Source organism: Diospyros lotus, chromosome 6, assembly GCF_014633365.1.
Source record: "Diospyros lotus cultivar Yz01 chromosome 6, ASM1463336v1, whole genome shotgun sequence".
Lineage (NCBI taxonomy): Eukaryota > Viridiplantae > Streptophyta > Magnoliopsida > Ericales > Ebenaceae > Diospyros > Diospyros lotus.
Genome location: NC_068343.1, coordinates 14571680 through 14641726, shown reverse-complemented (window position 1 = coordinate 14641726; position 70047 = coordinate 14571680). Strand labels below are relative to the sequence as shown.

Below are 70047 nucleotides of genomic sequence, written 5' to 3'. Positions count from 1 at the left end.
TATATTTATTAATTAAAAAAGACAAGTGATTATTTTCAACTTTAACTTTAAGATTTTTGAAAATTCACATCAAACCACTTTGGTGGGGGTTATTTTTGAGAGTTATTATTAATATATTATTTTTTATGGATAGATAAATTCGTATGTTAAAATCAACTAGATAAAATTATATTAGGATAAGATTTAAATATTTTTTAAATCAAGAAATAAAATAATCAAGACCGCCAGGACAACTAAAAAAAAATATTACCATGTAATAAAGTTTATAATTACAAAATTTAATATTTTCTCTTTAAATCTAAATCCCAATTACACTCAATTTCTATCTTTTATTAGTCTTGGTAAGTAATTTGCACACTTCCTATTTATGGACTAGTTTCCTTGTTCACTAAGACTAATGTTTCCTTAACTAAGAATAATTAACAATCGAACACATTAAACAGGAAATCAATATTAAGAATAGAAAATAATTTTAAAAACTAATTAGAATTTTTTGCTAAAAATCCCAACACTTGAAAAGGTATCAAGGGTGAGCCATTTTTGTGACATGAACGAAAGCAATTTTTTTATGGGCTAAAAGATCAATTTTGTTTTGTAAGGCTATTTCCAATCCCTTTTTTAATCTTATTTTTATTATATTATAAATAATTCACTTTTTATTTTTTTCTTAAAAATTATAATTACTCTAGCCAGACACCCTATTCTATTCTATTTGATTCCTTATTTCATTTATTTGTTAATAAACTTTAATTCTAATTTTTTTTATCTCACCTGTAATTTTTACTACTATAAAATTTTAATATTTATTTTATAATTTAATAATAAATATTATTGTATTAAAATTTAATATATTTTAATTTTAAAAATTAAATTACTAAAAGTCACGTCTATCCATCTATTTCTTCGTTGTGACTCTCTATCTTCTTCGTTCCATGAGCTTCTTCTTTTTTGTCATATCTAATCGCTTGATTCAATAGTCGTCTCCAAGGCCAACAGCAAATCGACTGCAACGTATTTCATCGTATTCATCTTCTCCTACTAAGTTTTGTGTCTCGATGACGACGGTTGCAATTGAGGTGACAAGGACTATGGCAATAGCTGCAACGATGACGATTGCAATTGAGGTGACAATGACTATGGTAATGGCTGTGACGATGACTGTTGTGGAAAATATGGCAAGGGCTGTTATGGACGACGATAATAGTTAAAAAAAAAATAGGGTTTTGGATTTCGCTATTTCGATGAAGAACAAAATCAATAATGGAAAACAGCATGAAAGCAACTTCTTCCGTCACCTTCACTAGAGTTGGAAAATAGGCACATCAGGCTGGGCCGATTTGCCTCTTGCTTGGCCCACCCATTTCATGGACTTGGCCGAATTTGGCTCGCGAGAGAGATGGGTCGGGCCAGACAATAGGGAATGGGGGCCCAGAACAGCCCTATGACCTTTAATAAACAAGCCAAGGAAGGCTGGGCCATTTTGGTGGGCCACTCCTATTTTGGTGGACATTTTGGTAGGCCACCACTATTTTTAGTGGGCCAAGCATGACAGAGCTAGATAGTATGCCACAAAGCACTGGCCTGACCCAGCTCATTTGCTACAATACTTGGTCGGGTTGGGAGACGGACGGGTCCATGGGCCACTCAGCCCATTTGCCAACTCTAGCCTTCACTAAAATTTTGGCTTAACAAGGGCAGCGCTAAAGACAACCTAACGTGCTAGAGGCCTTAATGCAACGATTTTGGTGAGACGTCCTCTAGTATTCATTTTACTCGTTAAGTTGGAGAACATTAAAGGCAAGGTCGTTGAAAGGTTTTAATCAGGTTGCACTTGTTAAGCGAAGCTAGAATCATCTTATGCCATTCGAGTCAACAAACATAAAAGTTGCCTGATGAGGCCTACAAAGAGTGGGTGTGTAAGTCCCACACATGGCTCATGCCCTCCTTCTCTTTTTGCCTGAGCCTGACGCGGGCAATTGAACAAAATCACAATTGACAATTATTGATTCCAGAGTTTCAAAGGTATTAAATTAAGAAGTGATTATTTTTCTCATAATTCTTTCCTCTGGTTCGATACGCTGTAACCCGTCTCAGGTATGGCAAAGCATTTGGCATGCCAAATTTATATTGAACTTGAGGAGTGTGATAGCGTGTGGGTAATGGCCAATTTATTCATATAAATTACATTATCTAATATTTGAAAAAAAATAGAAATTTTGAGATATTAAAAAATATTTTTTGAATTATTGAAATCAAACACAAAAAGGGATTTAGTGGTAATTTGGAAAATTACGGGGGCCCAGGAGAAATCTAGGGGAGCCAAACATGAATTCACAAATAATTGGACTTAAAAGTGAAATTGAATAAAAATTGTAAAAATATGTCAATTTCGCAAGTAAAGGAGCTAATTTTGAGCACAAAATTGGATCAAACTAAATTAAATTAAATTGAGTCAACATCAATACTGAACATCATAGATGAGGTTACGATAAACTTGTAAGACCCAAGTTCATTGAAAATCAACAAGCGAAGTAAAAGTTATTGAAGATCAAAATTGGTTGACATACACAACTAGTTAATTATATAATCTACTTCCAACTCAAATAAAATATGAACAAACTTTGATTGAAATGAAGCGAAAAGAGTTGTCAAAATAGGTATAACTAAAAACACACAGATACAAGTGAATTTTACAATTGACTATCGAATAAAAAAAATCAAGTTTGCAAGATTATAAAAAAAAAAATAGATAGACCAAGACATGACGAATAATTTGGGTAAATTACTTTGAACTAAAATGTCATGCAAACAATTACAAATCAATTTGGACCATTCACAACATATGGAGATCGGATGGAAAAGAACACATTGGTACAATAAACACTAATTAGGGTGTGTTTGATAAGGGTAGAAAGTGAGAGTGTAATTCATTTTCCATTTAAATTCTAAAAATTTCATCAAACAATTTGTTTTTCATAGAATATGATTTTCATCATAATTCAAAAAGTGAAGATTTTCCTTCAAATCAAGAAATTGAAATTGGGGTGAGAATTGGAATTTTGCCCCACTTTTCACCCCAATCAAACACACCTTTAGTGACATCAGACGAGAAAAAAATTTATATTTAATTTGAAACTTAATGGAGTAAACTAAATAAATATAAAGAAAACATTACAAAAAAATTTATCGCTAAAATAACAAAATCAGTCGCTAAAAAATTTAGCAACGGATTTAGTGACGAGGTCTCATCATCGCTAAATTTAGCGAAGGAAAATAGCGACGGAGGCAATTTTGCGACGGGATTAGCGATGGGCATCCTACCCGTCGCTGATCAACGATGGGTATGACGCCCATCGCTAATCAGTGACGAGAATACGTCCGTCGCTGATAAGCGACAGGAATATGCCCATTGCTTATTACCGACAGGTAAAGCCCCTGTCATTGATCAGTGACGATAAAGTACCCATCGCTGAATTATTAAATAAATAAAAAATTATAAATTTTTAAAAAAAATGTTTTTTAAATATAAATCAAAAATAAAATTATTAAAAATTTAAATATAAATCTAAATTATATTTTTTAAATATTATGCAGCGACGGGTATTTAACCCTGTCGCTGATTTATTAAATAAAAAAAATATTTTTTCCAAAAAATGTTTTTTAAATGTAATTCAAAAATAAAATTATTAAAATGTTAAATATAAAAAAAAATTAACAAAATAAAAAAATATTTTCTAAATAAATAAATTTAAAAGACAAAATAAAATAAAATTTTTAAACGTAAAATAAATTTATAATTTTTCATGCAATTATAAAAAATTGTAATATAAAAATTCATATTTAATTATTAATCAATTTTTTTTTATTTTATATTTATTTTAAAAAATTATATATAAATAAAATTGATGATAATTAAAATTTTACTTTAATTAATTGAATAGAAATTAGAAATACATTTATATAATCATTAATTTAAAAAAATTAAAATTCACATAAATTTATAAAAGAACAAAATTGAATTTGTAATTGTAATTCAAATCGATTAATTCATAAATATTCAATTAAAATTATCATCATTAAAATTATCATTATTTTGTTCTTCATTATCATAAAACTGTTTACTCGGTGTTGGTTGAGTTGACGATCCACGTTGCTGATAAGACGGGCCAGGTTGTTATAACGCCATCATTTATCTATTCATCTATTCTTGCCATGCCATCATCTGTTGCTGCCACTAACGCAGCTGCACATTATCATTTCTCGCCTCGATTCGAGCAAAATGCAGCTCCTCATTCATCCTCGTCTGAGTGGAATGCAGCTGATTTTGCACCTTGACCACTTGGGTTCGTGCGGAATCCAACTCCCCGTTCATCTAGGTAACCTTCAATTCCATTTGTTATAATTCCGACGACAACCCATATGAACCACTAAAGCTACTATCGGATCCAATCGAGTATAACTACTTACCTTGAGAGTCGAGATCGTAGATACAACCCTTCTTGTTCCTATCAGAGATAGCCTGATAAAAAATCCAACGTTCGTCAACTGTAAGTGGAGAGGACGACTCGCTACCGCCGGCTAATGCTGAAGAAGCATCTACACTTCATCTTTCAAACGCCTCCTATATATATAAATTAAAAATTAACATTATCAATTAATTAAAAAAATTATTAAATTGTAATATTAATTAAATTGTACATAAATACAATTACCGGGACGATTTTTAATCTATTATTAACCCAAATTTCTTGTCATTTATCATCATTTCGAGTGTGGTTCTCTTAAAAATCTCAAATTCATTAGACTAGCGGTTTAATTCCCTTACCTGCATTTTAAATGCATGAAGTAAATAAAAAAAATATAAACTATTATATAAATTTATAAAATTTACATTTAAATAGAAAAACTAATTACCATCATTTTTTAGCTCTCGATGAAATGAATGGATCCGCCTGTATGGATTGACCCATCAGTCTCGGAGGCGCAATTCTTTTTGTTTTGTTCTACTCGTTTTTTGTACTTGTCTTTATCCCACTTGACTTGCAATGCTCGTTGCACCATCGGATTCATCCACTCACTTTTATCTACACCTCCTTTAATTTTGTTCAAATTATTTTTGAAACTTCTCCGACTAGATTTATTCCAAGTGATCCATAAACGATCACTCTCATCGGGTTGCCACTTAAACTTCTTCTATAAGAAATAAAAAAATGAATAAATATGTATAAAATTTAAAATTTAAACTTTCTATAATTAAGAATAGCAATTATACTAACGCTAAATTCGTCAAGCCACATCTATTATGTTAATTCAAGCACGTCATCCTAATGAAGCCAAGCTCCAGTGTACCTTTTTTTTTTTAATTTTTGATTGTACACTTAGTGGGCCAATCATAGGAAAAAAACTGTAAAACCAATATTTATCAAGTAAGAAATTGCATTTATGTGTATAACAATCACAAACAATCAATTAAAAATAATATATATATAAGATACTCACTAATCACAATTCTAATTGTAGGATAACTCCACTCGGTAATCAGCTCAATCGATATTAACTTGCTTAAATAGAGTCAGCTCAACATTTTGCGCAAGAAAAGAGGTAGAAGATGTGCATGTGGTGTCGATATAAATATGTATGGGTATAAACCTTCTAGAGGATGAAAAGTTGACCCATGACGGGAGACAGATTGTGGTCCAGTCTCATGTGAGTGGGATGAGGGTGGGACTGTAATATAACCCATATGATATAACATAGAGGGAAATGGTTGTTGGAACTAAGGCATGGGAACCAATGCATGTGGATACGATGACTGAGGATATAACAGAGTAGACGGGACAGTATGTGTGGAGACAAAAAGGAGAAGACTGTGAACCAGCACTACTAGGATCTAGGGAATGTTTGTTCCGTCTTCCTCTACCCCTACCTCTACTTGGTTCAGGAGATGAATGTCCTGACATCTGTTTTTGATAATTACATGAAACAAACAAACATGATAAAACGTACAATGTCACATACATTAAAAAATACAAAAGATATTATAGCATAGGATATTAGTAATATTAATTTAAAGTCAAAATATCTAATTTAATAGTCAAAAGTATTGATTTGGCCATACAAAAATTATTTAACAACCATATTAGTAATATTAATAACATATTAATTTAAAACTCTCATTGTGATTATTATTAATTTAATTTTAATTATATATTGTTATCTAATTTTATTAATATTTATTTTAATTAAATTTTAAATAAAAAAATCTCATTTGTGCAAAATAATTTTATTTTTACCTACAAAAATTATTTAACAACCATATTATTAATATTGAACCCCACCCATTCATTATTAAAAAATTAGAAAACATATATTTAATATTTTTAATTTTTAATATATAATTAATAAAATTAAAAAATTAAGTTCTTTTAATTTCTAATAAGAGATTTAATAAAAAATTAAGTTAAAAAATTTAAAAAATTTCTTAACAACAAAATTAATATAGAAGTTTTTATTTTGTGAATATTTATTTTAATTAAATTTAAAGTCCAAATATCTAATTTAATAGTCAAAAATGTTGATTTGGCCCAACAAAAATTATTTAACAACCATATTAGTAATATTAATAACATATTAATTTAAAACCCCCCATTGTGATTATTATTAGTTTAATTTTAATTATATACCTTCAACAAATTTGATTAAAATTTATTTTAATTAAATTTCAAATCAAAAAATCTCATTTGTTTAAAACACTCCTCATCCCACCACCCACTGTGAACCCCCCATTTATTATTTAATTTTAATTTTTTATAATTAAAATTAAATTCAAATAAAAAATTTAAACCCCCCCACCCCCCACCCCACACACACACACTATTTAAAACCCCCCACCCCCTCTTAATTTTATTTTTATTTTTTATAATTTCCCCCCTAACCGTCGCCCCTCCCCTTCTTAATTTTGTTTTTATTTTTTATAATTAAACTTAAATAAATAATTTTTATGTCAACTGCCGCCACCCTCACTGAACACTCAAATCTCCCCCCTACTGAACACTCAAAACTTTGATTAAGATTTATTGTTCTGAATTTAATTTTTTTATTTAAATCACATAATACATAATAATAATTTATACATAATATATAATAATAATATATAACAATATAAAAATAAAATAAACAATAATAAACATGCAATAAATTTAAATAACAACAAATTTAAGATTAACAGTTAATCAAAGAAAAAATATAATAATCAAGTAATAAAAAACTATTTACTACTTAACAATTAATCAAATAATATCCATTATGTAAGAAATATTCAATATTGTAATTTAAATCTCAAATAATTAGCAACTAAAAATAATAAATACCTTCAATTCTTGATTAAATTCGTATCATCTTAATCAAGACTAAATAACAGCAAAATAAAATCACTTTCATGATTTCAATGAAAGTGAGACAGGAGTAAAACAGTGAGAAAAACAATGAAATGAGAAGCAAAAATAGAGGACAAGCTTCAAAGCAGAGAAAAAATTGGAAAGGAACGAAAGAGGGGGAGTTTTTAAAAGGAGGGAAAGGGGGCGCCAATTGTTTGCTGGGGGGATGGGGGAGTGGGGGCATTGGGAAAGGGGGGAGGGGCCAAGTGTCAAGCAGAGATAGGGGGTTGGACGGGCAAATGCTTGCCACTATTAGCGACGGGTACCTCCCTGTTGCTAAAATTAGCGATGGGTAGGTGCCCGTCGTTAATTTCAACATATTTTAAAATAAATATTATTTTTAATATTCTAAAATAAATATATATTGTTTAACTACTTTAAAATATAATTAATTTATATATATTTAATTTTACAATCAAGAGAGAAGAAAAATTTTAAAAATTTAATAAAAATAAATTATCAAAAGTATTTAAAGAACAATGAGTCAAAATAAATAAAATATTTTTTAATAATTTATAAATTTATTATTAATTCTAAAAGAAGAGATTAATGGTTAATTATGTTTATGTTATAAATAATAACAACTTTATAAAATACTTTACTAATTAATCTATAATTTTAAATTACATATATTTTGTAAACTAAAAATAATAAGTCTTTGAAGAGAAAAGTAAAATCAACAATCATCTACGACACACAGTCACCCATCGCAAATGGGGAATGAGTGTCGAGTGACTACTCATCGCTAAATAATAAGTTTTTTAAAATTAATATATATTTTTTAACTAATAAAATTAATGCAGCTCTTTTATAGATATTTGATTTTACGACTTCACATTAATTAAAAAAATAAGTATAAGAGATAAAGGAATAAGGAAAAAAAAGTAATAGAATTAAAACAATAAAGAGTACTGGAAGAACAATGACTGAAGAAGAAAATAAATTATTTTTTAATTAAAATATTTTTCAATTGCATGCAAGTTTATTCTTAATTTTAAAATGGAAGGTCAAGATTAATCTTTTATTTCTTAAATGTTCAATAGTTTTATGTTATAAAAAATAATAATTATATAAATTATTTGACTAATTAAATTTTAGTTTTAAATTATATATATTATTTAAACTACAAATTATTTTTAACAAATGCATTTAATACAGCTCAATCATTTTCAACGGCTCAACCGTCAACTATAAATACTTGGATGATGCAGTATGAATTATGGGGTTAGAGAACATTTATTATAAGTGTTCAAGTGTTTTAACTTATGAGTTCTTATATTTCCCTCATTCTTTAAATTGACACAAATTTTCTCATGCTATTATTGCATTCATTATTATTATTTATTTTCTAAATCTTGTATCAATTGAGAAATATTATAAGTGAGAAATTTAATTCTCATATTATCTCTTTTGAAGCATTTTTTTATGTATTACTTAACAATAACAAGTGTTATAGGCTCTACAAGTATTGTAAGAGGTTTTATCATCTAGTATTATTGCTAGAAAGCTTATCTCGTGAATATGATAAGTCTCTTAAAAGCAAAATAAAATGAATAATCATTTATTTAAAAATGCTATTTTTGAGATAAAGTTAAATATCATTTCATTAATTAAAAAAATTATATTATTGTTTAAATGAGTAAAACAATATAGAATATAATATAGTAGCAAAAAAAAATTTGTAGTTTTGCATTTATATTTTCACTAAAAATACTAAAAATATTATCAAAAATTATTATTCATCTCAATTATACAATTAAATGGAGTGTAGCATAGTCAAAACTATAGTTACCTAATTCAATATATAATTTTTAGTAATTTCATGTTTGTAAATAATTTGTAATTTCATATTTTATTAATTTACAACTTAAGAACGGAATATTCTCTCACTAATTTTAAATTTAATTGAAATTTTTATAAATTATATATTTAACTATGAAAATTTTCATTTTCAAATCAAATTTTAAATTTAAATTAAATATTTTATTAATTTCACATTAAATTTTTATTAGTGTTTTGTTAAAAGTTAATTTCAACCACATTACTAAGTTCCTGAATTAGATAACGTGACGTCATATAGTTAATAATGAAATTTAAAACAAGTGAAACATATAATTTTAACGTCATGGATATTATTTTTATTCAATCTGCATATTACTCATTTAAGAAGATGAGTATCCGCAAAAAGATAACATATTACTTAATAATAAAGATCAATATTTTTAAAAAATGTATGAGTATATGGGGTACATCTAGATTTTTATTTATGTACTATTACGTTTTTTCTTGTACAATCATTTAAATTTTTTGTTTTTTAATTACACTTATTTATTTATATTTTTAAGTTAAATTTATTTTATATATGTATTTTTAATTTAATTTAACCACTTTACTTTAATGTGTACAAAAAAATGAAAATAAATACAAGTACATAGATGTAATCAAAATAACGAAAAGTTTCAGTTATCATGATTAAAAAAACTATATTTGATTAAATTGAGTCAAAACTATAAATTTAATTACTAAAATGTGAAATTAAAGTTTGAATTTCACATTTTATAAAAAAAATTCAAATTTTTACACATTTTTTAAAGTGTAAAAATTGAGGTTTGAAATTACAATTTTTTTTAATTTATTTTTTCTTTTTTGTTGCAAGAGATTTAGTTCATTGCTAAAATTCTTAATTTTTATATTTCTTAGGCAATGAATTTATTCCGTCGCTATAGTTTTTTTTTTTTTTTTTTTTTAGCGACGAATTTTAACGCTAAATTCAGTGCATGCCTCAAAATTAAACACACATTGGCCCTCACCCTCCCCTCATGCACGTGTCACTGGCAACGTTGGGATATTAATCCCAACAATAACTCCAAGTGCTACACCTTAGAATCAAACCGTCAATCTCCAAACACCAAAAACCTTTATATAAACGCGCGAATCAACCAATCTGGATGCCTTTTAGGTTATTAAAGTACATAAAGTATATTTATAACATTTTCTCCAAAACTTTCAAGAATTATATTTATACTTCAAAATTTACAAAACTTATTTAATGAATATTAATTTTAATATTAATGTTAGTAGAGGAAAATAAATATTATTTTTATTTTTAATTTTAATATTTATTAATTTTATTTCATAACTAATTTGAATAGACATTTATAAGTTATTATATTAGTAGCAAAAAATTTTGTTCTTATTTTGATTTTAATTTGTAATGTCATATTTTATTAATTTTTGTGAATGATGAATATTAATTTTAATTATACATTAAATTTTTAATTTAATTTTTTTACCAGGCATAACCCCTCGCTAAATTTTTAATTTAATTTTTTTGAATTTTAAATATAATATAACTTTCCTTTTTTGCGACAGGTATATATCTGTCGCTAAAATTATAATTTTAAATTTAACGGGTTACTCGTCGCTAAATTTTTAATTCTTGAATTACATTTTTTCCGTGTTTTAGTGACGGGTGAGCCCCCGTCGCTAAAACTTGTTATTTTTATTTATCTTATTTCATTTTTTTAGTAAATTTATATTTTATATTTATTTATTTTTGTGACGAAGAAACCCGTCGCTAAATTTTTATTTTTAAAATTATTATTTTTTTGTGTTTTAGAGACAGGCAAGCACCCATCGCTAAAACTCGTTATTTTTATTTATTTTATTACTTTTTTTAGCAAATTTTGTATTTTAATTTTTTTTCTATTTTTGCGACGAATTATCCCTGTCACTAAATTTTATATTTAAATATATTTTTTTCCTTTTTGGCAATGGGAGGGCACCCGTTGCTAAATTTTTAATTTTAATTTTTTTTTTCATTTTTTAGCAATAGATAGTACGTCGCTAAATTTTTAATTTCTAAATTTTTTTTTCATATTTTAGCGATGGGTGAACCTCGTCGCTGAATTTTATATTTAAATTTTGTTCTTCTTTCTTTTATTGCGACGGATGCATACCCGTCTCTAAAGTTTTTTTATTTTTTATTTATTTTTTTCTTTTTTTAGCACCGGATTTTCCATCGCTAAATTTTAAAATTTATTAAAAAAATAAAAAAATATATTTAGTGACGGGTATATCCGTTACTAATTCTGTCGCTAAATTAAAAAAATATTTTCAAAAATTAGCAACAGAATTCCGTCGCTAATGCGTCGCTAATTAGTGATGAACTTTGTCCCGTTGCTAATTCCATCGCTAAATTGCGTATTTCTTGTAATGAAACCATCGACAAACCCATTGCATAATTTGAGAATTGGACAAATCCGATCTGAAAAAGTACTTGGATTCATTTATAGCTGATTTGAAACTTGAAATGATGAAAAAATCTTGCAAAACTCTAAACAAACTAAATTTGACAAAAATATGTGGAAAAATGGATTCTTATGCAACTCGTATCCACAAATCTAGAAACCACATCTAAAGGAGATGATGGTCACAAGTAGGACAATATAGTTGTTGAAAGTGAGTAGAGGTGACAAGAGGGTGACAAGCGACAACCAATGGTGGCAAAGATGTGGTTGATGAAGTGATCGTAGTTTGTTCGAGTTGTCAAAAAATTCAGCTATAAAAAACCCATCTCTTCTTTAGTTTGAGGCATGAACAAAGAATGAGAAAGAGAAAAAGAAAGGTAAGAGATCAAGGTATCAGGCGGTTAAGAAAACCATTCTGGTGTTCAACAATGTTTCGGCAATTTTTGATAACAAAAAATGACAAACGGTGGTCGACGATGAGAGAAGACGCAAACAGAGGTGATCTAATAATGACACGTGATAAAACTAAATGGACAAACTGCTCACCACTCTTAGGATACACGATTACTCCACCACTTTAAAGTTATAGGGCAGGACATGCTCACCTTTCTAAAGAATCCATCAAAGAGATGCAGAAATGCAAAGGATAAGTCACCATTCAATGGAATCCACCAAAAAGATACAGAACTTTAGATAAGAAAACACAAACAGCTCTTCAAATCCAGCAGGATAAAGTTTAATTAATCTCCTTAATCTGTCAATCTGATACAAAAGTAAGTTATAAATAGATGGGCTTGGAAACATCCCTTCAGGTATAGAAAAATGGAGTAATAACTCATTGTTTTCTTTCTAAGCAAGGCTATCAACTTCCAAGAGTCTGCCTAACTACTCAATAAATGCTGACTCTGACTTTAAGTATTATTGGCAGCTAATAATTAAAATATCATAACTTTTGTTACAAAATTCTCTTGATTCTTGATTCTTGTTTCATTTGAAACTAAACACTTAAAGCTTTCAAGTGACTATTCGTGGGCCACCCTTGGGCTTGGGCTAAACTTCCAGTAGTTGGAAATATTTTGGGCTGCATTCTGGTCTCCTAACAGTAAAATGAGCATGTTATGTGCTTGGATTTTCTCATGGAAAAATATTATTGGTATGGAAAAATATTATTGGTACACATTTGTGTACATTTTAGGTTACACAAAAGTGTATCAATAACAAAAAAGGTCCCTCATGAGACACATAGAGATGTGTGAGGCGCATGAAGGCAAAGGGTATTTTGATCATAATATCTCTTTGTGTAGCCCAAAAAATACAAAAATAATATACATCTAGCATAATTTTTCCTCATAAGATGCTCCTCCATCAGATAGTGAAGGTGGCGGTTCGGTTTGTTCGACAGCTTGCAGCGGCAAAGCAGTTGATGAAGAAGAAAGAGGAGGTAGAAGCAATTTTTGGAAAGTTTTAATGTTTATGAGGTGATACTTCTACCCGTGAAGTTCTGATTTATTGCAAGAGACCTGCTATTTTCTATTCATTATGCATATGACCTTCCATTTCATTCAAATTGCACCAACACCTTGCAATTTGTATTTTATTGTGCATAAGATTATTTAATTGGCATTTATTGCACTGTATCCTTGAAATTTATGCATGAACGTGATGTTTATGCTTATTGCATTAAAACTCATTTTTAATGGTATACATACATGCATATATAATTATGTTATTATCTATTATGACTTACCAGATATATAAATGAGAGGATACGTTATTATCATAGGGGTTTGTTGATGAACAATAAATGATAATTATTATCATATTTGTTATAAATAAGTGTAATGAGTTTTTACATATTATATATTTAATTATATGCACGAAAAACTACTTTTAAGATGTCATTATGTGATTCATCGATCACTTGATTCAGGATATTCTAACTTGCCATATGTGATCCAAGTATATATACTAAGGGCTAACTAGTTAAAATTTGACAATTTCTCCCATCTCTTTCTTCTTTTTTTTTGGTTTAGCGATGGCTTAGCCTCACCAAATCAAAGAGAAAGAAAACAACAAATAACCAGATTCACAGTAGTTAGGCATACGAAGAGAAAAATGAATGGTATAATAAAAAAAAAAAAAATTGAACTGTTAATTTGTTATTGAACTGTATTCACGGTACGTATTATCCTTAATAATTTTTTAAAAGCTAAAATATGTCCTTCAATAAACAAAACCCTATTTCACCAAAATATTAGTAGCAATTGTTGATTGGAAGACTGTTCAAATGACACTTTGGTGTATATAAAAATTGAAAATTTTCCTAGGGCGTAGAGATTTCACTTTTCTAGGTACCCTTGTTGACGATTTTAATCTTATCACACATTTGCATCAAATGAAATATTAGAGATTGTTTTTTTTCGTATTTTAATTTTTAATTTTGAGTTTTAAATTTATTTTTAATTTTGTATTTTAAATATCTATTTTAAGATTACATGTTTTATTTGTCTATAACATTTTTTCGTTTTAAAGAGTATTTATGATGAAAATAACCAAAATGATTTTTTTGTTATTTTGAGTTTTCTTTATAAAGTTTTTCTTAAAAAATATATTTTTAAAAATATAAAAATAAATATGTTTTAACTATTTTGAAAAACTGAAAATTTAAAAATGGCTGGAAAACAATAAAGAGAAATGGCCTTAGCATTTTATAAGTTTCCTTGGATTTCTTTTTTCTTTATTCTTAAGAGTTTTTTTGGAATTTAAACGGGCAAGAATTGAACATGGAATTATAAATAGGAGAGAAAGATAAGGGTTTAATAATGCTAGCTAGTTTGAGAAAGTTTACTTCGTCCCCTTCAAATTTATTTTTAATCCCTCTCAATTGCAATTCTAACTCCTCAAATATCCCCTGGTTGATAATGATATAGTAGTAGCTGAATTATCAGTGTTTCATAGTGTGTGAATATATATTTTTGTAGCTCAAACATATTAATAAATTTATTTATTAAAAATGTCATTTTTAAGTTGCTTAAAGTCTATAAGAAAAGGAAAGATTAGAGTGTAGAACAGTTCTCGCGTGAAAACTTCGATACATAAATTAAGCACTCGAATTTGTTAAAAACTTGGATATAGTATTGAAATCAATATCAGATATATATCTTTTTTAAAATGAGGACTAATTTATTTATGGAGATATATTTTGAGATTAATTAAAATTAAGACTTTTATTGATCATGCTTATTATTTACAAAATCTTTGATATAATTTTTGAATAGCAAAGTTATTATATTCCCACTTCATTCTAGACTTTTTTGAAAAGAATTTATAGGGCAGTTTCTAAGAAACCTATATAGTCTCCCGGAGCAAGTTTGGTTTTTGGGAGACGTTGCAATCACGCTCGAGAATTATGCTGCTTGGGTTTGTATTTTGGGTTACTTTTGATTTAGATTTTTTGTCGTTTGCTTATATGTATTGTAATGAATAATGATATCTAGTCTTTTTTATAATTTAATTGATAGTGTGACAGAATAAAATTTCTCAATATGTCATTATATTAGTTTTAGTAATTATTAAAATTATGACAAGAATATATTAAATATTTTGCCCAATGAAATGATTGAGCTGGTCATATGGTAAAGCTTTGGTTATTTTCTTTTTCTTTTTCTTTTTCTTTTTTTTTGATACTAATGCTTTTTTGCTTTTATAAAGAAAGAACCACCCGAAAGTCAAAATAGTGGGCAGAGTGCGGACAATAAAGTACGTCTTTAATATATTATCAAGGAAGAAAAAATAATAATATTTTTGCATGCAAAATGGAGTACCATAACATTTTCAATGACCTTCCGTTAGTCTACTGAAAAGTACAATCATCTTTCTACGTACGGTTTTCTTTAATTAATCTAAAGATTTAACGAATAATTCATTAATATATATATAGTAGCAATGCATGAAGCAATCAACATAATCAATTAATGAAATGGGTCATATTATAGGAAATTTGGGCAGTAATTAATGCTTATTCTACCATGGTTGGGGAAGCTTAATTCTGAACCACCTATTAATTCATGGGTGGCAAATTAAGCACAGAAAGAAATTAAAGAAACAGCAGCTTGGCGGATCATATATATATATATATATATATATATGTAGGGTGCGTACATGATTATATATAAAAGCTTAATTCATGTATGTATTAACTTGCACTGGAACAATAATAATCATCTAAAAAGGAATCATGCATGGCCACACCTTAAGAAAAGAATGATAAGGAAAATTAACTTGTTCAAATCAGACAAGAAAACTTTGTTAAAAAAGTGGAGAATCTTCGCCTCTTTACAGCCTTTCCCTTCCCCTCCCTTTGATTTGACTTCCATCTTACCAAATTGAAGTACATGCATGCATGCCCCCAGTAAACATCTCCTTTTGGGGGCCGCACGCAGAGGCAGGCAGCTGGCCGACGCCATCTATCACCAGAGAAAGCAAAGCAAAAGCTAATGGGATCATAAAAGTTGGAGCCACAGACCCGGCCAGATCGATATTCTCTGAATATGCTGTCCCAATATTCATTTATCTGCCAAATTAACCAAAAAGAAGAGAAAGCCGCCATAATTAGCTAGTCCATGTAATTAAATAAATGGAGCACTGGATCCATGGGATTAATCTGATTTCAGACAAGTCCCTTTTACCATTTTCTCGATATAATCTTACTGACGAAAGTCAAGAAGATGATGACCAGAGCTACTCCAGCTAACAGTCCGGCTACAATGGCGAATGTTTTCTCGCCCTCACTATGATGAGAACCGCCTGCAATTTAAATTATAAATTCTAAATGACATTGTTTCGGAATTAGAGCTACCCCAGTTAACAGTCCGGCTATAATGGCGAATGTTTTCTCGCCCTCACTATGATGAGAACCGCCTGCAATTCAAATTATAAATTCTAAATGACATTGTTTTGGAATTTTTCTATCTAATCCTAACTGAACGGAGCTCGATCCTTACCGGACGATGATTTGGACTCGCCGTTCGCGCCGTCTGTGGAGTACCTAGCATAGCACTTGCCCAAGAACATGTCGCCGTAAACTGCCGTCCCGCAGTCGCTCTTCAGCCGCCCGATCGCCTCCGACAGACAATCCTGGCACTGGCTGGCGCTGAGATCCCCGTCGCACTGCGCCACGCCCTGCACATCACCTGACCCGCCAACCCGGTAGGGCCCGCCGGCGCCGCCCATGCTGGCCAGCACCGCATCGCGGCGGCCCATCGCCTCCGTGTCGTAGCCGACAGAGGGACCGCATTTCTTGAGCACGACCGTCTTGTCCTGCACGCCCAGAAAGCTGGCGTTGTCGTACTTGACGAAGCAACCCGGCAGCTGGACGGCGGCGCCGCAGGTGTAGTGGCAGAGGGAGTCGAGGTGGGTGACGGCACGGGCGACGCAGGTGGCACAGTCGGGCATGGAGAGATCCCCGCGGCACTGGTAGAGGCCGTAGAGGGCGTCCTGGGGGCTGGAGCCCATGATGGTGAAATTGTTGAAGGACGAGTAGGTGGCCGAGTTGACCAGCGAGGTGAGGAGCGAGTCGAGGTTGGACTCGTAGGGTGAGTTTGGGGAGAATTGGATCTGTGAGCAGCCATGGTAGAGCACGGAGGAGTCCGTGCTGGAAGCAACTGAAGGAGTGGCTAGAGAAAGAAAGAGAAGAGCGAAACAAGAAACAATATGCTGTGATTTTGCCATATGGCTGCTGGAGAGATATACAGTTGGGAAGGAAACTGTGTGTTGTTGATGTCCAAGTTACTGTTAACGTACGTAGGTTTGTGAATCAGAGTGTATAGGAACAACAATTTTCTGTGTCTAATGGATTGAATATATATCCATATAAAAGAAGAAGAAGAAGAAGTTGTAGTTTAATTACTTCGAAGTGAAGTTACTTGATGCATGAGTAGGGTTAGCCGTGCACGAGTGAGCTAGCTAGCGCCGGCCGGTTAAACATCTGGCTCCCACCCACCTTAGGTGGGGCCGAACATACAGTTGTTGTTCTTTTATATATATATATGGATGTATGTATGTCTTCATCAAAATTTCATACTCATTAATAATGGATCCATATAACTAATTATATATATATATCTAATCTTTCCATGTAATGTACAACGTAGAAGTTGAATGCACATTTTTGCTCATTAATTCTCCCTTTAATTCTGTTCCCGTCAGGCCGAGAAAACGTTATCTTAATTAGCCATAACAAATATTGTATATACGCCTACATTTCAACACCTTTATATATTAATTAATTTACTACTTACTTGACCTCTACTCAAATTCATTTTCATTGTGGATTTTCTTTTTCCTCAATTATCATAATTAGCCAAAGAAAATTCGATTAAATATATAGCTACGCATCTCCACGTACGGATATAAGACTTCTATATATTTGAGTTCCATTTCAATCAGTAAAATACTTGAAAGTAAAAGTTTCATAGGTTTTCTATTTTTTAATTAAAATATATAGCCATTAAGTAGACTTAAAATATATATATACTTTTCATGGAAATCCATGTTCTAGGTAGGTTCATTGATTGTACCTTAATTAATTAAAAAATAATATATACACAAAAAATGCCACTAAATATAATGGCATTTTGGGCATTATATGCTTCTTGATGGGCATTACAAATTTTTGTCATTATATAAAAAAATGTCACTAAAACGATGTCAAAGTAGTTTCTTTTTTGGTCAGTATTATTCCCAAGTTCTTAAAATGGGTCCAAAACTTTGTTTGTGTCTTCCTTGTCTCCAAGTTGGGCTAAATCCAACAACATTTTCAGTCCGTTCCCTCCAAACGGATGTTGGGCTTATTGTGGCCTACATGATGTGGCATAAATTAGTATTAGTGCATAAATATTATCTTGTACATTTAATTTTGAATATTTTAAAATTAATAATTATAGATCGACAATATTAATTAATTAATTAAAATCAATATACATATATTTCGTCAATAAACTTCCAAGTTCCCTCAAGGTTACATCAGTAGACTATAGATACAAGCGGGTATACTTTAAGAAGTTTTAGATTCTAAATTTTAGATTTAATCATAAAAGTTTAGATATCATAAAACAAGAAGATAATAGGAGGAAAAGAAAAATTAGTCCTTTCCTTTCTGTTTCTGCTCTGATGAGTGCTAAAGCTTTAATTAAAGTAGACTTAGAGGCGAAGAAAAGATAGTGGGCTGTAGTTCTATTTGAAATAACGATTCCGTTTGTTACAGTTTAATTAAAAAACTTATAGCTTCTACCTTCTTAGATTATAGTTTCTAAAACTTAAAATAAATTATGACCCTGTTTGCTGCAACTTCTTAGAAGTTGTAGTTAAGTAGTTAGGGTGTTTGATATCATAAGCTGTAAAATAACTTATTTTTGTCTAATTGTCCATAATACCCTTAGTAGTTATAGAATAATAATTTGAAAATTAATTAGTGTACGTGTATAAGTTTCAAGTGTTATAAAAAAATTAATTAAAGTATAGAGAGAGGAAAATGATGAGAGAGAGAAAGAGATCTGAAAATAGAGATGGCGATGAAGAAGAAAAACCCATGATTGCATAGATAAGAGAATAATTCTTTATTAAAAATAAGGGTAAAATTGTCATAAAAATTGTAATTATTTAAGCAGAAGTTGTAAAAGCTGGGGTACCCCAGTTTTGAAAAAGCCAACTTCTACCCCTTCTAAAAGTTAGTAGAAATTATAAGTTACAATTCTATAAGTTAAAACAAATACTACATCTTAATTTTTTTGAAGTTAGAAACTAAAAATTACAGTTTTTAAGCTGCAACAAACAAGCCTAACAACACGCTTTGCTTTGCTTGTTGCCCGGTTTGGTTCGGGTCTTGTTTTTGGTTTTTAAAATTTAAAAGTTAAAACGTTTTCATGATTTGTATTTCCTTCACCCTTTCTGCCTTCTCCTCCCACGAATTTCTTTCTGTTCCTCTGTTTTCGTTTCCATTGAAAGCTCACGGTTAAGAGGGGAGAAGGAGATAGAAGAATGAAAATCAAATAAAAATAAATTAAGCTAAAATAAAATGAATTCATCAAATAATATTTTATATGTTTTAAGTTTTTTACATTTAATTATAAATGAAGACTCAAAGGTAAACAAACAATGTCCCTACTTTGCCATGGGATATGTTTTAACAGCCACCCGTTCCCCATGTCCTCCCGCCGCCCATGGCCCCAACTGATAGCAAACACTCAAAAGACAATTCACAACTTGATTGATAACTAACTGCTTTGAAAGCGATTTCATCAATGGCCTCTCCCGTGTAGCTTTTAATGGATGAATAACAATTTTAACAACTCATTCGTCCCAAATCATAATGTTTGATTTCATAAGTCTTGCATTGTGTGCTGGCTATCTATTTAATTTAACGCAATCATCTTCCTTTATTTAAGATTGGGTCGTCAAAATTAAGACATTTCATGATAGAAAATTCTATTATTCAGGATCATTTCTACATGCGAGGAACATTTTAGTTTGAAGCAGGCAGCAGCAAATGGATCACAGACAGCCATCAAAATTAGGAGGAATATTTCAACAACACTGGAAAAGAGGTCTGGATGGTTTTCAAGCAAATGCAATCTCAGCAACCCATTGAACAAGTCTTCTCCATGGCTCTACCCTACTGGCTGACCGGACAGCCGCCGTTCCTCCTCCACTTCTTTCTCCAATCCTAGCTGGCTATCTCCCTCCACTTCTGGCTCTACAATTTTAACTCCAACCCCATGGCAGTGTCCTATTTACAAGTTGGATTGGCATCGCAAGCTTCGAGGACAAGGAAGAGTTACAACTTCTGCCTCTTTGTTCTGCTTTGCCAGCCGCCCTACCAACTCATCCAAGGCTTCCTTCATCCACCAATGCTGGCAAGCCTCTTTTGCCGCTCTCACGCTCATCTGCAACCACCCCATAAAACAATAAATGAATTTCCCAAAGATATAGTGGCGTGTGGATTCTCATTATCAATAGCGAAATGAACGAATAAAAACGCTTTCCAAAAATACAGAAGATTACTATCACATACCCATTTTCTTTGGCGCAAATGTTTCTCTGGCCAAGAATCACGTTCCTTCACAACAAGTAAAGGGAACATGTACCCTTCATAGTAAGAGTCTTGGCTTCTGCTCTTGAAATGCCATTTACCCAACTGCTGCTGCAGAACCACGGTTCCTAGTTAGTTCGCATTCAAGTTGAAGAGGTTAACAGTAGACTTGTAGTCTCAAAATTAGACTACTTATCATATCCATTTGGGAATTGGGGTTTTAGCTTCCCCCTTTGTTAACAATTGAATAGGAAATTTTGCAAAGCAACCGAAATGGGATGGAGAGATCAACCAACCTCGACGATGCCCAACACTCCAGCTTCCTCCTCCGTTTCTCGTTCAGCTGCTTGCTTTATGGATTCGTCAGTTTCCCAACCTCCCTAATCATCATATTGGAAAGTGAATACGGATTAGCAATTCAGATTGATGGATAATTGAATGCACATTGACTAATTCTGTTCCTGAATTAGTAGGAGCAGTAACATGATTGATTTGATTACCTTTGGAAACATCATCCCCTTTTTCCCTTGTTTCTGCGAACTAATCATAAGAACTTCTAATTTCTTTTCCTCCTCCTTGGATGCTTGACCTTTTACTTTGTATCTGTATGGAATACATCTGCAGCAGAATCCCACAATGGCAAAATCTCTATTAGCCGCCAATCGACATGAAAGCTATGAATAATACATAAATTGATTTATGCTTCGTACATTTAGAATCAGTTCAGAAACAATTTTCTCCGAATTCATCTAATTTTAGAAAAGGAACCCTAAATTTTTCAATTACTCGTGCTTCATAGATTCTCCCTATTCGCATTACAGATATATTTGTGAACAAAACACACACACAGAGAGAGAGAGAGAGAGAGAGAGAGAGAGAGTTCAACCCGACGACTTGGCGGTGGCCGTTTCTGTAACGCTGCAAATGCCGGCCGGTGCGAGAAACCAAAGCGACCATAATGAAATTTATGTGAAAGCTAAGAGAAACCCAAATCTCTTCTTCGTTTTGCAGTGGCAACTCTCAAGAGGATGAGAACTCAAGAAGATAAGCTCCGGAACAGAGAAAAGGATGAATAAAGAGCGTAAGCAGGAAGGAAAGATATCGGCGGAAAGGGAAAGGAATCAAACTCTCAAAACGTCACGCAGCAAGTGTTTCATAAGCTTTGTAACTACCAAAAACAGAGAGGACTCGTTCCAACTTAGCCCTTAAACCCTATCTCCGTGTTTCTTCTTGTTGGGGGGGGATATTCGATGATTTGCAAGGGCTGGCGACCTTCTTCCCCCCAATCCCCTCCCCGTTTAAATAGCAAAAATAACGCTCCCATCTCATCTCGCGCAGGTTGGTTCTGGAACATATTTGCGTACACTCGTTCTATGATGGGTGGCCCATATATTTATTTTTAGTGATTCAGATTTAATCATGTCATATAAAAAATTATTATATTTGTGACTTAATTATGCAATAATATCAACGCTACATGAAATATTTTATCCTTGTAAGAGCCTAAGAAGGAACTTTATTATATTTATTTATTAATATATATTCTATTTGTGAGGTCGACCACGCGGGATGATAAAATAACTATATTGTTGAGCGCGGAAATTGACATTTGTGGACGTTTCTAAACCGACAACGTGTTGCTGAGTCATCATCACATGTGGACACTGCACTGCTCCTCGCCTTTCAGATTTTGCGGTTGCAAGCAAACAATCTCCTTTCCTAATTCATTATCGGAACTGAAACGCTACAGAAATTTACTCCGTCTCTTCTTTTCTTTTTCTTTTTTTGTTAATATTTATGCATTAATTAATATATATTATAATATACCAATATTATATTTGAATATTTAAATAATATTTTTGTTTTTAAAGATATTATTTAAACATTCAGATTGTCATATTCTTGTAATAGTTTTTTATTTTTTTTAACAAGATTATTATAACAAAATTATTGTGAGAAGTAAGAGTAAATAAAATTTTAATTCTAAACATAAATCTATAAAATTTAATTAAATTCTAATATATTTACAAATAATAAAAATTTAAAATTTTTTGGTGGGATAATTCCTAGGTCCTAACGTAGATAACATTTTATATTCATTAGTCATGTAATGGGATGGGACGTGGCCCCGCCCGTGTGTTGTTTTCATTTCATTTTTCAACTCCACTGTAAAGCAGGCAGGCAGGCAGGCAAGCGTGATGTGAAATTGGAATTGGGAAGGGAACACTCATCATCACTTCAAATTATTTTTAATAATGACAAAAGTATGCTTTGTAATGAATAGCTTTGATTTGAACGATTGATTGCTTTGTATACTAATCAATTACATATATATTATTAGTAAAACAATTTGTTAAAACGCAACTATTTGGTTAAAATATACTTTTTATATATTATTTTTATCAATAAAATTGTTACAAGTGATTGGACTTTTTTTTAAACTCAAAAGCCATCGAAACTAGTTAGAGTTCATTAACGATTAAACCTGGTTAGTTAAATTTTAACTTAGAAGCAAAATAATTTCATTGTCAAAATTTCTATAAAAAGATCTAACGAAAATGTCTTTATATATATTGTTCATCACCAGCCTAACCACAGAAATTAATAAGTGTCATAATATTATTTTCGTCTAAATAAGTTTTATTTTGAAATTTTAATAAGATTTAGTCATTCGGGCAATAGTCTTTTAGTCATTTCCCATAATTATTAAAGTCAGAGTAAGATTTGTATTTAATAAGATGTAAAAAAATACTTGACATGATGGTACTCAACCAAAAAATAACAATATTTGATTAAAAAAAAATTACAAGGGCTAAATGATATACTGGTCATTATACTTTGGATCAAAGATCAAATTACTCGTTAGATTTTAAAAAAATGGGTTAAATAATATATTGTATTTTCAAACTTAAGATCACATCGACAATTATGGTAAATGTCATCCTAATAGTACTAGTACTATTAGATAGTGTTTTAATTTAATTAACAATGTCAATTGTATTCTTAATCAAATTCTTATTCAATAATTACACTCAAAATTATATTCAAAACATTTATCATAGCGATATAAGATTTAACTTCGGTTTAAAAATATTTGTGACTCTAGGCAAAAGTTATTTTGGTGGCCTTTTAATAATATAAATAAATATTTTATATTATTTAAAATTTACTTTCTTTACTTTTTGAGATAAAAAATCACTAATTAAATATTTGTATTCAAGTTTAAAAGATAAACTTTTTTCAATTGACATTATAACCAAATTACTTAATATTTTTTGTGACATAATTAAACTTAAATAAGATTTTATTGATAGAAATTAAGTATTAGGGCACACACCAAGAGAGAGGTGAATTGGTGATTTTAAAAAATAAATTGACTTTCAATACTTTAAACAATGTAATAGAGGTTTGTAAGAAGCAAGTGAGGAAAAAAAAAAGTGCCAAACGAAAATAAAACAAACACATAAGAATACAAAGATTTATAGTAGTTTTGCTTATTCAAGTCTAGTCAATTAGCTTATCTTCTCACTAAGAATTTCAAACTCAATCTACCAACACCCTCTACTTAAATTAAGTAAGCCTTCTAATTCAAAGACTATGAAAGAATACAACATTTCTATCACTTAGATAGGGACTCAAGCTCTACAAGATTGGAACAAATTAATACAACAATAAAATGAAAGTTCTAAGAGATTGACCTCTTAGTTATAAATTCTCTTAATGAAAATACAAGACTAGAATGAAGATAGATACAAGAGAAGCAAAGCATTTACACTTGAGAGGAGAGAACAAAAGAAATTTAAAGCTCAATAACTTCTTAGACACTTGGTAGTTGAGTATTGAATAATCTTAGAGCTTTGAATCATCCTTCAACCACCTATTTATAGTTGATGGTGAGATGAGACAAAGATTTGACCATTGGTGGTGGTTGAGAGCATTAAATGCATTAAAAAAACGAGCTGTTATGAGAACTTGCAAAACAAATTGTCGACAGATTAAGAAGATAGTCGATAAATGTAAATAAATTTTAAGGATTAGCCGACAGATGCACTTCAATAGATCGATAAATTCAACTAGAGATTTTGCAAGCATTCTGTTAATCAATAGATACACAAGGGTCTGTCGACTAATGCAATGTTAAATCTTAATCAAGATATACTGTTAGTCGACAGATGCATATGGGTTAGTTGACTAATGCAGGCAAATTTTCAGAATATTTAAAACTTACATTCTGTTAGTCGACAATTCTATGAAGTTAGTCGACAGAACAAAAATGTCATTCTGTTAGTTGACATTTGCATGAGATTAGTCAACTAATTTAAAGGAAAATGTTAATTTAGTCGACATAGTTGATTTTTGCTTTTCACTTTGTTTTTCCAATCTCCTTAATACATACCTCTAGGATTTTAATTTCTTCATTTATTACTTTGAAATTGATTTTTGATAGAGAACTAAGAATATGTGAAAAACATACTTGGAATATATTTTCATCATCAAAATCTTAATATCAAGAGTAAAATAACATTTATTAATTTTAACTTTGAAAAACTTTTTTCTATTGAAACTACATTAAAGGTATGTTTGATTGCATTACCTAGAATTTAATTCTAGGTAATATTGCTTAGAAAACAAAAATCACCCCACCCCCTTAGAAAATGAATTTCATGAAAATAAGCTTTAAATGCTTGTACCATACATATTTTTCTATAGAAAAATTAATAGTGTTTGATTGTTTTCTATAGAAAATGTGTAATAATTACATATTTTCCATAGTAAATGTGTGCAATCAAACACACTCTAACAGAAATAGCTAATAGTATTCTATAAATTATCCATGCATTTAAAACAAAATTTGTCTATTTTATAAATTTTAATATCTCAAGTGATTTTTTTATTTCCATAGTTATGATTTTTTTTAAAACTATTAATTCTGAAAATAAATCCAAACTATCAATTCCAGAAAGTATGTCATGTTTTAGAAAGTTTTCAAGATTTAAACAATTTTTCTCCAAGTTATCATTATCAAGCAATTTTAACTTTTTTACATTATAAAGAAAATCAAAGTTATCTTCGTATATTTTAAATTATTCAAACCTATTTTGAAGAGAAGAAATAGCATGATAAACTAAATACTTAAAATAATTAATTCTAAAAGATTATTCAATAAATAATTTCATTTACTCATTTTCGTTTTTATCAAATTGTTTCGTTCTCCTTATTGTTTATTTTTTTATGAAACTTTAGTTTTATATTCATTTGCTCTGCAATCTTTTTAACAAAAATTATAGAAGATTTAAACCCATTTTCTCTATAGCTTTTAAAAAAGGAAATAAGATATTTGAAGTGATCTATTGTAACAACAATGTTTATATCTTTACATTATAAATATTTATTAATCATATTAACAGCAAACAACGTATCATACTAAAGAAATAGCTTCACTTTTAGTTTTAGGATTCTCACTAGTTTCTACTAATTAATATAAAATATCTCTTATTTATGGACCTTGAAATCCGATTGTTTTATCATTTTCAATACAACTTTTTCAACATATTTGTGATAATAATTGAAGTGTCAAATTAGAAACATAATCTTGCAAAAATTTTCATTTTTATATAGAAGAAGAAAATAATAAGTTCATGTTGTGTCACTCCAAAAAATATCATAACATTAACACATAAATTAACTATATCACAAGAAAACTAAATTAAGATTATAATAACTACACGATGTATAAAATGCTTTGGAATTTAAATTTAATAATCTTTTTTCACACCTTATGGTTTATTTTTTATATTAAACTCATTAATTATCATATCCTTATCTTCTCACATTATTTACATCAAGTTTAAGATTTATTTTATTTTACTTGTGAGTACATTAAGAAAACCTTGACGAAATGTATTATTCACTTTTAAAAATTATATAAAGTACACTTTAATTTTTATTGGATGTGTTGAAATATTTATACATCTTAATATAAAAGACATTTGTTCTTGATGACTTATATTTGGGGTATAATTAAGTATAATTAAAAAAATATTTGAATTCTTTAATTTTTTAAATAAAATCATAAAAAAATAGAGTATGAACTCAAATAAAAAAACTATCATGAAATATGATTTTAAAGGGTAAGAGGTTTAATTTTCTTGAGACTAAAGGTGTTCAAAAAAATCGGTGTACCGCGAAAATCGGCCAAACCGAACTAGTCGAATTTTTATTTTTACAGTCGAAAACGATTTGGACGTTGTACAAACCACGTAGTTCGCAATTTGGACAGTTGGCGGTTTGGTTTTAAACCGAACCGCCCAAGAAAATATAAAATGTTGTATGTTGAATTATAAAAAAATGATAAAATGTTCGAGTTCAATGTTGAACAGATTATTTTTTGCTAAATAGGTTATTTTCTAAGGTAACATTTATTAAAATAAGCAAGATAAAGGAGTATCAAGATAAGCCCGAAATGGTTTTCAAACTAAGATATGGAATGATCAAGATAAAGATGAGAAGCATTCCAAAATTTTTATTAAACTATTTGTTAAATTTTTTGGAATGCATTAGAGGACACATAAGTCATTTTTTTCTTATATGTAAGAACTAAGATATGCCTATCTTGAGGGGAATGAGAAATATGCATATATCTTGAAAAATCAAGATAAGAGATCATTAATGATTTTTTCAAAAATGGTAAAATAAGGTTAACAAACATGTTGGAAAGAATAAAAGTCTGGGATGCATCTCATATCTTAACTTTTCTACCTTAATTAACAAACACCTTCTAAACAGGTTAATTGCATTGCTAAACAGGTTAATTTGATTGCATAATTCATAATTTATTGTTAAATAGGTTAATTTGATAGTTTATTTATTTTCTAAACAAGTTAATTGCATAATTTATTGCTAAACAGGTTATTTTTTGCTTTCAATGTTTAAATGTTATGTGTTGAATTATCCTATTTTGTCTTTATTTTCTATTCATATTTAATTTATCTTTGATTGTCTTTATTTATCAATATTTGTGTCTTGATTTACCATTTTTAAATAGCATTTTTAGTGATTTTAAAACTCACTTGTACTAAATTTTAAATCACGGTAAATCGCACCAAACAAGACCACGGTCTGATTTGATCAGAAAACTGCACCAACAATTTGGCATGATGAAAATAGTTCAGACTGATCAAATCGCACCGCACACCCTCTACTTGAGACCCTCTTTTGGGGGCCCTTAAACATAGACCTTAATAGTCTATATCATGAGTTTACCTAATAAAATTATTATGTTATGAGGCAAATGAATTCTCATAGGAAACAAAAGACAAAGTTACTAAATGGGAGCTCTAATAAGGATTCAAAAACACTATATTCATAATTACCCCATAATGTAACCCTAGAATGCAATGATAAATATTTAGAATGTGATTTTAAATGTAATTTTTGAATTAAATTTTGATAAGGAAAATAACAGACATCGTTAATAAAATTAAAACGTTGTTTAACAACATTAAAATAACATCTATTATAATAGTTAAGGAATTACAAATTTAAAAATATATTAAAACATTTAATTTTTTTTAAAGATAATAATCAATTTTACATTTCACCCGAATTTAAATGAATTATAGATTTATTATCTCGTGTATTTAGCCTCATTGTCGCCCTAATTTATGCGTCATTCTCATGCGGTGTCGCTGTCTTGGCCGTTAGATGAATCATCATGATTTTAAAATCGCTACAGGAAATTAGAAGGAAACGGTGCAGTTCAGGCGCCAAATGAGGCTTGCTGACTTGACTTCAGCCAGCCGAGTCACCTCTCACGCCAGTGCTGCCACGTGTATACTCATCCATTTCTCGAAGGAAGAATGATGCCAGAACAGTTCAATGGAGTCGGACGGACCGCCGTCCAAGTAATAGTGAAATTGACAATTCCGGTCTTCCTTTCTTCAAATTATTTAGCATAGTCTTTTCTCAAAGTAGTTAAATAACGATATATTATATCGTGTATTATATTAATATTAATATAAATATAAAAGATATTAATATATAATGTCCCTTTAAATATAAATAAAAATTTTATTTAAAACTAATATTGTGTTTACTTGGTAAATGAGTGGTGTACCTCATCCAACTAAAATAAAAGAACTCCTCCCCCCTTGTATTTGTAGCTCTTTTTTTTAAACATTAAAAACAAAAGGAAAAGAGTTTTTATTCATTGTGACACTAAGTCTGATGGAAATATTATATTCCTTGTTTATTTCATTGAGCATTAATAATAATAATAATAATAATTTGAGGGTAAACGCGATTGTCGTGTATTTAATGCCAACTACAATAATAAATTTTTTATATTATTAAAGAGCTATAAATATAATGATTCCTTGGTTTGCTTAGGGCTTGCACATGTGATCATGTGACAAGAACATTATTTTGTAAAACTTTAATGTAAGAAAATCATAAAATAATGAGGGCAACATATATTAAAATTAAAGAAATTGTCAGTTTTCACAATGCTAAACGAATCAAAATAAGTAACTTCAAGAATATATTTATATTCTTTTTAAATAATGATAAACCAAACATCGGGAAACTAAATATTTACGAAAACCACATTTAAATTATCATAATCGCATTATTTATTATATTTCTTCACGCGAAAGATATATATTAGTGGGCGTTAATACAAAAATAGGAGAAGTTAGTTGGATGATTGAATTAATTAATAATAAAATAATGCGTAAGGTCGGCAATGGCAATATGAAAGTAAGTTGTGAAGAAGTTGGGTTGGAGTGTGGAGCTTAAAATGGTTCACAGTCTCGAATTAATGTTTGGATTCCACAATTCATTCATACTCTTTTTTCTTTTTGGAACAATTCAACTTTCCCTTTTTTCTTTTACACTGCCAATGTCAATGCCATTGCCATCAAACTCACATGGCCTTGCATGATGATGTTTTTATAAATAACTACATATATATATATATATATTAAAAGTTACATTTAAATAGAGAGATTTAAAAAATATATTATTTTAAATTTTTTTTCCTTAAATTTAAATTCAAATTTATACTTAAATCTAAATACTTTCAACAATGATGTAATTAAATAATGAGTTTAAAATTTTAAATGACCAATGATAAATAATAAGGTCAACTAGCCCTAATCAGAAGATAATATAAATTGATTTAGTTTAGCTTAGAGAAGGGTAAGTTATAACTGTTCAATTAATTTGATTTTTCAACCACTAAACTTTGGGGCCACTATTTCAATTGGAAATGGCTACTCATAAACCCCCAGTTTGGAAAGTTCATCCAGTTGAGTTGGGTTGGTGTCGCTTGCCAAATGCCTAAAAGTAGCGTCCGCCGTCCGCCCACAGAAAGGTACTTAAACGGTACGAAAATTAAAAAAGTTGAAAAGTCGGTGATATTAACTTGATGTCGTTTGTGCCTTGGAAACACAAACGAAAATTATAACAATTAGTTGAGATATCTGGTAGAAGTTGACATCTATTATTTTAATAATATATAGATCATTTTTGTTTAATTGTTTATTCTTTTAATTTGAATTTTTGATTATGAATTTTGTTTTACTTTCATGATAAACTTGCGTTAATATTATTGTAAAAAAAAATTAATTATAAGATAATTAGTGTCACTTAATACACTTTTAAAATGACATAATCTTCCTTTGATTGTAATAAACTCTTAAAAAATTATTATTTTATTTTTATCTTTTTCTCCGTCTCCTCCTCTTCCCTAATCTATCTCTCATCTCTCCCTCAATAGAATAGGATGGTACGAAGATATTTGAGTGAACAGGCACTCTAACAACTTACCAAAACCCAACACACAAATCAAACTACCTTAATTAGACGACTTTTAAAACTATCAAAGCACAATTGACTGCCATTTTTTCTCCCTCTCTCTCTCCTCCCTTTCCCTAATCTCGATCTCTTTTCTCTCCACTCAAGAGCATGGTACAACGATATTTAAGTGAACAGCATGGTACAACGATATTTAAGTGAACAGACAATTTAACAATTTATTAAAACTCAAAACACAAATCAAACTATCTTAGGCGACTTTTAAAACTAGAAAAATTTTATCCGCGGCCCACAAATTTACCATTCATAGCCCATACCCCACCAAATTTTTTATTAATTTTAAAATTCTTATTTTACCCCCCATAGTCCACTCTCTCCTCCGATCACCCCCGATCGTTGCCTCACTTCTCTCTTTTTCTCTCGCATCATACACACACAAACACATACGTATATATATATATATACATACATAGGCAGTAGCCATGGCTGTCCACCCATCGCCATTGTTAAGTCGGCCATGACAGTCAACTCACTCTCTCTCTCTCTTTCTCTCTGTGATGGCCACGAGGTGAGTTAGCGATGGCGACTAACCCACTGTCATTGCCAAGGTGGATCGCTATAGCCGACCCACCGACAGGGGAACCACCGAACCACGAGGTTCGGGGTTTCTCGAACCCCCGAACCCGACGATTTGGGAGGGGGGTCCCCGAACCTCAACATTCGAGGCTTTAAGGGATCCCCGAACCCCGCGATTCAAGGGTTCGAGGGATCCCCAAATGGCGAGGTTCGGGGGTTTGAGAAACCCCCGAACCTCGTAGTTCAGTGGTTCCCCTTTTCCCGGTGGGTCGGCCATAGCTAACCCACCTTTACAATGGCAGTGCTGACCCACCTCGCGGCCATCGCGTAGAGAAAGAGAGAGAGTGTGTGTGTGTGGGTCAGTTAACAGCGATAGGTCGAGAGTCATAGTCGATGCCCGTGTGTATATATACGTGGTGCGAGAGAAAAAGAGATAGGCGAGGCGACAATCAGGAGTCGTCGGAGGATAGAATTGATTGTGGGTTGGGGGGGGGGGGGGGGGTAAAATTTTTAAAATTAATGAAGAATTTGAGGGGGTGTGAGCTCCGGATAGGATTTTCTTTAAAACTATTGCTTCTCTCATGGTTTGCTGATTTGACAATTTGAGTTGACTTTGTTTGATTGGTTTGATTTTTTTTTTTTTTTCCCGCCCTTAACACGCACAGATCTATTCTTTACTTGCATTTATTTATTGTCCTGGTTGAACCCATGATTTGCTACTTTGAAAACAAAACCGAGAGATGAAGGAAACTTTGAAGACGAAGATATTTCTGGATGCATCTTCCAAGAAGAACCTAATGAGAGACAGACTTGAAAGGGAGAGAGAGAGAGAGATTCATTGATGAAAATGGGTTTTATTTTCAATGATCATTACTGCCATCATTATCTTATTCATTTTCCTCTTTTAATAAGTATTAATTATTGATTCCCCATTGGTGGCACTACAGACTCTGCATCCCCATTGCCAATGGGGTTGTTTGCCCGCCGTTGCTAAGCTACCAAAGGGGAGGGAGAGGAGCCACGGTTGTCAACACAGGCGGCTCAACCGTGAAGCCAATTATGCAGCTGCCTAAGCCCCCAATTTCAGAAGATCCCAAAATTTTATAATTTTTTATTTTTTAATAATAAATATTTTATTAAAAAAATTTAAACCCAAAAAATTTTGAGCAATTTAAAATATATGAAAAAAAATGAATTTCTATATAATTTCAAGAAATTAAAATCAATGGATGAAAATATTTTAAAATTGTATTGTTTGAATCTTAAAACCATTCTTAAATATGATGGACTTTCAAATATAGATGGTTTAGATTTATTTTTAAAATTAAGAGTGTTAAAAGAGAATTTTTTAGAGAGAAAAAAATAATTCAATAGAATTTTTTTATTATATCAGAAAAGTCTCTTATTTTTTAAATGTATATATTACTTATAGAATATTGTTCACAATTTTAATTTTAATAGTTTATGTAGAAAGAAGTTTTTTAAAATTAAATTTGATAAAGTTATATTTGAGGTCAACTATATCGCAAGAAATATTGAATGGATTAACTATATTATTCATTGAACATGATTTATTAAATAAACTTGATTGTAGAGAATTAATTAATAATTTTGAATCTCAAAAGACAATAAAAAATAATTTTATATTAAACTGAACATAGCTCAACACATATTTGCATAATGAAAATTTGTCCATTATTGGTGAACTTTATATTTTTAATGTTATTAATTTAATACTTTGTTTTGTTTCCTTCTACGGGAGAATCAAGAATGAATAGTTTTTTATTCGACTTGCATCAATCTTCTTAAAGTTTCAAAGAAAAATTAGTTTTTTTTTATTGTAGTAGGTTGGCTTCTTTTGATCTTTTAAACATTATATTTTAGTTAAAAAATTCACTATCATTAAGAGATTGTCGTATTTTGTAATTGATTGAATTTTTACTTTTTTTTTCTTTTTTAATTTAATAAAATGATAGAATTTTCTCTTAAAAATATATATTATTTCTATTTTTATAAAAGAAATTAATACTCATAAAAAGTTTCAAATAAACTTTTTCTCTTACGACTCCTAAGTTAGTTGAGTCGGCTTTTGTTGTGAACGACCTTCGTTGGTGGAAGGTAAGCATGAAAGAGAGCATAAACTTGGAGAGCATAGGAGAGAGAAAAAGGATATATAAAGATATAATAAATATGATAGTATTGTAGGTATTTTAAAAAAAATAATAGTAGTAGTTTTCAAATGGTAGGTGAAAATTAATATAGGCCAATGAAAGTCAAAAGAAGATTTCGTATTATTTTTAAAAACATAGAGGTGATCCGCGTAACAAAGGCGAAACTTCAAAGGTAATTTGTAAATTTTATCATTTTAAGAAATGTATTTTAAATTAATTTTATTAAAGAAAATAAACCCACAAACACTCTGTGGTTATTTTTTAAAATCAAATATTTTTTATTATTTATTAATTAAATTCTCTTTTTATCTAATAAGATCCGACCCTAAATTCATCGAGCATATTGTATCGAGCTTTAGACATTTTTTTTTTTTTTTTGTTAATGTGTAAGATTATATCTACAAAAATCACAACACTTTGAGCTTAATATTTATAAGGTTATTCAAGTTATTATTTAGAAAAATGTTATACAGTTTAATAAATTGGGTAAATTATATAAAACCCCCTGCACTTATGATCATGTGTAACTTAGCTCCTTATACTTTCGATTGCATCAAAAAACTCCTTACACTTTTAAAATGTTACAATCAGTTACAATTTATTGTTATTTTATATAATTTTATGCAATTTACCGGTTGATTAATGCAAAATTATGTATTTATATGTGAATTATTGTATAAAATTATGTAAAATAATAATAGATTGTGGCTGATTGTAATATTTTAAAAGTATAAAGGGATTTTTTGATGCAATCGAAAATATAAGGAATAAGTTGCATATAACCCCTAAATGCAGGCGATTTTATATAATTTACCTTAATAAATTTGATAGCTAATTCTTAAAAATTGACGTAAAAATTATTATTTTTCCCAAGTTTATATAAATTATATATGAAATTTAGAAAATGAAAGAAAACGCATTATTTGCAATGATGAAAGGGTGAGTGAGGTTGAGGGTCGGTTAGAACTTTGATGTGGAATCAATCATTGCGATTAACAATTTATAGGAGCATGCAGCAACAGCATGATGGATGGATGGATGCGTTGGTTGGGGTCTTCTTCAAAAGATTCCCTCAATGAAACTGGGATTCTCATTTTCCCACCATCCATATGACGCTTACCCATTCCAGAACTAGAAGTAATTTTTTTTTATTTTGTCAATGGAGGGATCATTCATCCTTCATATGGGCTTCTGCCTTCTGGAATATGATGTTATTTTTAATCAAAACTAATAATAATAATATTTTAACAAGTGCAGTGCAGTTATCGTTACGAATATAAACTTAAAAAAAGTCATTCAAATCTAACCAAACTGATTTTGCAAGCAAAAACCCAAATCAAATTATCCAAAACCAGTCTAACCTATACTTATTCTGGAAGACATGGAAGCTTGTTTCATATTCTACTTTTCATTTCTTTACATTACATAAATACGGTTTCATAGTAGAAAACCGCAGCTGTCATGCTCCCCCCCAGAATTCAATTAAATTAGCAAAAGTAGAAATAAATTTCTAGGGCCTCGCCTGCGAAACCACGCAGTGGAAATCCAAGGGGGACGTGTATATGATGATAATTGATACACACATGATGACAAAACCACAAAGCGCCACGGAGGATAGAAAGTCCCTTTGGATTGGATTGGATCGGATTGACGTTGCAATGTGGACGTGGTGTATAAGTTTTAAATACCAAGTCTATGTCCGCCCACAAATTGAGAAATTTGCGGGTCTCCTCTGTTTGTTTGCGTTGATATATTTGTATTTTTCTCAGAATTCGGTCCCCCTTAATTAATTAAAATGATCGGGAAGGGGTTTAAAGAGTTGGAGCCCACCCACGGCCCGTTTCTCCAGAAACCTCTCAATGACTTGCCATTTTCCTTTATTTTTTTTTTGTTTCCAGAACATGGACTTGGTGATTCTTGTCGGCGATTCTGTCGGCTGAGCCGAGCGTGATCTTCGTTTGCTTGACTAATTGTCTTTGTAAATAAAAAATTGGATAGATTGACACCCACTCCCTCAAAGAAAGGAAGCATCTCAAGAAAGATTAGAAAATGTTTAATATTTTATCTCCTCACCCCTTTTACTACAATTTACGCAATTTATTTTTATTTTATTTAAATAATCATCTTTGTGACTCGATACTTGTACCTTCAATAATAATACAAAAAGATAAATCACATGAATAAAATTTTGTCTCATTAAACAAGACGATGATCAAACTCGTGATCCACCAAACTGATATCGATAGATCATTTATCCAGTCACTCAATTTATACTTTAGGAGCTTATTCTCGTCTTATTTCATTGCTACAATCCAGATTTGAAATGTACCCCGTAATTTATATATACAATAATTAGTAAAACAAGCACTTGGTGCCACTCATGTTACCCGGTTAATCAACCATGATCTGCCAAATGGATAGTGGTTGCAAACAATAATTGAGCGGTCCTACAGAAAACTTTCAATGATAACGACCTCATTTATTTAATATAAATAGATTTATTTATTGAAAAATTTCAATCAGAACTCAGAAGAGTTAAAATGTTAGATTGGCACGCACCTACCTAACTAACCCAACGGGAAAATGATAGAATCCTGCCGCCAGTGCCGCCCGCTAACAACCAAAGAAATACCTGTAAAGTGCTGATTTTTATGCACACTTCGGGCATTCGGGGCTTTCTCTATTGGGGAGAGTACTTCAAATGCAGAATTCTGCGGGAAGAATGAAATTCAGGTAATAAAAGCACCAACAATATGAATAAATTCCGAGCCCAAAATGAAGTTACACATCAGCAAGCAATGCGCGGCAAGAAATTCAATACATGGCGCAACAACAAATCTCAGTAGCAAGATAGTTTGTCGGGCAGTTTTTACAAAAAACATTTATGTGTAACTCAGCTCCAGAACTGAGATATATTGACAACTAGTATCTTACAACTTTACAGTAGACAGAATTGAAGAACAAGAGAATTAATGTTACGTTTTCAAATGACAGCATGTCAACTAGAACACCAGCAAGGCAATGTTGGTACTCAACTTAGACATTCCATCACAATATTTTCACAAACTTTGCAGCCTAGTCACCTGTACTAACCAACATTACAACAAGAGCTGCTCCAAAAATATTTAAAAAAAAAAAAATGTGTCAACCATGCCATCCAGCGGACTGACCTCATTCGCTAGACTCCTCTTCAGATGTCACCTCCGAGGCATCTTCTTCGCTAATATCATCATTAATTTTCACATCTCTACTGGCAGTGATCTTTCTGAGAGCTGCAGTCTTGCTTAACCTCTGTGAGCGGGTGCTTGCCATGCCAGGGTTGACAGGAACAACTGGCGTGGGTGAACTCTCATCATCAGAGGAAGATTCTTCATGCCTCACTCTTCTTCTAGAACGGGCTGGTCTTGCTGATCGTGGTGCTGGGGTGGGCAGAATTTCAGTGAAGTCATCATGTTCAAGCTTAAAGTCCAGCTCCAACCTCCCTGGAACATGCATGGAGGGTTAAAAGAGATTTAGAGAGGACATAAAGAACAAAAAAAGATAAAATACATACTATAGAGACTAAAGGGAAGAAGAAACGTAAGTACGCATAAGACAGTAACATGTGCAGGCCCTTTTTTCAGTTAAATTAGCAATTCAATTTTTTGGAGTACACCATGGAAAGATAATGAAGAATTTCAATATTCTGATTTCCGTGCATTCTCAGGAATGGGGTTAAATTAGCACGCATCACGTGTACCAGATTTGCTTGGCTGACTAAATTCTGCTGAGAAATTTTATGTTTCAGTGAGTATACCCTGCAAAACCTCATGGTAAAACCAATTTATGTGCATGCGTCTTGTGTGTGTGTTGGAGGATGATAAATTCCTATTAGAAAGAACAATAAAATCAGAATGAACCTCGAGGATAGCAATTCTTTATATTTTCAACAGCACTTGGATCTCTCTAGTGATGATAAAAAGAAAGTTTGGACGCTCAGGAAAAACTGTGCATAAAAGCCAGAACGAAAATATCCATGCCTTACAAGACAGAAAAAGGCAGAGTCCTAAGAAATGAAGGAAAAAAGATAAAGCATGATATTGAAGTTCTTTATATTTGAAATTCTGTGATTTTACGGATATACAAATTCTCGTATTCAACAAGCAGAAGTTGGCTTCGCCATTTTCCATATTAGAGAAAAGAAGTTCACCTAAAATAATATTTGCTTCGTCCAATGATAAATTGCAGTCTGGATGCCTATCTTCTGCCTTAAGACGTTCTGCCATCCGCTTTAGCTCATTCACAATTTCTTTCTCTAAAGGTACTGATACAGCCACACGAGTCAAGAGCCTCCTCATTAACTTTATTGCACTTTGTTCTGATGACTGGAAATGAAGAAGGACAAGTACTCTACACAGTGCTGAAGCGTATGCTTTCTCAGCTGCTTTCTTTGTCATATTGAAGCTTGCAACCTTAAAGGCAATGAATACAACATTAGCAACTCTGTACAACGGCATACCTGAATCATTCAATCAAACATAAGGAATCGAAGGTTGCCAATTACCACCAGGCCACCTCACATTCCGTGAAGGGTGGTTAAGGAACAGGGCGCAGGGTTGCACTCAGTTCGTATCAACTATTCAATTCCCTCATGCATATGTATTCCACCAGATATGACAAGAAGGAAATTATGGTATTTTGGTAAACAAATACTTCAATTCTCTAATTTAACCTTTATGAAGACAAGTAGAAAACAAATTCAGATGAAATAGTAGTAAGAAAAACTATGACTCTCTGATGAACCAGAGAATGAAATTTCATTTTGTCCTCCAAGTTTTATTTAGTTTCAAACATATATCCAGGTAAAACCTTTATCTTATTTACAATAATTATGTACGACATTTGAATGTTCATAATATGTCCAAGCATCCATATCTAACATTTAAGAAGCGAATCTCAATTTTCTAAGTTCAAGAATTCAAAAATACCCAATACCTAAGACACACCATCAATGCATGTAGTCAAGTCCAAATAGCATAACTTGGGCGTGTCATTTCATCCAAAAGCAATTTTGATTCCCTGCGAAACGTGGATAGTTCTAAATTTTGAGGAACTTGACACCTCATTATGATGGGGACTAACACCCCATACAACTAGTAGGACAAAAACCTCACAGATACGTTCAAGTCATAAAATTTACTATAGATCTATGGATTAGACCTCCCACATTAAATTGTAAAAAGCATTTTGCATCACTTATCAGAAAAGTAACTAAAAAATAATCCTTGTCCTTGCTCATGATGATTGAGACTTCAAAAACACATTACAAAACCAGAAAACTACTTCCAAGTTCATGTAACAACACCCGCAAGTAAATTCAACAAGGGTAATAGAAATGTTGGTTTTCTTTTGTAGTACTTTCCATTCTTTCCTTCAATTAGAAGTCCTTAAATGAGTTTCAGTAGTTTGTCTTCAAATTAAGTACTAAGAAGTGGATATTCAGCTAGCTGTCTGACATTCATGAAAATAAGTTGACGATTACTCATTCGTCCCTGAGGAAGAATCTAACTCAACCAGAGTACAAGCTGGGGGGGAAATGACATTATTGTGGAATAAAAAGATTATTATTTCACATTCCTATCTACAATAAAAAGTATGTTCATGCCACAAGCAAAAAAGAAATCATCCCATCAGCTTTTACCATGGACAAATATGAAGACAGCCAAAAAGACTAAACGCCTTGCATTTATAATAGCTACTTAAGCTTTGTTCAGTTTTTACTATGACAATTAGGTTGGGATAATAGCAAATGATAGTTGGAATATAATCAGAACAAGGATAAGAAGGTAGCACCTTTCCATTATTGTTGGTTACTTATAATCATATAACAAGTGAACTTCATGGTAGACAATCAATTACCTCCACAGCAATACGTATTGCAAGACCTTCCTCCCCATTCTCAAAGTCTTTTGAAGGATGCACTGAATCATCAACGGTTTCTGGAGAGTTTTTGCCACCATTTTCATCCACTGTTTTGGTCTCTCTGTCATATAAAGGAGCCTGCATCATCTGCAGCATAAAACGTGCAGCTTGAACAGCACATTTACGCATGTTTGAAACCACTAAAGGAGATCCCCCAGCATTTCCATTGATTCCTGGCCAGATAGAATGCATAACTGGAATGAAAGCTTTGGACAAACATCTCTGCATGAAAAGAAGAGGCAATTGCAGCTAACATGTTAAAAAAACCCTATGTCAAGGATGATTTTCTTTTATGCATATGTGAAAAATGTTAACAAGTGTTACTTGCCTTGTGAGTACTCGAGAGGGATGGATAATGCTGAAAGAACACAGACAAGCACTGTCTCAACCTAGTTAAGCAGAAGAGATAATTAATTGGCTTTTTGATTGAAAAATAACCCAAAAAACAGACTAAGGAATGAAGCATCCACCTAGGGAGTTCTTTAGATTCATCAGTAAAATATAGTCTGATGAGCTTGGTTAAAAGAAACGGGTGTGCAGAGAGAGGGATGCCCTGGTAGTTCTCACTTAGTAGAAGGACCTTTGCAAATCCCTCACCAAGAACAGCTTTAACTGATTCACTCTCATCAGCATCTGCAGATTCATCGCAATCACCTCTATCAAATCCAGAAAATAAAAGATCGAGCAATTCAAAATTCAAATCTGCATCCGTGTCAGATATTTTAACAGGACAAGAAACTGTAGTCTGATCCCTCAGTCGTGACAAGAGATCTTGCCCCATGGCTTTGTCAACTTCATGAGGACCATGCCACAATGCAAGATCAAACAGTGCCTTACAAGCCATTACACCAACTGAAGATGATCCCTTGACAAAAGAAAGCCTCAACTGTTTCACTATTTCTTCACTTGGCTTCCTCTCTAATAGTGCAAAAAGACCAAGGCACCTTGTGGCAACCCTCTGAACATCCAAATGGACATGTTTTGCCTGCATTTTGCGATTCATGCCAATAGTAAACACTTCCTAAGGAATATGTAAATTCAAGAATGAAACTTATATAGGAACCAAAAAACTTGGTTGCATATAAAAGAAAGGGGCTGCAGAAAAGGAAGAAATCTGAACAGGAACTTTAAATTAGATCCATACCCCTGGAAGAATTAAAGAATGCAATAACTCAGATGGTTCAATGGTCTTTCCTTGCATCCAATGGAAAGAATTCGTTTTTCCCAAGAGGACAGCAGTCACAGCAAGGCAGTGCATCCACTGCACAAAGTCAGCTGTTCTTTCCCTGCAAGGCCGGGCTAACTCCTCTAGAACGCCTAGAACAACTTCCTCAAATTCACCAGAAGCAGCATACACTTTCCTTGCCAATTGTGACACAGCATCAGCCCAATTTTTCTCTCCACCAAGATTAATGCCATCTCCTATAACAACCTTATGGCCATGTTCATCCACTTCACAATCAAGAGGCCTCTGCAGCAACACCTGCACAAATTTGCTAGCAACTTTCCAGTTTGTAGCATCGGTGTAGTCAAGCATAGCACCAAGCAACAGTAGTTGCCGAGATGCATATCGGTGATTTGGTCCTAAAACAATCGAATATGTATTAGAAGGGGTATAATACTAAAACAATAAAGGTTGAAAACATAATTCTACACACCAGAATCAAGATGAGCTTTAACCAAATCTATGTAATCGGAAACAGTTTCAGGAAGAACTCTCTCCAGAAGATCATTGTAATTTGAAGATTCTTCAGCATATACTGCAGCTTCAGTGCCCATAGTTGCAGCAGCATCGGAACCTTTCACCTGTTTTGAGAAGTTCAGACATTAGTAATTCTGATTTGAGTCATTTGACCCAATGAAATTCAAGCAAAAGAGTGCAATCTCAATCGCATAACAAGCAATAATATCTCACAAAATCACACGGGAAGACATGCAAAAGAACCTTCTCCTATTGCAAAAGCATAACCCACACGACAACAACAATCACAAGCTTCAATCCCACTAAGTAGGGTTAGTAATATGAATTCCAGAACTCCAATCATTTCTATCCATGGCCATGTCCTTTATAAGGTCATTTCTATCCATGGCCATGTCCTTTATAAGGTCATTATATCCTATGCCATGTCTATGGGTGTCACCAAATTTTCTTTGGTCAGAAACTCACAATACACAAAATTGTGAAAATTTCATCCTTGTTGTACAGTTAGTTAGCACAAGCAGTAGGTGGAACTTGGACCACAGGATCTATTTGCTGGATTTGCCAATTAATGTGTTATTCAAACTACAGATCAAAATATAGAGTAAGCACATCTATGTCAGAAAGGAGAACATCTACGTCAGATAGGGAGAAGAGAGAACCTGCAGTTTACATGATAGTGTTCACAAAAGATATGGGCAATATATAGATTTATGGAGTTCAAAATTTATTGTAACTGCAATGATAACCAGGTCAATAATAGTTGCACAATTTTGAAGCTACAGCACTCTGAAATTCATTTTGTGAGAAACTCGGAAGCTCCAATTTCCCAAAGAGGTGCAGAAATGTGAGATGAAAATATGTGCCAATTTGGCCTAGCAACTTTTAATTCGCATATTTATACCCACCAGCACCCATGTTAACATTTTAGGTTACCTGGACCAATTCAGAATATGCACACACTATTTCTATCTTTTCCTACATGATAAGTAAAGAATGTGAAGTTACCATTAAATCCAAGTTATGAAAATTACTCGAGCATTCTTATTCTTGAGCTAATTGATGAACCAAGAACATTATCTTTGACATTATGAGGCAAATGGAGCTCTGACATAGCCATCATCTGTATATTTTCAATTTCAAGCAGGCTCTGGATTTCCTCAAGTTGAATGTAATAGCAACTCCTGCTTGTTATCTAATTATAGATAGAAGTACAACACTGTCTAACTACAGGAAACAGTACTAGCCCACACTTATCTTTATCAAAGATTGATTTGGAGGTCTGGATATATAATCCTGAAAGAGGTGAAATGTATTTCCCTGTTTCACAAGAAATTAGTGTTTCTTAATGAACTTCAAGATATTGTCTTTTAGTTGAAAACAATGTAGAATTAGCTCCTATACAAAGGAATATGCCCTTATTGGCACATCTGTGTCCCTCTCTGGAAATTAAAGGTAGTAGAATTTCAAACTAAAAATTTAAAAATAAAGGAGAGGATTTGAAATGGTCCCAAGCAATAATTTTATGTTTTAACCTATTATAAACTGAACATATTTATACTCAAATATCTGTCACATTATATGCTGTAAATGCCATAACAGTAGCAGGAATCCATTGCATAACAGGACACATTCAAATCCCACCATCATTTACACTTCTTACCACTTGATCAAATGAACAAAATTGCTTCCTTCAGGAGTGTCAAACTCTCACAGGAGAGAAACACAAAAAGAAATTGAAGCAATTGGAGACAGACGATTACCCAAGTGTTAAAGTTTCTGATAGATAATCCCATCTTGTAAACGAACAAAAAAATATGTTGGTTTTAATATCTGAATCATGAAAATGGAGAATCAAATCACAACTGCTTACTTGTGCTTCCATCTGCAAGTACCTACACACAGTCCTCCAATAAAGAGCAACTTCTGCTTCCATTAGTTGGATGCTTGGGGAGCAGTGTCCTGACAATTGAAAAGCAGCTAAATAATTTCATATAAACTGGCAACACTTAGTATACGGCATACCCATGAAATGTGTATCCTAAGCAGGCTGACATGGTCAATCAGCAAGGTAACATCATTTCTACAGCTTAAATTTCTCTAGAGAAATTAAAGACTTTAATATATAACAAGCCCATTCATTCATAAGAGAACATAAGATCAAACCTTTTGTTGCAATTTGACGGGGAAAATGCAAGAGTCCAACATATACACACATATATCACCCACTAAAGATTCAAGGTTCACTATCTCAGTTACCGATCATTAAACAGTCAATGCATGCAAAACCCTAAATTCAATACCACTAGCCAGAGATAATGCTAACACATACAAGCAGATCCTAAGTGAAATCTGATTAAATCTAACAATAAAAGGGAAAAAAATCCCAAAAATTCCTGTTTCCTTCCATGAAACCACAAACCAGATCAGTCTAACAGTGTGTTTGGTTGATGGGTAAGCAATGGAATTGGATAGAAGGGGTTATTGTTTGGGAGATGCATCAGTAATGGAATGGAATGAAAATGAATGGGAAGTGTTTCCATCCCGAGGTCTACTTTTATGACCCCCCCCCCCCCCCCATATTGGAGAGAATGGATAAAATGGAAATGGATGGAAACTAATTTTTAAGTTTTGGGAACAGTAACATTTACAGTTTTTTTAAAAAAAATCAAATTTTTCATTGACTTTATCACATTATCTTTTCATTAAAAGGGTATTATGGGTATTTGATGGTTAATATCTAGGGATGGCAATGGGTCCCCCAACAGATTCCCCAAGTACCCAATTAAAATATAAAAATCCAGGCATAAGGTTTATTTGAAAATTTGTTAATAAATATGTAAATGGGCAACCCATTGACATCCCTAGATAATATCCTTCCATTCCACCCATTTCCATTTCTCCATCAAAAAAGGAGAAACATTTTCCATTACTTTCCATCCACTACTCTCCCAAACAAGGAAAACGTATTTTACATTTCATTTCACTCATTTCGTTCCATTCCCTTACTAAATCTCTACCAAACAAAGCCTAAGGTATCCCCTTGCACCTTACTAGTGACCCTTCAGTGGTATGGTGCCACAACAACATATCAAGCCTTAATCTCAATATATGAGGTCAGCTCCATGGATTCTCGCTAGCTAGTCATTTCTATTTATGACATTTTCTTCTGTATGGCTCATAATAGCTCATATCACATAATAATCTCTCACAAGATACTTCTTCTACCTCTTTTGCTAAATACTTCTTCTATTCCGTCCACTATCTTCACAAAAGCCTCTATTGGCCTGGTGCTTGATCAACCAGTTTTATGCTAGCTGTCAACTCCCTAACTCAACCCTTTGCATGTGTTTTTACCCAGTGAATTTCTGAAAGTAACAGACAAATCCTCATACCAAAACTTATTTAAGGAGAAAATAACTCCAATACCATCAGTTAACATATGACAGACATCATGAGAAAATCAAAGAGTTAAAGGATGGGGACCCCAAATCTATGTCACCAGTCAGGTTTACAGTTAAGCCATATCAGCAGTCATCAGTGTCTGTGTGCCAGATTCCAGCACAAAACATTAACAGATGCAATTTATAAGCACCAATAAGAACTAGAGGGACACATAAAAATAGATATTCACGTGTGTACCCACAGACCATTTAGGATAATGCAGATGTTTAATGTAATTGGTGAACCATATTTTAACACTACCTCATCCATGTCTTAACTCTCTCTTTGTGCTTAAGATTTTGATAGAATTATTTCAAGAGGATAGGCATGCAACATTATGGAAGTAAACTACAACGCCATTCACATGCAAAAAAACAAGCATAATAGATACAAACCTTCTGTTGTATTGCTGCCGCGTACAATGAATTCTTTAATACTTCGAACATCTACTACTTTCACCATGTCAGATTTCAAGAGAGCCCCCATTACTGATTCTCCAACTGATTCATAGGTCTCTACATCGAGATACTTCAGAAGCTCAATGGGACTTCCATTGCAACACTTCAGAAGCCAGTCTTCTTTCAGTAGTTTTAGGCACTCTTTTGTCACAGCTTCAGAACGATCAGAAAGTCCTCTCCGGAGAATTGTTGTCCTGAACTTGATGCTAGCAAAACCAACAGCAAAAAAAATATATATGTATGTATATATATAAATGGCATCATCAGATCAATTAAGAGATAATAGCTCAATCTACAGGAGCTAACTTGCTATAGCATCAGAACTATCATACAAGATTGATGCTTCTTTAAAAAAATCCCTTTTTCTCCTCATTATATGGTCCACTAATCTCAAAATTAACTATTGCTCAATTTTCAACTGCGCTAAATAAGAGTGATAAAACCCAGAAATCTGAGGAAGAATAACCACACTTGCACCAGTTATCATAGTAACTCGTAAAAAGTTTTATACAACTAAGAAGCTCTAAATATAACTACCATAGAAATGAATAATGTTAATATTTCTCCTAAAAAGACATTGATGCCCAGCCATGCGATAGAACTCACAAGCACCAGTTGTCATAGGAACAACCCTTGCCCAAAATTAAGGGTGCAAATGAGCCGAGCTGAGCCTTGCTTAGCTCAGCTCAGCTGGACAAATTTTATCACAAGCACAAACTCGAGCTCAAGTTTGAGTTGAGCCTGGGAGCTTGAGCTCGATTAGCATAGCCTGAGCTCGAGCTCGGCTCGAGCTTGGCTCATTAATTTGATTGACGAGCCGAGCTCAGGCTCAAGCGAGCCCCAACCTGAGCTTGGGCTCGGGCTTGAGCTCTGGCTAAAATATATCAAAGTTTTATTTAAAAAAAACTAATAAACTGATCTATAATAAAAATAAATATCAATCTGATAATCAACAAATATACCTAAATGAACCCAACTTGATAATCAACAAATATAACATCGACATAATAATTAAGTAATAATAATTTCACAAATTATAATAAGCATAATATCATTTACCATACAAAAAGATAATCAAATTATTTGTTTAGTTATTTTCAAAATACAAACATAATCAAAATTACAGCACAACAAATATATTTTCAATTCAACTTCAAATTAGTTACTCCAAATATCTACCTGCTATTTGAAATTGTAATATTAATCAGTAATCATAATTATATATCAAATCACATATATCAACTTACAAAATACCAACATATCTTGTTTTGTTTCATGTGGCAAAAGAATTTCAGTAATATTATCCTATGTATAAAAACATAAAAATTAATAATTTTTATCAATATCAACTAACAAAGTGCTCATAAGCCTATAAACGAGTTAACTCGCTAACCTTTATTCGAGACAGCTCATGAGCTTATAATCGATCCAACTCATGAGTCTCTATTCAAACTAACTCGCAAGATAACGAGACAAACTTTACTGAGCTCAAACTCAACTCTTTTATAAATCGAGCTTCAAAGTTAGGCTCAAGCTTATTCGTTTACCTTAACGAATGAATTTGAACGAGCTTTTATCGAGTCGAACACCGAGCCGAGCCCGAACGGCTTGGCTCATTTGCACCCTACCCAAAATGTATGCACCTCTTATCTAAAGTTCATGGTAAAGGCAGGCCCAACCGTTGAAGTAGATGCTTGATGGAGGCACTTTGATTTTCAAAGCATCAGTTAAAGTTGATAATACTTCACAAATTGTACTCCTATAGGGATAATCATTGACTGACCATCTCTTTGAAAATCAAGACAATCCCAATTAATTAATATCATGACAAGGAATTATTCTTTAAGGTTTCTACCCAACCTGGTCATTTGAAAAGGCTGCCTAGATTTTTGAAGAGCGCTAGATACTTTTGAAGATCATTCGACTGCCATGGTGCTATAACTTAAAATAATATTATATAAAAATAAAAATCAATGATCTCTGTCAAGGACTGAACCAGCACGAGGAAGGTAATTACAATAGTTCTCAAAACTCACTGTGCCCTCTAACATCTTCTGGCATTCTTCATAACTAACAATTCTATTATCCGTATGCATATGTCCTATTGATAAGGAATCTCAACTATATCAAAAGATTTTCCCTCTTCAATGTGATAATGAAAATCAGTCACCAACAATAATTTCAGTATTGCTCCCGAAAGAGTAAGAGATTTGAATGTGATCAAAGCAGCAAGATGGCCCAGCATGTGAAACTTCAAGACCACAACAAGCAGAACTTGTGAAAACCATCTTACTCCTTTCAACACAGGAACATTTTGCACAAACGTGATGTTGAGCAAGCTGGCAACAAGAAATTTTCTCTCTGCTTCTTTTCTGGCCATTGACAATGATCCTTACTATAGTTGTAGAATTGCACAGACTAAAAGGGCATACATCATTATTTCTTGGTTCAATAGACCATGCATTACTGATTAGTTATCCAAAAAAAATCTCTAAAGAATACAAATGGCAGTTACATGGCAGTAAGTTCTCCTTTCGGAAATAGATACAATAGATGCATGCCTAAGGAACTTTAATCAACTGCCAGGAATGCATCCCTGTGATACAACTAAAATAAATTCATTTCAACGTAGACACCCCACGTTTCAACCAAAATGGCTTGAGAATCCTTCAGGTCAATCTCACTATGATGCTACAAAAGGCTGCTCAGTCAGGCATCAAATCAAAACTAGAACAATGTCAAAGAGGAAAAACATGAACGAGTGATGGCAACCAGCAATATGGAGACTAATACATGAACGTACCTGAGACTGTGAAGAGGAAATTTAGCAGCCAAAACAGAGTATGCTGCTTTACGGACAGACTCACTTGTATCCAATGTGCAATTAATGATGACTGTTGATGTTGCATTTGAAGGAGGCAAAGATAGTACAATTGCCTTACGAACCTCCTGCATGTAGCAGCCAATATCAAACAATAGTATCTTATTTATATTCAAAATGTTGGAACAGATTCAGTAATCAATACTCATGTACCAATTAAATTTCAATCTGCCATGTACTCAGTTTTGTGATTACATACTTCTCTTCATTTGGGCATTTCAACATTATGCTCATCATCATCAATACTACTACATAAAAGGAGAACTAGGTTAGTTCCCTTATTTTGAAGCTTTGACACTAATGTGTTGTGGGATGACAAATATGCCCATAAGCATTTCTGTTGATTTTGTTTATTTCAATTCCTCCTGGGATAGAACAGTACTATTATTTATGTAAAGGGTGAATATAAATTTGGTGTTCCTCTATTTTGAAACCATGTCATTAATTTGACATGACAAACATGCCCAAAAAATTCTATGTTATTTACTGTTAAACACAATTCCAAATTAATTCCTATTCAGACTAAATACAGAATGAAATATATTTTAGCATTTCACATTCTTTAAATTGGTCAGAATGTGGGGAGAGGGTTTTCATATTCTTCCAATTAGAAAAGTAAAAAAAAAAAAATTAAAGAAGAAGATGAAGAAGAGTAGATCTGCACATTTTTTTGCACATATAGGGTTTGTGCCCTTCACCCTTAGTAATAATTAAACATTTGATAAGTGTACTTCAGCATTTCGCAATTCTTTAAACTTTTCAATGTGTGGCAGAGCGGATATTCACCTTTTCGAAACAGAAAAGTTAAAATGTTAAAGAAGAAGAGTAGAGCTACACAATTTTGCACAGACAAAGTGTGTGCTCTTCGCCTTTAGTGATTCACAAAAGAAGCAGTAAAAACCTTCAATATATTAGTTCAGGGAGTTCATATTACAAAGAAAATCTGTTAATAATCTGTCAGAACAAATAAATAATAATCATTCACCAAAAGGTTATATGTTGCAGCTGAAGATTCAAGAGAAACTAGATGAAAAGCTAACCGGATTCTGTTCTAGAGGCAATGCCTCAAGGAGTACGTCAAGAATGTCACTCTCCTCAGAATCAATAACGAATCGTGAAAGTGCTCTAACAGCATAGGAACGAATAACAGGAACCTTATCACCAACCCGGATCTTCATGCATTCTATCACCTCATCCCAAACTTCATTGCTCACTTCTGCACCGTCTGGCAACTGCATTATGATCTAGAAAAGGAAATCAAAAAAGAAAAAGGCATTATGATGGAATTTATTATGAGAAAATTCATGTGAGTTTTCTGTTACAAAAAAAAAAAAAAACAAACAAACAAACAAAAGAGGCAAAAGAGAAGAGGAGATGAAAATAGAAGTCTCTTGTGTGAAATCATTTTAGTTTTGGGGAAAAAAAAACACTATTGAATAAGTCGGTTATTGGATTACAATAGTGTAATCCAGATTTTAAGTACATGAGAAGAGATTTGGCAAACCAGGTAAAGAAGTGAAAAGGGCAGTTACCTCGTTTTTTAAATGCCAATTTTGAAGCAGAAACATGAAGGGCAATAGTATTACAAAAATCCATATGCATTTACCTTTTGAAGAAACCTAGGTAAAACATAAGAGAAAAGAAAAATCGGGGCCCATTGTCCAGAACCATTTTAGGTTTAAAATCAGGATTAAAGCTTAGCTCAACCAGTCAAATAGAGAAGATTACTAACGAGATTGTAATTCTAGTCCTTTCCTCAATTCTGACTCACCTATGTCCTTGAGTTATACTGATCTATACAATACTTTAGTGCAATTATTCTTTTTATTCCAACTTTGCAACAAATTGGTTCAATGAATATCACTAAGAGTAAAAATAATTATATAAAAAATAAAACTACCCCTCCATCTAACAAATATCAAATCTTACTGCTGAAACAACAACGCGGCAAGTGCACTGGTGGGAAAAAAGACAGAGATAAAACTCCTAAACCTTCTAATCAACAAGCATTGGACTTTAATTTACAATCAAATTGAAATCAATGTCATTCTTTATTAGAAGGGACTTTAATTTGAAATAACTTCGGCACCACGATGAGTAATAAATTTGAAGTTCTTAAAACCCTCAATAAGAAACATATGCAAAAATGAGCTGCACATTCCTTGCAAGTTGGAACAGCACACAACTAGTGTAACATTTGTAACTAGGACTGATCAATTTAAAGTAGGCAAACGGATAAACCAATAATCTAAAAAAGAAAATAGAAAATTTCAAATCGTTCCAAAATTATGCTCAAATATAAATTCCTTACAGACAATCACACAAAAATATACGTTGTTGACAAAAAAAATTATTCTTTTGCTACTCATTTTCCTAATAGAACCACAAAAATTGAATAAAAAATAGCTTTAATTCATTCACTTCCTTTTCTTATCCTCTCTCTGTCTCCCACATATCTGAGCTCGAATCGAAAGGTTTAAGAATTCAAAACATGAAATTTCCTTCAAAATCACCAGCAATCAAACAGATAGTTAAGAGAAAGAGAGATGAGTGCCTCAGAAATTATCTGACAAGCCCGGAACCGCGCATTTTTGTTGGCGGAGGCGGAGGCAACGAGGAGAAACTGCAGGAACGCCTCCAGAAAGGAATCACAGACGGAGGCATTCTTGGCGTCGCGAGAGCACACAAATATTGCTACGAACCGAACCATCCGCTCCGTGGAGGCATTATTTCGGCTGAAGTTGAACAGAGGCGTTAGGGCTTTGGAGAAAGCCGAGAAGAACCGTAGCGCATACGACGACGATCGGAGGGCGGATAGGTCCTTCAGCTTCCGGATGTGTGTGGCTTTCGACGCCCGCGTTTCGTCGAAAATTCTAGCGATCTTCTGCATCAATCTCTTTTCCACTTCCTTTTCGGTCTCCATCGCCATTGCAGCGCTCTCTCTCTCTCTCTCTCTCTCTCTCTCTCTCTCTCTCGATTCAAAAATGTTTTTGAAATTAAGCGGGAAAGGTTTTTCAGGGGCGTGCTGGGCTGAATGTTGGACTGTACGGCCCAAAAATTTTATTTAAACCGTGGTGAGCTAACAAAGGGCCCTCAGGTTCCCCACACCGACCGAGGTGCAACTCTATTGTTCAATTTTAACAGCGATGTCAAATGAGTCGGACACGCATCCAGACTTTCCCTGGCAAAACAAAGCTGAGTAAGAGTAATGTCATTTACACATTTAAGTTGATATTAATATTAATATTTTATTAATTAATTATTAATATATTTTTTATTTAAATAATTAATTATTATTATAAATTGATTAATTATATGTCAATTTAGATATACAAGTAGCTTTATTCGTAAAGTAATGTTATTTATCTAAATTAAAGATAAATTTTCAGTCTAGTTAATACATTTTCAATGAAAAATGAAAAGATACAATGTAAATAAGCACACTGCACATTTTTATTTTTCAATAAAAAATGTGTCAACTAAACTAAAGATTCATCTACAATCTAAATAAATAACATTACTCAATCAAACATAAACAATGCCAATGTTGGTAACTGCCAGGGGTGCAGATTTTCAAATGCTAAATATATATTTTTGTTTGTGTACTTTTACTTTTTTTTGTAGTTATTTAAATTTTTTATTATTTTGATTATACTTATAAATTATATATTTTAAAATTAATTGCACATCTCAATTAGAGTGTATAACAGGCATACTGAAATATCTAAATTATGCAGTACTAAAAATAAGCATATCATTTACATACAAACTTATAATTACACATTCATTATTAATGATTTTTGTATATGCACATTTATCTACTTCACCATAAGAAAAATCATCACTTGCCAAAATTTGATCAAATTTTTCACGGCATTGTTTAGATATTTTGGTTTAATCCATATAAGGATTTAAGCACTTTACAAATTTTATTTTCTTAACTAAGGATAGCACAACTTTTAAGTTGCACCATGTACATCTTTTTTTTCTCTCCAAATTCCCATTCAAAAATGAAGTTTTGATATATATTTGATGAATATAAAGTTTATAAATTGAAGTTAAGGCAATTATAATACGTATAAATAAAATTCTAGTCACTGGAATAGATGTATCTAAATAATCAATATTTTATTCTTGATTAAAATTTTTGACTACTAATCTATCCTTATACTTGTCAATAATATCATCAAGATTAAATTTCCCTTCAAAATCCATTTGCAACCAATAGGTAAATTAACTAATTCCCAACTTTTATTTTGTAAAATAGAATCAATCTTATCTTGTATTGATTTCTTCCAAAACAATTTATCATGAGAAGATATAGCATCACAATAAGTTAAATGATCATTATCAATAAGATAAATGTAAAAATAATCTCCAAGGAAATTTTCGGATCTTAATCTCTTATTTCTTCCGAACTCTTCATTTATGTTTTTAGGAACATTCTTAATGGAAGGTGCATAAGTAATTCTTTTAGATTTTAAAGAAAAAATATTTTCAAAGAATTCAACATTATTTGTTTTAACTATAGTATTAGCATCAAGTATGTCACTTTTCAAGAAATATAGGCTACGTTCTCTTTACTTTTCAATAAACATGTTATATACAGCACTATGTTTAGCATAATCAATAAACATGTTATCATATATTTTTTACCTTATTTCTTTTTTATTAGATTCAAGAAATATAGGCTACATTCTCTTTACTTTTCAACTTTCAGTTTTGAGTTTTGAATTCATTTTTAATTTTTTATTTTGGTACTCTGTTTTTAAAAAAATGAAAACGTGTTTTCTTTGTCATTTTAAAAAACTATTCCTCAAAACAAAAAATTAGAAAACGTGTTCTTTTTGAAATTTTGAAAATAATTTTTTAATTATATTTTATTCAATAAATTTGATTATTTAATAAATTAAAAATATTTAATGTTAATATATTATTAAAAATATATATATATTTTAAAGTTAATGAATTTTATAATATTTTTTCCATTACAATAATAAAATATAAATAAATAAATATATTTTGAGTTTTTAATTTGTTTTAGATAAAAACACTCAAAACAACTTTTTGTTGTTTTGAGTTTTCTTTATAATTTCTTTTATTTTCAAAAATAAATTTTTCAAAACAGTAAAAAAAAACGTATTTTCATTATTTTAAAAAATTAAAAATTAAAAATAACTTGAAAACAATAAAGAGAACGCAACCATAATATTTACAAGACACCCCACACTTTCAAATATTTCAAGTTCAGAATATAACATTTCCATAACTTATAAAGTGTCTTACTAGTTTTTTTTTTATAAGAAATCCTATTTTATAAATGACAAGCAGACAAAATTGTTTCCCCCAAACATTATCAAGTGCACTGGAACTAACAAGTATGGAATTCATCATTTCTTTTAGAGTCTTATTTTTACTTTTTACTATACCATTTGATTCCAAGGAATAAGAGGAAGTGATCTCATGAATTATTCATTTTTTTTTCAAAAAATTCATTAAATAAAATATATTCACCTCTTCCATCTGACCTAATTATTTTTATCCTTTTATTCGATTGATTCTCTACTTTTGCTTTGTATAGAAAAAACATACTAAAAGTCTCATCTTTATTTCTTATTAAATATATTTTTGTATATTTAAAACAATCATCTATAAATGTGATATAATATTACTTGTATCCTCTAGTTATGATTTGTTTTAAATCTCCTAGATCGATATGAATTAAGCTTAACAGTTCAAATTCTCTTTGAATAAAAGCATAGGTTTTCTTAGTTAATTTAGCTTCAACACATATTTCACATTTATTTTAGTTATAAGTCCAAGAGATTGCATTTTCTTAATATATAAAATACTAATATGTCATAATCTAGCATGCCGCATATCAATAAAATCAAAGCATGTAAACAAAAGAAGTTACATTCTCATTAATTATTTCAAAAACATTAAGTACAAAAAGACCCTGACTATAATAATCTTTATCCACAAAAGTATTATTTTTAGTCATTACAATTTTGTCATATTCAAATGACATCTTAACCCCAACCTTACTTAACAAAGATACAAAGACCGTGTTAGCTCTAATATTTGGAACATAAAGTACATCAATTAAAGGTAGAGTTTTGTTAGATGTGAGTTTGAGAAGAATATTCCCTTTTCCAATAACTGATATAGTTCTCGAATCATCAAGATAAAATGCTTCTTCTCATTCTCCTACCGTAATGTAAGAGAAAAAGGCATTTTTATTTGCACATATGTTCCTGCTAGCCCCAGAGTTCACCACCCAATATTTCACATTAGCCACAATATTCACTTGAGAAATGACCGCAACAATAATATCATCTACTTCAACCAAATTTGCTTTCGATTGAGTAAGATTGTCATTTCTTACTCTTTTTCTACACTGTGGTGCATGGTGCCCTAATTTTTCACAAATAAAATAATAAGGTTGCGTTCTCTTTTGTAATATCCGAAAATTAATAAAAGTGTAAATTAAATTTACCTAAATTAAATTTAGTTAAATAATTAATATGATATAATTTTGTGTGGTTGTGTGCAGGTGCATGGAAGCCATGGAATGGCCAGTGGCCATATTTTTTCAAAGTGAGCAGAGAGTGAGAGATAGAGATCGGGTGAGGGAGATGGAGAGAAGGAGATCGAGTGAGAGAGAGATCCGTGAGCAGCTGAGAGATTGAGAGAGGGAGCAGCGGCCATGGGAGCTGGTCGAGAGCTCAGCCATGGCAGCCGAGCAGGGTGGCAGTGGCGGCCGCGTGGGGTGTGGGTGGAAGTGGTGCAGCTGCTTGTGGTGGTGGCAGCCAGAGGCACGCGGAGGCAGCAAACGGCAAACGACGAGGGCGGAGCTGGCCGAGGCAGCGTCGGCCATGGCTGCAACGCGCACAGGTGCAGGGGAGGCAGCGCAGAAGAAGAAGAAGGAAGGGAGAAGAAGAAAGGAAGAAGAAGAGGAAGAAGAAGAAGAAGTTGCAGGAGCAGGGACGCAGAGAAGAAGAAGAAAAGGAAGAAAAGAAAAATAAGTGAAAAATAAATGAATTTTGGAATTATTTCGGCATGAAAAGTGACCAGGTACGTGGGTAAAAATTAATAGAAGCATGTTATGTTTAAATTATAAATTTTCGCGATTAAAATTAATTAATTTGGGTCCCGGTTGTGTTATTTGTTAGGAAATGATTTAATTTGCCTCGGGAGCTTGAGAGAGGTCGGAATCAGCTAGTCTCAGATAAGTTCCTAACCATTTTCTCGTATTCTTTAATTTCCGGTGAGAAACCCTATGATTTCTCGTATTTTATACTTTCCCTTCGTCTGTTTCGGCTTGTTTATTAATTATAGAATTTTGAGTCGTTTGATTTAAATTTAATTTATTAAGCTGGCTTCGAGGATTTTATTAGCTTGATTTAATTTAAAATAAATATGAGACTCGTTGAGATATTAATTGTGGTGCGCTTACGTGAGATTTTAGACTGCTAAATTAATTATATTACACGGTAGATTTATTTAATTAAAGCTGCGATTTTATTTATTGCCAGCGAACGTTTTACTTCGCAGCGGGCGCGTAAGAAAAGCAAGGAACGGCCGTGTAAAGGCAAGCTCTTAACCCTCTCTTCCTGATCTTTAATTCCCGTAGAAGATCCCGTGATTTCCTGTATTTTATCACCTCCCTTACTTTAATTCGACACCTTGCCTTATTGGTTGAACTATTATTCATTTGTTTTAATTTAAATTAAATCCGAGACTTCTATAATTTTATTCGTTGTGAGCCTACGGGGGTATGTACCGCCCCCATTCCTTTCGAAATGATGTTGAACCCAGTTGGGGACTAGGTTCCTAGTCGTGCGGGTTTTATTTACGATTTTTCTCGGATTTACTTATGATTTGGTTAGAGCTATTGAGCAGTGGGGCAGGGGTCAATCGTTTGGTGACGTTGGGGTAGACTACGGTACAGCCCTGAAGTAGATCGTCGGGCGAACATTCCTAGTTACTGACCGTTGGCCGGTGCCAGGCACTACTGACTAGCTCTGCCGGTATGTGATTTACTGCATGATTAGATACCTTGTATTACTGTTCATGACTTGATATGCACATGGGTACGGGATGCATGTTGGGATATTCATTTATTGAGTATGCTTGGACACGAACATTCTAGCTTGGTTAGGTTGCATCCAGCGCGGCATATGCATGGCGTGTGGTTTACTATGTGGGTAGAGCATGGCCTAATGCCTGGATGTATGAGCCCCTTGTATCACGTTGATGCTCACTACGCCATTGCATTTCTATGTGCATTGCATGGATACTTGTAGTAATTAGTTCTCGGACGGGAGTACCGTTCCGAGGGAGCCTATGGCTCGGTTGTCGGGAGTACCGACGGATACGGGTGACAGGAGTACCGACCCGGGATTACGCGCGCAGGTTTGTGGAGATATTTGTTGCCTTTCAGGACAGCGACAGGTTGGTATGGGACTTGGGTGTCATGTGTCTTGTGTGGGTCCCAAGGACCGGTATGTGCTTTTATTATGCTCTACTATTGTATTGTAGCGTCTCATGACTTGTGTGTACCTGGGGGTTTATTTTGGGGAGAGTCTTCTGGTTATGTTCAGCCTTCGGCCTTTCTTTTCTTTATGCTTGTTGAGTCTCTCGACTCACTTTGCTTTCCATCATTCCAGGTAGTGCCAGCGTGAGCCCGAGCAAGAGAGTCAGCGTCTAGCAGCAAAGTCGGTATGATGTACAGGCAGTCCCGTCAATCCCTATCAACTCTGATGTCTGAGTAGGGTTTACCCCATTATTTTGTACTGTGCCAGGTCTTTCCTCGAGTCTCATGTATGCCGGCACATGAGTTTGTGTTTCTTTATTTATCTTGTGATTGCTGTGTTAGCGGGGTTACCCGTAGTGCATGCATGTGTTTAACTTTGCTTATGTTGCTCTCATTTTTAAGTATGCATGTCAGGGTAGTTTTTGTCTTGTGTTTTTCTCTTTTCTCCTTCTGTAGGCGCTCCCGTTCGGATAGTTCGGGTGGTTGAGGATATCCGGGCGGGGGTGCTTACATCTTTACTGTTTTCAAGTCATTTTTAGTTTTTAATTTTCTAAAATAATGAAAATGCGTCATCTTTGTTGTTTTTAAAATTGTATTTTTAAAAATAAAAAAGATTGTAAAGATAACTCAAAATAACAAAATATTATTTTGAGTGTTTTCATTTAAAACAAACTCTACATTAAAAATACATTTATTTATTTATATTTTATTATTATAATAAAAAAATATTACAAAATTCATTAACTTTAAAATGTATATTTTTCTAATAATATATTAACATTAAATATTTCTAATTTACTAAATAATCAAATTTATTGAATAAAATATCATCAAAAAATTATTTTCAAAATTTCATAAAAAACGCGTTTTCTAATTTTCTGTTTTGAGAAATAATTTTTTAAAATGATAAAGATAACGTATTTTCAATTTTCTAAAAACAGACTATCAAAACATAAAACTGAAAATGAATTCAAAACTCAAAACTGAAAATTGAAAAGCAAAGAGAACGCTACTTAACCTTTTTTTTTTCTTGAAAGTGGAATTATTTACTTTAGGCTTGCTTATAATCAGTTTTATTTTTGTGTTCATGCTTTTTGTTTGGATTTTGATATTTACCTTGTACTAAGTTAGCCTTGGACGCCATCACTTTTGCCCTTGCAGATTGTAGCTCTTTGCAGTTTGTTTCTTCAATAACGATGTGTACAACTAGGTCTTCAAGTGATAGTGGTTTATGCTTGTGCTTGAGTTGGTTCTTATAGTTGTTTCATGATTCAAGCAATTTTTCAATGAGTAAACCGACTACAAACTCTTCTTGCAACACTATGTTTTCAACTTTCAAGTCTTTTAAAAGCTTGTGGTACTCATTAATTTGTGCCTTGTTTTCCTCGTCATCTACCATTTCCCATTGGTAGAAGTTTCCAATCATGAACTTTTGTTTCCCAACATCTTTGACTATGTACTTAGCATTCATGGAATCCCAAATTTTCTTTACTTCCTTATATAGACAACATACATTAAATTGTTAATTAGATAATGTACTAATTATTGTGTGCCTACATACATTCTTTGCATACATCCAGTGGTCCAATAGCTTGGAATCAATACTAGCTTCATTAAACTTAGATTCAGTAAGTGCATATACCACACTGTGAATATCAAGGATTGAATGAACCCTCTATTGCTATCTTTTGAAGTTGTTTCCATCAAACAATTTGATCTTAGAGGCATCAAGAAACGACTTCGCATGTTGCATAGGCAAGATTGAAGAAAGCACAAAAGGCATAGCAGATGACGACAATCCACCATCATGGTTGACAATAGAAATGATCACATGGCGAGTGATAGTAGTGGTAGCGACGTGAACTATAATAGTGTTCACAGTAGCAACAACAAAAGCATGATCGGCGATAACACGACTAACGACGGCTATGTGAAAAGAGGCATCCATGATTATCCTTGAGAATGTTGGATAAAACGACAAAGATGGACAACAAACACACAAAACTTAAGGCATGGCGAACATCATCGGGTTCAAAGATAATTTACACCCCTCAAAACAATGCAAAGGCTAAGGTGGCTACCCCCCAAGATACAATAAACTCTTCAAAACTCGTCTGCACTCATAGTTTTGAGAATGAAATGAGCAGCAAGAAAAAATCAATAAACCCAGCAGAATTGTAAGCACCCCTGCTCGGATATCCCAACCACCCGGTCTATCTGAACGAAGACACTTACATAAGGGAAGAGAATTAAACACAAGACAAAAATGACCTGGCATGCATACATATAAAATACAACAACGAAAGCAAAACGATATACATGCACGCCCACGAGTACCCCGCTGGAACAGCGGTCACTGAGTATATAAAAATATATACAGACACATGTGTCGACAAATAAAAGATACAAGGAACAACCCGGCACAGTAAAAAATGAGAGACAGGAATCCTAACAAAATATTAGAGACAACGGGGGCAAGCCAAATGTACACCCTACCGACACGGCTGGCTGCTAGGTGGAACGATCCTCGCCCTCGGACTTCGCTTTACCCTTACCTGGAATGATGGAAAGCAAGGTGAGTCGCAAGACTCAGCAAGTTTATAGGAAAATGAAGGCTGTAACGTGAATAGAAAAGGAGATCACCCCAAACATAGTCCCACACATACACACATGCCATGAGACATTACAACACAACAACATAGTATAAAGAAAACACATACCGGTCCTTGGGGCCCACATAAGACACCTAGCACCCAAATCCTATACCAATCTGCTGCTGCCCTGAAAGGCAACATAAATCTCCACAAACCTGCTCGATCTGTCCCGGGTTGGTACTCCCGTCACCTGTGTGTCTGTGTCGGTACTCCCGACACCCGAGCCATAGGCTCCCTCAGAACGGTCCTCCCGTCCGAGAACTAATAACTACCAGTAACCATGCAATGCACATAAAGATGCAGTGGCGTAGTGAGCATCAACATGATACACTGGCGCCCATATATCTAGGCATCAGGCCATACTTTGCCCACATAGTAAATCACACGCGATGCATATGCCCGTGCCAGATGCAACTAACAACACTAAGATATCTGTGGCCAAGTACAACCAGGTCATGAAAACCCCAATATGCAACCCATACCTATGTGCATACCAAACCATGCAACAGAAATAAAATAAAATCAATCATGCTATAACCACATAACGGCAGAGCTGGTCAGCAGTGCCTGGCATCGGTCAACGGTTAGTGAATAGGAGTGACCAGCCGACGGCCTAAGATAGACCGTACAACAGTCACGTCGTCACCGAACAGCCGATCTTTGCCCCCACTGCCCAACCGCTCTAGCCTATGAACAACCAAAATCCATGGTAATACCTGAACAACTAAGAACCTACCCCGGGTGAGTACGACATCATTCCCACATGCATGGGGGTGGCACAAACCCCCGTAGGTAACCAATGAATAAAATCCACGAGACTAGTTTAATAAATTAAATTTTAAAGCAACTATTCACAATTCCACAATTAATTAACGGCCGAAACAAATAAAGGGAGGTCAAATAAATTGACAACGAAAGGAACGTTGTAGAGGGTATAAAGAACTTGCCTTTACGAAGATATCCTTAGACTTGTTTTGGCCAAATGTGGTAAAAACCATGCAAACTGCAACACCCCACTAATTTGCCAAAATTAACAAAATTGAACTCTAAACGAAATTTCGACCGTACAGAATATTTATTACTAGCTTCTCTACATACCTGGCAAATTAAATCTTCGATTAAACTTGATTTAATCTGAATTTTTCCACCAAAATCTCTCAAATTTTCGAGCTCGCATACGTTGCTTCTTTCTGAAATTTGTTGGCTGTTCAATTGCAAGAAAAACGCCCGAATTTGGGCTTAAATAGGAGCAAAACGAGCGGTTGAGGCACGGCCACCGCCTCTCTCCCAAAACGACGTCGTTTTGGGATGCCTAGGCTGATTAAAAATCAGCCAAAATCTCAGCCTCGCGCACGCGCACCCCGCGGATCGAACCTACCACCTCGCCCGCGCCCACACACCCGCGTGCCACCCGCGCCAGCCAGCTCCCTCAATCTTATAATGCGGCCCATTAATTTTAAAGGGATCTTTGGTCCCTTTTCTGAAATCGCGTCAGCCCCTCCAACTTCCATTATTCACACACACGTACCCCCTTTATTAATTACACTAATGTCCAAAACTACCAAAAATCACACAATTTAATTTATTTCAAATTTTTTACTTATTCCAGAAAATGTTCTAAAATAAATAATTAATTATCCTAATTTCTTATTTCCTTAAAATCATATAATTTATTATTATTTATAACAACAAGTTATTTTAATATTCTTTTTAAATTAAATTACCTCAATAATAAATAATTAAATTAAATTGCGATTCATGCGACGTTACAAAAATGTTACAAGAATAGTGGTAGTAGGAATGATAAAAACGACTAATAATTTTTGTATGTCACAAGTGCAGCAAAAGCCTGCTTTTATCAGCAGGCAAAGGCTAACATTGAAAGGAAATCGACAAGTAGGAAGACTGGTTCAAACAGATAAAAGGAAATAAGATCAAGGGAATGAAAAAGATGAGAGAATAACTGATCAACTAGAGGCATGCTCTTTCTCCAAGGATGAAGACTGATTCAGACCTCACCTCATCGAGTAAGATGAGTTTAAGATAAAAGAAAAAAGAAAGCCAACAAAAGGTTGCAATGGCTAGCACTCGCGCAGGGGTGCAAATCCATGATTTTGCCTTGGGATTGACCTAATCTCATGCAACCAATCTAATGTAGACTTAATGTATATAAAAAAAAGAGAAAATATTTCTACTCAACCAATCTTAGACAAAAGATAGTATAGATCATTTGAAATATTACTCCGTTTACAATAGATTGTAACAATGCTAAATGTTGACACCTCCTGAAATATGAATCGCTTCATTATTATTTTGCTAGTTTAAGTTGAACTACATTTATTATTAGTGACTTCTTACATTGTCAGTAGTCAAAGATAAAAGTAATTAAAGATTTATAATTTATATACCTAAATTTACCTACTGAGATTAAAATTTATAATTGTTGATACCTATTAATTATTTCCTTGGAAGGGAAGAAGATAGAGTTTTCAATAAATCACCCAACTCAATGATCCAACTTGAACTCAATACAATATTAGTGAGTTGGGTTAGTCGTTAACAAGTTTGGAATATTATTAAGTCGACCCAATAAGAATTTATCGGATTCGAGTTAATGACAAGTTGACTCGAAAAAACTCAGTAGTTAGTACCAACCTAATAACAAAGCAAGTTTAAATGGGTCAACATGAAACTCGAAACTAAAATTGACCCGTTGTGATCCATTAACTAAAATATCTATTAATTTTCTAAATGCCTTTGACAATTGTTTTAATTTCCATTCTTTCACATCTTGCCAAGTCATTTTTCATACAATATTTTAATATTTTGATTATTTTTCAAGTTTTATCATGGATGAAGGATGTATTATTCTTAGTTTATGTCTTGACTATTTTGGATTATTCAAAAGAATTATAACGAAACTAATCATTTAATTAGTAATTTATTAGTTATTTTATTTTATTTTTAGTATTAATATCTTGTTTAGTATTTAAATTTAAAATAAATATTTAAACAGATTAATAGATTAATCTGATTTGTACATGTTAGCCTTTAAATTATTTACATGTTTAGTTAACGTGTTTAAATTGAAATTGAAATTTTTGTATCTAATAAATTAACACATTATATTTGAATTAAATCTTAATAAATCATGACTCCTTAATGACATAACTCAAACTCTGAAACTCGACATATTTATTTATTTTGACACCCTAAGAAGATGATGTGGTTTTAGAGCCGCATAGGCTTCTAGGAGGGAATAACACTTTTTGTTGGATAAAGTTATTGACAGCCCATATCTCACAGGGAGCCTGCGAGATTCGAAAATTCCCCCGCGTAAGGGGCGGGGAGCAACATGAACGCAGCACTGTCAAGCTTCATCTATAAATTTCACGTACAAATGCTGACGCATCATTTCACTTTATTGTCTTGTGTCATTCACACCCTACATTATTATTTGGATAACATCTCCAATTTGGTCCTTCGGAATAAAAGTGTAACTTGGTGAGCAAGGGCTTTCTGGAAGGAATAATGAATAAAGTCCACTGAACTTGTTCACAATTACAGAATTATCCCTTTTTATTTTACTCAATATATATATACATATATTTTGTATTATGCACTCACAGAAACTATATTTTAAATATGTATTTTAAAAATTCACCAAGCATTCACAGTGTTGCTCACAAATTATATCTACAACACAAGTGCATAAAAATTCAAAAATACTACTAGAACCTCCTATCACTCCTCTTAGTGCACCAAAGTTGAGGATGATTTTTCTATAGTTTCAGGCCCCCCATCCGGCTAATCAATTGGCTGTTCTGCGGAATATGTTCCCAAGCAAACAGTAGTAGCCTAGTGTACAGACAAGACCGCCCGATGACCGCTCTTTGTAAATATCATCGCACCAATGCAGAGCCTACCATTTGGGCACCAGATGCCAAAATCAAAATGCCACCAGCCACATGCCAACGCACAAAGGCTTTGTATTGGAATAGAGATACTACTTTAATTGTCAGGTACAGGTAGGGCTGCTTTGCCAAATCAAGGGTCCACCAGGAAATTGGCATCATCATCTTGATTGTACCCAAAATGAATCCCCCATTTTTGGTTTGGTAAAGTAAGTAGGTGACCAAGAAACTTGCATCTCAAACCATTCTTCGCGACAGATTTGAGCAATCTCCGATGACAACATCTTACCATTTGTTACAAAATCTCTTGTTTACAAATACTTAATGTTTAAGAAAAAGTAACTTGGGGGGTGGGTTGCGTATTTTACGATTGACCCCGTACCCAATAAATTTATCAAATAAACACTTAAAAAAAGAATAATACTTGTAAATTTAAAGAATCCATTTTTTGTAGATGACAATATCTATACTGGGGCTCTTGTTAAGATTGGGGACAAGAAATTTTTGTCCCTTTCAAGAAATGGGTACCTCGTGGTGTGTCACTATCAATCTAATGCTAGTTTTCTCACGTATAACTATGTCAAGCCGGCTCTCTACAACATCATTATAGTTGTTACCATCAATTTTGACAATAATAATAGTACTGTAACAATGCCATGTCCTTATTGCCGTTTGGCGCTAGGGTTAACTAAAACTATGTCCACAAAATACTTGGTCTTGGTCTCTGTTTTTATTATAGAGGTCACCACCCAGCGGCGGTCCCGGTCACCTAGGCTGGAACTTGACGAATACAGTTGACATGATGTCAAGATTAGAAATTAAAAACTGTTCTTGATTCATTTTAAGCCATGGTGTTGCATTGAAAATGGCATTTGATTGATACTTGGGATATTATTAAATTAAGAAACAAAAACAGCCATTCATGACACTTGAATGCCCAGAATCCCTTCGATTGGCCCTTGGGATTCTCATAGGCATGGAATTAGCCAAAAAGTTAAACTCATTTTAAAATTTCTTTTTCTATCAATGTACATCATGACTCGACGATCTCAAATTTTATTCGAAATGATGACATTGATTTTGGAATTATTGCGTTCATATAAAATTTGGGCTAATTAATGTGTTGTAACAACAATAACTTATATGTCAAATCATACTTAATTATCATAAATTTTGTATAAAAATTCAACAAAATAGCAGTTTTTTTTGGTTTGAGAATCAAGTGGGTGCGGTTCCTTAAAGTCAAATCATGAATTAATACTAAGATTTTATTTAAAAAAAAAATGCATGGTTGTGACATCTATTGCATCTTCGTCAAGTGAATAATTGCAAATTTATTATAGATTAACGTCAGCACATGTATATATAAATTGGAATGTTAGATCGGATCGGATCCTTAGTGTTAGAAACTGCACGCGTGGTGAGCATCTTAACGTCAACGCGGATAGAAGGGCAGATAAGATGCGGAGAAAATTACTTGCGAAACCCACCAATTAAATCTAATTGAAGCTTAATCATTTATAATTTGTGAATAATAAAAGGTAAATACTTATTTTTTGGGGGGTCTTTTGACTTTAAAATATATTTTACAACTTGAATGGTCTCTGTCATCAAAAGTTAATTAAATGTGTTTTATTTTATTTTATTCTATCAAGAGGCCGTTATTTTAATTATTTCAAACGTTATCTATAATTTTTTATCTATCTTAATTATTGTATGATGACGCAAACGTGAGAGTAACAAATTGAATTTTGCTTAAATAGTAAAGCTTGTGAATAAATTAATTAAAAATAATTCGTCACCATAACCTCAACGAATTGTTTGTTCTTGTGTACACTGAACTGAAATAGAGAAATTATTTATAGTAAATTTTGATAGTGATGTAAAATTATAATTCTAAGGAAGGAATAGGGATGGATCACTACAATTATGTTTTAAGTAGAGCAAAAAAGTGGGGTTAGTTTTCTCGTTATAATATCTAATATTTTAGCATGATAAATAAATAATAAAAATATATTAAATATTTAAATTTATTTGATTTATTTCTAGAGTTTCATTCATTTATATAGATAAAAGAGTTGAAATACTTGGAGTTATCACCTCTAAAAGTTTCAAATTTGATTATTTTGATCTATATGAAAATTTCTCAGCCCTTATAAAAATAGAGATTATGTGCCCATTCCAAATAGGTAAGTTAAGTAGAGATAGTATTAATCCCCTTCAAGAAATAGATTATACACCCGTTCCAAATTTTTTGAGATAAGTATTTATTAAAATAAGTAAGATAAAATTAAAATATTTTTTAAATTAAAATATTAAATGATCAAGATAATAATAAGAAATCTCCAGAATATAAATTGAGTGGTCGGATGAGTAATATGTCGGCATAAATCCAGTGAGTTACAAATTCGATTCTTGTTTTATGTAAGGGCTAAAGGCTTAACCTATAATTTGACTCCCCTAACGTAATCGAGGGCACGAACACCAGGGGTCGCGTAAGAACGATCATCTCAATATAAGAATAGGAAGTATTTTAATATTTTTATCAAACTATTTATTAAATTTTTAAAAAAATTACTGTGGGCAAATAAATTATTATTTTTTATTTAAATCTTACAGATAAAAAATATTATGTACATGTCCTCTAATAAATTTTAAAAAATTTAACAAATAATCTTATAAAAATTTTTAAAAATATTTTAAATTTATTTTAATTATTTTATATTTTAATTTAAATATATTTTACTTTTATTTTAATATAATTTTTTATTTCAACTAACGCTACCTAAAATAAAAATCTTGTGTGTTGCTCTTTTTATCACTTGTTAATATAGACACATAGCATGATGCAATTTGTTGTTCTTAAAAGATAATTTAATAATTTTTGATCTTTTAAATATTGTCACATCAAATTTGAACATGTTTTATTAGATGGACATTTTATACGATTTACATAAAGAAATATCATAAATTTTAATAAATTTAGAAACAGAAATAATATTTTAATTTATATAATAAAGATATTTAAATTGTACCACATAAAATAGTTACATTAGTATAAAAAGAATCTTCAGGTTCGTACGACATGGCCAACTTGATTCGTATGAGCCAACTCAAGTAATTCGAGAAGGTTGCTGGACAAGTCAACCTTGGAATAGTAGCCGATCATCTCCTTGGATAAATTTTTTTGCGGAAATTATATAATTCGTACTTTAATTATTTGCTTTGTAAAATAATTAATTCTTTATATTTTAATTTATTTTATAATAATCATTAAATTTGTTACTTTTGCTATAATTTAATTTTAAATTATCATGTTACAAATATATAAAAATAAAAATAAGAACAAAAATTAATTATTATTTATGATCATCACTTAATATTTTGAAAATTTAGTGTAAATATATACACATATATAACTCAATATACATATATATATATATATGAAAGCTACAATAAAATTTTAATAAAGAAATGGAAGAATATCCTTTATTTTGACAGAATTTTTTGAAAAATAAAAGAATAACTTAATTTTTTTAATAATTTTTTAAAAAGTTTAATGGTAAGTCCTTTTATCATTGAGTTTATAACGACAGTTATCAACTAGTGTCATTAACAATCGCTTTTTTTTTTTTTTTTATTTTAAGTATATACACTATAATTTTTATAAAAAAATTTAATAAAATGTTACATTATAATAAAAATATTTTTTTAATAATTAAAATAACAAAACATGAAATTGAGGACTACAAATGTATTTGTTGTTGTAAATAGATTTTCTTGCCAATTACCCTCGCAACCTAGAGTATTTTATCACCATTCATGTCTCGAAAATCATTACTCATGGCTCTTGAGTATGGCTAGAGATAACTTATCTCTATATTTGGATATTATTTAGGATTGGATGCCTGGCCCTCCTAGAGTAGTGTTGGGATGAGTTGAGATGACTCCTAGCATCTGATGGGATGTTTCTGTATATTCTCCTTTGCAAGGTCTTCCAGTACAATGCCCTCGTGTCCCTTGACATCATTTGGTATAGCATGACAATGGTATTCTAGCTCATGTGTTTATTACGTGGTTAGTGATTATATACTATTGATTGTATTAATTTTTTTTTTTATAATTTCTAAATAGATATTTTCTTTGTAGGGAGATAACAGAGTGTCATAGTCATCTTTTCTTTAACTGCTCGTATTCTCATTGAGAGTTGTCTTCTTTCATCATTTGAATAAATTAATTTGAATGGTTTTAGCAGCAATGTGAGATAGAAATCTTATGAGTAATGACAAAGTAAATTAGTAAAAATTCATAGTGGGTTGTTAATTATTTGATTTTACAAACTATGATTTATTTTCCACGGCCAGAGTGTAATACCATATGCTTTTGGGAGCAAGAGTAATTTGCGTCCCAATTAATGCATCAAATCTAGTGTGTTGTTTATACGTGGTTAGTTACTATTTCTTTTTTACTTTACAGAGCTAAACTCTGATTTCATGTGGGTTCCAGTTAGTCACTTTTGGTGCTTTATGGCTAACCAACCTCATTTACTCCATTGATTTCATAAATTGATGATTTATTTCCAGACTATTTAGTAACTCGAGCTTGACATTACAAATGTCAACATCTCATCAAATGGTGGATTGAGCTATGAGTATGCATATATAACCTAAGTGATTATTTTAGCAAGTATCATGGAGTTGGCAATACAATTGTTAAATTTGAACGGTCAAAACTAATATAATCCTTAGAAATATTATTTTATTTGACAATTTTTCAAAAGATAATTTTGATGAATATCTCATTTGACAATTGTACATTTCTATTGTATTTTTTATATTTGTATATTTTTATTAATTATTTAAATCTTTTAACGTGATATTTGATTGGAGCTTAGAGAATGCCTTAATTTAACACTATTAGACAATTTTTTTTGGGTTGTTTTTAATGAAAATTTTCCTTAAAAAAAATGTATTTATGGGTGTGCCCTGTATTAAAAGGTACGACCAAGCGTGCAATTCCCGCGATTCCCACGCAGTGGGTAACAACCACGCTTTAGCGGATTGAACAAATGATTAATGTCATATTAAAATTATAAAATTTTGTTTTAAGATGGTTCAGATCAATTACAACAACCGACCCATTGAGTTTATACCTCTCTACTTTTCTATTTTCTCCAAATAGACACCAACGTTTAACATAACTTGAGAAACTGGTCCTCGATGATCATATAAGCCCAAATTTTCGAGATTAATCAAAGGGCAAACATTGATCAACAAGATTGACCGCCACTTATCTTTTCCATAAAATATTCATAATTTCTCATAGCTTTAAAATCAAAACATAATTGATTTAAAAACGAAATAAAACAAATTTAAATACAATGGTCAATTGAACTGGAGTGGAACGCTTGCTAGCTGTAGCGTTTACCAGCTCAGTTGAATATTGAAGATAAGAGAAGGCGTGGTGTGTGTGTGTGTGTGCGTGTGGAATATGCAAACTGGATGAAAAATCTTATCCAAGACTTGGAAGGAAGACTTTGTCCGGTGGTGCTAGTGGTAGTCTAGTAGAGCCAGCCAAACTGTATTAATTGATTGAGGGGCTTTGGAAGTACCAAACTGTGTCGAAGTCCTTGGACTCTTCAAACCCGACCCCACCTCTCGGCGAAAGAAAGCCAGATGTCATCTCGTACTCGCAACAATGTTATTCGGTTTTATTTTTTTATTATTATAAACAATAATTTTATCATATCAAATATTTAACATATTCTTCTATTAATTTTAATGATTATTATAACTTTTAAAATTAATATAAAGCCATTACTTACTTCCTAATTCGAAAAGAAAAGGAACCCATTTTGTGACAACAATAGAACTGCACTTGTCCTTCTCCTTGGTGCAGTTAGATTCACGCGTTTCTGCATCTAATGTTTTATTTACTTATTTTTTACAATATGATATCTGTTCCTCGTCAAAACCGAGGTTGTTACATGCCACTTTCTCGTTACACTTACTCTCCCGTGACAATTTTTTTAAGTTTTAGAAATTCTTTAACTGTTTATAGTTTTCGCATCGTTTTATTGGTCCGAGACTTTTTTTTTTTTTTATGAGTATATGATTGAAGATTTGGAATTAACTTTTAATTAATTAGATAAAATGTATTTGATAAGTATTTATTTTTCTGTAAAGATCAAGATGGAGACACCTAAAAGAGAATTGCAGGTATAAGATGAGGAGAGGTGTCTGGGGTACCCCATATTATGCCATTATATTTAAATTTTTATATAAAAGGTTATTAAAATCGAGGACTAAAGTATTCATAGTTTTACTGGGTACCCGGAACATAAGGTCCAAGAACACATAAATTTGGTCACGTGAGGCTGGCTGGCTGGCTAGGGTGTGTGAGTATGTTTGGGAACCTGAACCTCGGTTGATTTATAAACTAACTCAATTGGCAAGAACTGTCGGGTTTGGCTGTTTGGTCATAAGGGACTTTATCACAATTTAATTTAATATATATTGATTAAAAAAATCTTAAATATATTAATAATTTTCATGAATTCATAAATTATATTCAACGGAAACTTTTGAGTAAATAGTGGTGTTAAAATTTTTTAAAATCAAGATTGAATTTTTACCTCATGCTACCACGCAATTCCATGCGATGCCATGCTATGGTTGTGAATTTTTTGTTCTATACATGTATTTTTTAATGGCTAAAGGCATATTCAGTCCCCTTACCTTTCATTATTTAATAATTTTATCCCTTTAACTTAAATAAGAACATATTACCCCATCGACTTTCAATTTTGAACTTATTAGACACTTGAGTCAGCGCGTGCGTTACACACGCGGTTGAGGTGCGTGTAGCACCATCATCTTCTTCTTTCTTCCTTCCTTTTTCCTGGCCCTCCTTGTCGCGGGCGACCTCTTGCTCTCTGTCTCTCTTTTGCTCTCTCTCTGTTGGTGGTCACCAACGGTGTGGGAGATGTCGACCGGGGGTAGGGAGCAATCGATAGTAATGGCTAGGCGTGGGCGGGCAGATCTGGGGTCGGCGATTTGGGAGGCTGGCAATGGTGTGAGCGGGCAGATCTAAGGTCAGGTGGGGCTGGCGATGGCGTCGATTGGAATCGGAGGGGCCGACGATGGTAGTGGCAATAGCAA

At 32.4% G+C, this 70047-nt stretch overlaps 3 protein-coding genes across 8 annotated transcripts; all 3 read right to left on the bottom strand.

The window, feature by feature from the left end:
• Nucleotides 1-15851: 15851 nt before the first annotated feature.
• Nucleotides 15852-17670, bottom strand: LOC127803276 (plasmodesmata-located protein 7-like). 5 transcript variants are annotated; one of them, XR_008023489.1, is made up of 3 exons: nt 16690-17668; nt 16375-16606; nt 15852-16259 (listed from the first exon to the last, which is right to left on the bottom strand). XR_008023489.1 is itself a non-coding variant. In XM_052339382.1 (3 exons), coding segments are annotated over exons 1-3 (846 nt in total). In that variant the 5' UTR covers nt 17417-17665; the 3' UTR covers nt 15852-16258. The 5 variants fall into 5 exon arrangements, 4 of the variants coding, with proteins under 4 accessions (XP_052195342.1, XP_052195344.1, XP_052195341.1 ...); XM_052339382.1 differs by having other exon boundaries at nt 16375-16492; nt 16690-17665; XM_052339384.1 differs by lacking the exon at nt 16375-16606 and having other exon boundaries at nt 16690-17670.
• A 2475-nt stretch (nt 17671-20145) lies between these two features.
• LOC127803087 (nudix hydrolase 18, mitochondrial-like) lies at nt 20146-22116 on the bottom strand. Its single transcript, XM_052339111.1, has 5 exons — nt 21661-22116; nt 21275-21392; nt 21071-21154; nt 20757-20885; nt 20146-20628 (listed from the first exon to the last, which is right to left on the bottom strand). The coding sequence occupies exons 1-5, from the start codon at nt 21729-21731 to the stop codon at nt 20476-20478; spliced, it is 555 nt and encodes a 184-aa protein (XP_052195071.1). The 5' UTR covers nt 21732-22116; the 3' UTR covers nt 20146-20475.
• A 14004-nt stretch (nt 22117-36120) lies between these two features.
• On the bottom strand, nt 36121-50751 carry LOC127804849 (uncharacterized). Of its 2 annotated transcripts, XM_052341898.1 has the most exons (13): nt 50335-50751; nt 48821-49024; nt 47703-47848; nt 44837-45105; nt 42871-42959; nt 40957-41104; nt 40443-40882; nt 40136-40283; nt 39769-39931; nt 39627-39687; nt 39236-39520; nt 37527-37788; nt 36121-36819 (listed from the first exon to the last, which is right to left on the bottom strand). In XM_052341898.1, the coding sequence occupies exons 1-13, from the start codon at nt 50707-50709 to the stop codon at nt 36509-36511; spliced, it is 2901 nt and encodes a 966-aa protein (XP_052197858.1). In that variant the 5' UTR covers nt 50710-50751; the 3' UTR covers nt 36121-36508. The 2 variants fall into 2 exon arrangements, with proteins under 2 accessions (XP_052197858.1, XP_052197857.1); XM_052341897.1 differs by having other exon boundaries at nt 36122-36819; nt 39769-40283; nt 50335-50750.
• Between the last annotated feature and the right edge of the window lie 19296 nt (nt 50752-70047).

Bases quoted from the DNA above. Each gene is read 5' to 3' on its own strand.
- LOC127803276 (XM_052339381.1), bottom strand. From the start codon at position 17,416: ATGGCAAAATCACAGCATATTGTTTCTTGTTTCGCTCTTCTCTTTCTT. The intron at 16,493-16,689 runs GTAAGGATCGAG...TTTAAATTGCAG, and splicing joins CGAGTCCAAATCATCGTCCG to GCGGTTCTCATCATAGTGAG.
- LOC127804849 (XM_052341897.1), bottom strand. From the start codon at position 50,709: ATGGCGATGGAGACCGAAAAGGAAGTGGAAAAGAGATTGATGCAGAAG. The intron at 42,960-44,836 runs GTTTGTATCTAT...TTCAATTGTCAG, and splicing joins CGGCAGCAATACAACAGAAG to GACACTGCTCCCCAAGCATC. The intron at 39,521-39,626 runs GCAAGTAACACT...CTTTTCATGCAG, and splicing joins CCCTCTCGAGTACTCACAAG to AGATGTTTGTCCAAAGCTTT.
- LOC127803087 (XM_052339111.1), bottom strand. From the start codon at position 21,731: ATGGTCGCTTTGGTTTCTCGCACCGGCCGGCATTTGCAGCGTTACAGA. The intron at 21,393-21,660 runs GTTGAACTCTCT...ATTCTGCTGCAG, and splicing joins GGCCACCGCCAAGTCGTCGG to ATGTATTCCATACAGATACA. The intron at 21,155-21,274 runs GTAATCAAATCA...TATGATGATTAG, and splicing joins AGGGGATGATGTTTCCAAAG to GGAGGTTGGGAAACTGACGA.